The following is a 72,089-nucleotide window of genomic DNA, read 5'->3' as shown; positions in this document are numbered from 1 at the left end:
CCGTAGGGAAACACCTGAGAGACCGTAAAAGGACCGGACCATCGAGACTTCAATTTTCCTGGAAAAAGCTTAAGCCGGAAATTGTATAATAGCACTTGATCCCCCACTCGAAAAATTCATTGCCTGATGTTCTTGTCATGACACTGCTTTGTCCTTTCCTTATAAATGGATGCATTCTCATATGCCTCTCTTCTGAATTCCTCCAACTCATGTAGCTGTAGTACTCTTATTTCTCTAGCCTTTTCGAGGTCCATGTTTAACTACTTCAATGCCCAATACGCTTTGTGCTCAAATTCTACTGGTAGGTGGCATGCTTTCCCAAAGACTAGTCGGTATGGGGGACATTCCTATAGGTGTCTTGTAAGCTGTGCGATATACCCATAAAGCATTGTCCAATTTTTTTGACCAATCTTTGCAAGATGCATTCACAGTGACCTCCAAAATTCTTTTCAATTGTATGTTTGTGTTTCCACCTGTCCACTTGTCTGAGGGTGATTGGGAATGGCAATTCGATGTTACACCCCGTCCTTATGCAAAACTGCTTGGAACATTCGATTGCGGAAATGCGTTCCACCATTACTTATAATGGCCCTAGGTGATCCATAGCAGTTAAATATGTGTTTCTTTATGAAGCCCACCACCAACCTTGCGTCATTTGTAGGCAATGCTTTAGCTTCTACCCATTTTGAAACATAGTCCACCGCAACCAGGATGTACCGATTGTTGTAAGATGATGGAAACGGACCCATAAAAATCAACCCCCTAGACATCAAATATTTCCACTTCCAAAATGTTGTTAAGTGGCATCTCATGATGCGCTGATATGTTACCTGTTCTTTGACACTTATCGCACGAGCTACAGAAACTGTGGCAGTCCTTGAACAATGTAGGCCAAAAGAAACCACATTGGAGCACCTTTGCTGCTATTTTAGTAGGGCCAAAGTGCCCTCCATAAGCCAAAGCATGTACTCGTGAAAGGATCGGTTTCATTTCATCCTCAGGCACACATCTCCTAATGATCTGGTCCACCCCTCTCCTATATAAATTTGGATTATCCCAGTAATAGAATTTCGCTTCATGACTGAGCTTCTTCTTTTGCTGATAGGTGAGATCCGGATCCATATAGCCACTGGCTAAGTAATTAACAATGTCTGTACACCACAGAGCATTTTCTACTTGTAGCAACTGTTCATCTGGGAAGACCTCATTAATATTCATATCATCTGAATCCTGCTGTTGCTCTATTCTTGATAAGTGATCCGCTACCTAATTTTCTGTTCCTTTTTTATCACGAATATCAATGTCAAATTCTTATAGTAATAGCACCCAGCGAATTAGCCTTAGTTTCGCGTCCTTCTTCTCAAACAAATACTTCAGAGTTGCATGGTCTGTATAAACTATCACCTTGGACCCAATCAAATAAGAATGGAATTCGTCAAAAGCAAAAACAACTGCAAGCAATTCCTTTTCAGCTGTAGCATAGTTGATGTGAGCATCATTCAATGTTTTGCTAGCATAGTAGATAACATGAAATACTTTTCTGTTGCGTTGTCCAAGCACTGCCCCCATTGCAAAGTCACTGGCGTCACACATGAGCTTAAAAGGCAATTCCCAATCTGGAGCCACTATCACAGGTGTTGATGTCAATTTTTCTTTCAAAGTGTTGAAGGCTTTCAAACACTCATCAGAAAATTGAAATGGTATATCTTTCTCCAGCAGGTTGTACAACGGTTTTGTAATTTTTGCAAAGTCTTGAATGAATCTTCTATAAAACCCTGCATGTCCCAGAAATCTCCTGATCCCCTTTACTGAATTAGGTGACTGCAATTTCTCAATCACCTGTATTTTGGCATTGTCCACTTCAATCCCCTGTGCAAAAATTCGATGTCCCAGTACTATTCCTTCCTTTACCATGAAATGACATTTTTCTCAATTAATCACAAGGTTTTTCTCCTCACATCTTTGCAATACAAGAGCCAACCGTTCCAAGCAATCGTCAAAGGAATCTCCAAACACAGAAAAATCGTCCATAAAAACCTTAATGTACTTTTCTACCATGTCAGAAAAGATGGCCATCATGCATCATTGAAAGGTTGCCGGTGCATTGCATAAACCAAAAGGCATTCTTCTAAACGCAAACGTTCCATAAGGGCATGTGAAGGTTGTCTTCTCTTGGTCTTCTGGAGCAATTACTATCTGATTGTATCCTGAATATCCGTCCAGAAAGCAATAATGAGAATGTCCTGCCAACCTTTCCAACATCTTATCAATGAATGGCAATGGAAAATGGTCCTTTCTGGTTGCATTATTTTTTCTCCACTGTGATTCCACCTTTTTTAGGTACAACATGTACAGGACTCACCCACAAACTATCAGATATGGGATAAATTATTCCTGCATTCAGTAATTTCAGCACTTCTTTTAGCACTACGTCTTTTAAGGTTGGATTCAATAGGCATTGTCCTTCCACTGATGCCTTTGACCCGTCCTCCATTAAAATCTTGTGCATGCAAAGAGTTGGATTGATCCCTCTTATGTCAGCTATTATCCATCCAATTGCCATTTTGTGTTGCCTGAGTACCTCCAATAATTTATTCTCCTCTTCCCTTATCATGTCATTTGCAATGATTACTGGCAGTGTTGAAGATTTTCCCAAATATGCATAATGAAGATGGAAAGGTAAGGGCTTAAGTTCAAGAGTGGGTGCCTTTTCCACTGAGGGTACCGGGGGAGAAGTGTGTCTCCTAGAGATTCATACTGCCAATGCCTTCTTCCTATGGGTTGCTCGGCTAAGTTGACAACACGTCCAGCTTTTCCTGCATTTGTTGCTTCCAATTGCGCAAGTTCTACCTCACAAAGATTTGTGTGATGCTCTATATCAAATGTATCTGCCACAAGCTCTTCAAGAACATCAACTTGGCAGCAATTGTCGGAAGTCAATGGGCGCTTCATTGCCTTGAACGCATTGAATATGACTTGCTCATTGTCCACTCGAAGAATCATTTTTCCATCATACACATCAATCAATGCTCTCCCAGTAGCCAAGAACGGTCTTCCCAAGATCAGAGGAATATTTGAGTCCTCCTCTTCCATGTCCAAAATAATGAAATCAGCCGGAAAAATAAATTTATCAACTTTGACCAGCATATCTTCAATAATTCCCTTTGGTCGTTTGATCAATTTGTCGGCCAGTTGCAAAGAGATTGTTGTAGGTTTTGCTTTTCCTAATCCAAGAGACCTGTAAACAGAGAGAGGCATCAAATTAACACTGGCACCTAAATCACATAAAGAATGTTCAAAGAAATTAGAACCAATTGTGCAAGGTATAGTGAAACTCCCTCGGTCTTTTAGTTTAGGAGGTAACTTTCTCAATAGTATTGCACTGCACTCCTCGTTCAAGCATACTGTCTCATGTTCTTCCATCTTCCTTTTGTTAGATAGGATCTCTTTCAAGAATTTTGCATAGCTGGGCATTTGGGTAATTGCGTCTGCAAAAGGAATATTGATGTGCATTTTCTTGAAAATATCCACAAACTTGGCAAACTGATTATCCAACTTCTTTCTTTGTAACCTTTGAGGGAAAGGAATTGGTGGCACATAAGCCTTCACGGGGCTGGGTGCTCTCACTGTAGGTATTTCTTTCCTTTCGTTTTCTTTGTCAGTTGGTTGTTCAAACTCTACTTCTTTCCCAGCCTCTTCACCCATTATTTCCTTTTCTTTTCGCTCTAGTCTCTTCACATGTATTTCTGGAAGTTGCACCCCACTCCTGGTAGTAATAGCTTGCACTTGCTCTTTTGGATTGATCATTGTGTTACCTGGCAATGTCCCTTATGGGCGTTCTGCAAGCTGTTGAGCTATCTGACCAAGTTGTGTTTCCAACTTCTTGATTGATGCTTGTTGATTCTGAAAGTTAGTGTCAATCTACTGAAACACCTTGCCAGTCTTCTGTATTTACTAGTTGAACATCTCCCCCAAACTAGGTTTTTTCTCCTGTTGGGCATTTTTAAACTGTTCCCTTGTTGATTATCTGACCATCTGAAATTTGGGTGTTGTCTCCATCCTGGGTTGTACGTTTGACCAAATGGATTAAAATTTCGAGACCCATTCTAAATGAAATTGACCTGCTCATCGGGATAGCCTATAGATGTTCAGTTTTCTGTCAGATGATTAGCCCCGCAGTTCTCGCATGATGGACCAACTGTCACTACATGTGCTCCTTTCATTTGTGATTTCACCAATAACTCCACTTGTTTTGTCAATGCTATTATTTGGGCGTTGGTAGCTGCTGTGCTGTCTAACTCATACATTCCTCCTATCTTCGATGGCGCCACTCTTTCCGATGAGAACATTGAATGTGTAGTGGCAATCAACTCAAATAGTTCCATGGTTTGCTGCACAGATTTTCCTATAATTGATCCTCCCGCTGAGGCATCGACTTGGGATTTTGACAGTGGTGTAAGTCTAATGTAGAAGTACTGCACTTGATTGCCTATTGTAATTCCATGGTTTAGATATTTTCTCATCAACTCATTAAACCTATTCCATGCTTCGTGATAGCTTTCTCCCTCTTTCTGTTGAAAAGTTTGAATTCCTAATCTGATTTTAGCTACCCTCGCCGATGGGAAAGATTTATTACAGAACTTCCTGATTAGTTCTTCCCATGTAGTAATGCTAGCGTGAGGCTCAGCATCTAACCACTCCAATGCAGCGTCTCTCAATGTAAATGGGAATAGTCGTAGTTTAATAGCATCTTTATTGACCCCCGAAGTATGAAAGTTCTGACAATTTCTGAAAAATCTAGAGATATGCGTGTTTGGATTCTCTTGAGGTAGCCCGTAGAATTGCAGGGTGTTGCTCAACAAGTTAATCCAATCTGGCTTGATCTGAAAGTTATTCACCCCAAAATCTGGATACACGATACTGGAGCGCATGGGTACTACTATAGGTGTCAGGAACATTGATACTGGCAAATCACCTTCATTTATTTCCCCTCACTCATGCTGTTGTTCCGGTTGTGCCACTCTTGCGGCCATTTGTCCAATCGGCTGAATAGGGATATGGATTTGTTGATTGTCAGCCATTTGACGTTGCTATTTTTGTTTGTGTTCTTTGCGTCTTCGTCTGAAGGGACGCTCTATCTTCGAATCAAACAGTTCAAGATCGTCGCCATGGGCACGGAGCATACAACGAACACAATTTTCTGTAAATAAAAGAAAAATAAATAAATCAAATAACAGTTATAATAAAAATTAATTGAGACTAGAAGAAATAGTCCCCGACAACGGAGCCAAAAATTTGTTGTAAATTTTGTTTCGCAAGTGAACGACCCGCAACAAGTAATAGTGGACCTAAGAGTCCGAATTGTCGATCCCACAAGGACTATGTTCTAAGACTTAATTCAATTTTTCTTTAACTACTATTTGACTAAAACAAATTAAAGGTTGTAAAATCTAGGTTTTAATCTAAATTCTAGAAAATAAATGAATGTTCACACAATTGGTTGGAAAATCAAATAATGAATGGATGTTAGGGTAGAATAACTTTACCAATTGATCACCTTTACATCTCAAATTAAAACTCAATTCTAATGTAGCGCTCGATCGAATTCTCCTATTGTATTCAATTTACCCCTCTCGAGTTCTCATTGAACCTATTCAACTAATTAAATTTCATATCTCTATGCAAATTCAACTTAGTTAAATGAGTTCTATGTCTTAGGAATTCAATTATGACCACAATAAATGGTATAGGAATCTCTACTCGTTATACCAATGTACTAAATTTTACTACATGGTCTAAATCCTAAACTCATATCTCTATTTGTAAAGAATTCACACAAATCATCAAATCATTGATCAGATAATTTAATGCATTCAACTCATAACAAAATCAACACATGGAAGAATTACAAACTGAAAGTCTTAATAAGAGAATGTAAAAGATCTCAATTGGTTACATTATTCCCCCTAACAATGAATTTAGCTATTCATAATACAAGAAGAAAAGTATGAATTTGTCTTAGAATACATCACCGATTTTGTAATAAAAATGTAGAAGAAAAAGTAGAATTCTTGCACCAAGATCTCCTTCCTCTTCTAATGAATGCTTCTAATCTTCAATTACTTGGTGTTAATCTTCTTGAATTTTTCTTTTGAATCTAGAGATGGCAATTTGAACCGTCAAAATCAAAAATCGCGGTTAACCGAACCGAATGGGACAAAAAAATCGAACCGATAGTGCAATGGGGCGGATATGATTTTTATTTTAATGAACCGGTTCGTGGCGGTACGGATATGGTATTTACAGCGTCGAACTAAAACCGAACCAATTACCTGCTAAAAAAGACAATTGAATTGATTATTGGGATTTACACTACTTTTCTATCTAGCCCAAAACAAAATCCCCCCCATTACATCTACATAACTCAGCCGGCCAACCCACTTACCATTACCCCATAATAATAGTATTAGTATGACAGTATATAAATGCAAACCCTACTTTTCACAAACCACAACTCATGCACGGCTCCTTTTATTGTTAATTTTTTTCTATTGTGTGTAAAAAATTTTACTTCTTCATCATACTCTAGAGTTTGTGCAACATTTAGCGAGAAGGAAGCTGACGAAGAAGTACATTTTTTTATTTAAATCTTAGTTAAGATCATTCTGGAATAGGTAGTATCATTGTATTCTCTACTTATATTTCTTATTTACTATATAGAAATCAACTTTGAGTGTTGATCTATACTAGTAAGACTTGTGGGGAAGAATAAATCAAGTAATTTCGATGCACAACAATTAAGAATGAAGGAAAAGTTTAGTATTGTTATATTTATAATATTGTTTGTTAAATTTGTATTTTACAATTGAAATTTGGGATAACGTTTGCATTTTCGTTTGGAATATTGTATTTTTGCTTTCATTGACTTTTTTCATAAATTGTTTTATAGCAATTTGACGGATGAACCTATAAAAAATAATTTATTTTCGTGTTTATTAACCGAACCGAACTGTGCCGAACTGAGATACAAATCGAACCGAATCGAACCAATTTACATGGTTATGGTGCGGTTATGGTATGGTAAAAAAATTGGTGGTGCGGTTATGGTTTTGGCCGAACCGACCCATAACCGAACCGTTGCCAACCCTATTTGAATCTCCCTTCTTTTTGTCTTCTCTCCAATATGTTAAGAATCCTTCAAAAATATGAAGAAGATGTATTTATAGGTGCCCCTCCGTTTTATGTAGAAGTAGGGTTTTAATGGATCTAAAAAGGGCCCAAAAAACGCGCCCTAGATCTTCAATTGCAGCGCCTAGGCGCTACGAGACAGCGCCTAAGCGCTGGTTATAGCGCCTGGGTGCTATGTCTTCAACGCCTATGCGCTGATGGTAGCACCTGGGCGCTGTGGTTTCGGCGCCTTGGCGCTGTGGTAGCACCTGGGCGCTATGGTTGTGGCGCCAAGGTACTGTCTTTCGGGTCCAAATTTCATCTTTTTTTCAGTTTCATAGCGCCTAGGCGCTATGAATGCAGCGCCTAAGCGCCGTCTTCTTGTCCCAATTTCGTGTTTTTGGCCTCTTCATCCACTTTAATACTTCTTTTCACATCACTTTTCCTAATTTTCAAAACAACACTAACAAATACATCAAAAACGTTCTATACTCACAAAATCTAGCATCTAATCAAGCTAAAATTGTACAAAAATCATGAGTGAAACAAACTCTTCAACAATCGGCCCATTTTTTTTTCACAAATAATTTAATAATTTAATTTTAAATTTTTTTTATTATTTGGTTTTAATAAATAATAAATTATTTAGTTTGTCGAATTTAGATAAAATTGTTACGACTAAATTTAAATAAAATTTTTACATTTAATTTTTGTTTTAATATTTATTTTTATTTTTTCATTTTGGGTAAATAATAATGTGAAATAATTGTTGGGAAAATTTTAATTGTAATTTGAAATAATTATTGGAAATTTAATTTGAAATTTAATATTTATTTTTATTTTTATTTTTATTTTTATTATTAGTTTTTGATAAATAATATTAATTTTTTTTTGCCCAAATTTTTTTCACAAATAATTTAATAATGTAATTTTAAAAATTTTGTATTATTTGGTTTTAATAAATAATAAATTATTTAGTTTGTCGAATTTAAATAAAATCTATTGATTACCGTTTTGTATGAGTTAGCATTTATGGATGAAGTTAATAATATGTAATGTTGTTGCTTGTGTAGGAGCGTGATCCAGTTGATCAACGATCACCTCCATCAAGGGCATCACCACCTTCGCCGAGGGCATCTCCTCCTCCGCCAGAGATGCCGCCGATGGCATCTCCTCCGCCGTCAAGGGCATCTCCTCCGCCTCCTCCGTCCAGAGACCTCTCATGTGGATCTCCCGCACGTAGTCAGGGGCACTATTTTGATGATCTGTATGCCCGTCTGAGCAGATTTATAGAGGGACAGGTCGACGGGCTGCGTCAAGAGATGATAGAGAGGGTTGATGATCTGGGACGACAGTTGGTAGGAAAGGTCAAAGGTTTGTCGAATGAGATTGCAGCACTTCGGGGTGATAGAGCCGGTAGGCGATGGGTTGATAGAGATGGGGGTCTTCAGCAGTCATACATACATGATGACGATGCATGGGAATCGTTTATTTTATCTGTAGAGCGCGATGGGACGGGAGTAGTGACAGAGGAGGGAGGCCCGTCGGGGAGGGAGACGGAGGCAGATGAGGGAGTGGCCCCGTTGGGGACGGAGACGGTGGCAGATGTGGGAGTGGCTCCGTCGGGGACGGAGACGGAGGCAGATGTTGGAGTGGCAGATGAGGGAGTGGCCCCTCGGAGACCGTGGCAGATGAGGGGATGGAGGAGGTGGCGAGCCTTGGGGTGGAGGAGGTGGCAGTGTTTCAGGCAAAAAAGCTTGTTGTTGACATGACAGAGACGGTGGTCGGCAAGAGGCCGAGAGTGCCATCACAGTACGTCGTCTCTCCCTTCACGGTTGAGGCGAAGAGGAGGAGGTTCATCGATGGGACGTACCCCAATCTGTTTCGGGAGGTCGACCATGCGAAGTGGAAAGCATTCGAGGTTGAGTGGCGAAGAATGTTGTCCGGGTAGACGACTCGTATATGCTTCGTTTAACATTTTTTCTATTTTATTTCCAGAGCCACGCTCATGATAGTCAGAAGGACAATATTGGACGCATACAAGTGGTTCTATGATATCACCACTCAGGGGGCTTGGCTCGCTGACGATGTAAGTGAAGTATTAATGTTACTTTTTGTATACGTTATGTTTAATTTGGTAAATGAAATAAGTATTTATGTCTTTGATTTCCTTGATGTAGCACATCGACATCGACATGGCCATGGACTTGTTGCACGATCGAGTTGAGAGATATCAAACATCATTCCACAAGCCTGGCCGCATTATACTGAACACTGAGTTCTTCCGTGTCGTTACCATTGAGTATCAGTCCCTCCAGCTTCTAGGTAACGAGTACATGTTTCCCGCGTATATACTCGAGTGGGTCATCGGGCTGTCGCCGAGTGTTGGGGGAAAGCCATGGGAGGGTTGTACGCATTTGTACATTCTAGTTATCGCGAATCAGCACTGTATTGCACTGGAAATCATGTTCACTGATTCGACGATATATGTGTACGACCCCAATCATTCATGTCTGACACAGGGACAGCTCGAGCAGATCTTAGAGCCGATGACTGTGATCGTTCCTATGATGGCTAGACATGCGGGCTTGACTGTGGATGACAAACTAGCCATCGTGCGGGACGCGACGACGACGAGACAGTTTATATCGTAAGTCTTTGTAATCTTTTCTTTTTTAATTTAGTAATCGGTTCGTACATAATTGAAACCGAACTAACACATATTTGTTCATTTGCAAGGGCGATTGTGGGATTTTCACAATCAAATACATAGAATTTTTTAGTATAGCACATAAGGTTGATGGACTCAACCAGTCATGGATACAGAATTGGCGAAATAAGTTAGCATGTGATTTATACGAATTTAATTGTGATCCATAAATTATTTGTAAATATTTTTTCTACTTAATATTTGTAATTATTTTTTGTGATTATTTATGTAAATACTGTTCATTTTAATGTAAATACTATTCATTTCAATATAAATAGTATTCATTTCAATGTAAATACTATTCATTTCAATATAAATAGTATTCATTTCAATATAAATACTTTTCATTTCAATGGAAATACACAATGCTCTAACTGTCATTTAGGAAAACCTGACTTGTACAAAATTGGCGAGTATGTCCCACTGATTTGCACCTGCTACACCTACGCAGTCGGGAAAACTCTCCAGTAGATGGTATTCTAGAAGTACTTGGACGTCCAGGACCACGATGTTCAATGAGAGGTGGCGACAATGTATTGAACAGGCGAATATGATCGGGAACTTCCCACTCGGCTTCGTTTGGAAGCGAAAATATGGTTTCAACATACGCAGCTCTCCAGTTTTCAGCAGTGTAATAAGCAGAGCACAATGTTCTCGTTGCAAATCCTCGATATATAGCCACCGCAATTGCATGCTCACATGGAAAACTTTCAAACTGAAATTGTTTACAAGTGCATGTTCCATCACTTAAATCTACCATATATGCCATATGACGTGCACATTCCACAGAGAAGCGCGACTCGTCTAGTGGTTCGACATTTAACTTTCTCACAGCCTCTGCAGCCTTGAAGAGCTTTACCTCTCGTGCTGGGGCTAGCACGGTTGTGCAATTATGTGATTTCGCACGTCGATCGTGAAACCACTGCTGCAGCTTGGTACAGATATTCTCAATCAGTGCGAGAATGGGTAACTCTTGATCCCTCTTAAATAATGCATTGAGAGACTCCACGTTGTTTGACGTCATCATGTTGTATCGACGTCTTGGAAAATATGAGCGCGCCCAATGTTCAATCCCCATTTTCGTTAAATAGTCCCATGTCGGGAATGATTTGCTTCCTATTTCAACCATGTACCTATTACACTCTTCAATACTGTAAGTTTCGACCGCTCTCCTAAACAATGAAATGATGCCTTTGCCCCGATACCTGGTCTTCAAGTTGCCTTGTAAATGGTACATGAAATACCCATGATGTGCATCGGGAAAAACTTCAGCAATACCATTTATTATAGACTGTCCCCGATCGGTGACATATGTAAGGTCCTCGACTTCTCCGATTACTTCTCTTAGCTTTGTGAAGAACCAATGCATCGACAGATCATTCTCGTTATCAACTATGCCGGATGTAAGAGGGTAAATTTGAATGTTGGCATCTTGAGATGTAGCAATAATCAACTGCCCTTGGTATTTGGATTTCAGAGTTGTACAGTCGACTAGAATTAGGGGTCGCATAGCATTTCGAAATCCCTGAATGCATTGTCCAAGAGCCATAAAGAAGAATTTGAAGCAGTTATCGGCCTCCGTCTCAATAAAAAATGCCGAGTCAGGATTAGTTTTCTCCATATTATGACAATACCTGGCCAATTTAGCATGGGTTTCCTCTGCCGAGCCCATTAAATCCTCCAATGCGCATTCTTTGGCCTTCCAGGCCTTCTGGTAGTTCATGACTACTCCGTACTCTCGATGAACATCGTTAATGATGTCCGATGGTCTGTAGATTGTCCGTGGATCCTGATACTTGTGCATTATCTGTCGACCAATAAATCAAGCTCGGGCTTGCCTGTGATCATTGCAACAAACTCCCACTTCACAAGTATGTTCTCGTGTATATTTGCAAATTACGAAGCACTCATTCATGTCCATCTTCATTGCTCGCAAACGCTAACTACAACTATCATTTACGCATGATAGCGTCAACAACGGCCTATTCGATTTTTTCACTCTAAACTCGAAGTTGTATTTCAGTGCAATTAGGTGCACGGCTTCTTGCAACTCTTTCTTCGTTTCAAACAGTTCCTCAACATACAAATCCTCATTATCAGGAACCACACGTGAGGAGTTAGAGGACGGTCCACTCGATCTAGCCCCCGAGGTGCCACCCTACTCATGTCTCTGTCGGGATAAACCAATCAAGTCCTCGTTTGTAAAAGTGTTTGCATTTTCATTCTCGTTGTCACGAGCAGCGGAGGGAATTTTGTGTGTAACTATCTCTTGAATAACCACATCATCTTCACGAGCTATCTCCACCGTATCCCAAAATTCATTAGCATTGTGTGCTTATTGTTCAGTTCAATCAGATAATTCACTTCATCAACAGAAGAAATCATTATAGGTGGAATCAGAACTGATGCATGCTCGATGAATTTAAATTTCAATTCCATGTTGTACTGAGAAGGATCAACATTCAACTTATTCTGTAAATCATTATAGAGTTCTGCATACGATGTACCTGATGATATGGAAATTACGATACCACCACGTTTATCACTTGTCCATTTCCATACCCATTGATCTTTTTCGTCCAATTCGAAATCTTCAAAGTAACAAACTGGGACTACAACCATATCTGCATGCCGAAACAGAATTTTTAATTTCATGAAAAATATCAACAGCAATAAAAATAACCCAAAAAATGGGAAAAGAAGAAAACAGTTGGCAAACAGCTGGCCGGCTGTGACTATTAAACAACCGACTGTTTGGCCGACTGTTTGACCAGCTGCCGGTCAAATAGTCGATTCACCGAAGCCGGCATAATATGCAAATGAATTTTTTCCAGTCAAATACTTCAAAAATTATAGATCTATTACATTTTTTCTACTAATCATTAAATGTCAAAATACAATTTACCGATTTAAACATACAATAATTTAACGAAAACAATATTAAATTTGCGTATATAAACTTACCGAACCGACGAGATTGATGTCCACAAATTTTTCGACTTCTGATCTCGATAAATTTTTAAGTTTCTGCAGTTGAAACAGATGAAGGATGAGAGTGTTTTATTTATCTGTGTTGGAGTATACAGATAAGAAATATAAGAAGTGTTTGGTTTTTATTTGTTAAGAGAAAGGGCATTCCTGTCTTTTAAAAAAATCAACTTTTGCAATTGTATAATGTATTTAAGGGTATTTTTGTCTTTTAACATTGGATAGGCCAATTTCATAATATCCCTTTGTTGAGAAGTCAATGTGAAATTTAGATGCTTTGACCAAATTAATTTTAAAAATACGCCTTAATCATTCCGTGCACCCCGTCCCGGGCATTGCAGTCGTGGCCCAATTTATTATTTGGGTCGATTGTGGTTCCCGGCCAATAACCGGTTGACCCGGTCATTTTTTCAAAGAGGCCTTTGACCAATTAAAAAAAATGAAAAAAGCAAAAATGTTTAAAATATTGAAAATCAAGAGAAATCCAAATTTACCCTTACTATTTAAAGAAGAAAGAGAAGATAGTAAGGAAAGAGAAAAATTACTGTAGCACTGATAAAAAGGGGAAAATAGACGACCCATATTTAATGTTTTTATGTTGATTTTTGGAAAGAAAAAAAAACATGATTTTGTATACATGTGTTGATTTTTGGGTAAGGACAATAACTTAGGAGGAGGAAAATGGAGTAGAGATCGTCGAAAGTGGAGTTTTTCGACGATCTCCACAAAGGAAACGCTTAGCCCAGTTGACTGGGCCGTTTAGGCATGCCCAGACGACTCGGACTCACCCAAACGACCCAGTTGACTGGGCCGTCTGGGCGCCCAGACGGCCCAGAGGGCCGACCGTTATCTAGGCCCAGAATTTTTTTTTAAATTACTTATTTATTTATTTCCTTTAATTTTTGAAGTTAACTATTTATTTTAATTGCTTATATTGTGTTGTCTAATATTTAGTTATTATTTGAATTGTTTAATTTTAATGTATATTATGTATTTAAAATTATTTCTTTGAAATGCTTAATATAAATGTTTTATTATTTATCTAAATATTTATTATTTGCCAATTTAGTTTTAATTACTTATTTTATGTTAAGTAATAGTAAAAAAAATTAAAAGAAATAATTAAATATTAAATAAGTAATATACATAAAGAACTTAAAGAAATATTTAAACGTCTATAAAATAATAAATAAGCAATTAAATTAGAAAATTAAAATATCAATCAAATTAAATTTCTGCAAAGCAATTAAAATAAGTTTTTAAATATTAAATAAGCAATATGCATAAAGAATTAAAAAAGTATTTAAACATTAATTAAAAATAAATAATTAAATTAAGTGTTAGTAAAATAATTAAAATAAGCAATGAAAATATTAAAATAAATGATGAAAATAAGTGTTAGTAAAAAAATTAAACGAAATAATTAAATATTAAATAAGAAATATACATAAAGAGTTTAAATAAATATTTAAACATTCGTAAAATAATAAAAATAAGCAATTAAATTAGAAAATTAAAATATCAATCAAATTAATTATTTGCAAAGCATTTAAATAAATATCAATAAAGATTTTAAATAAATATTTAATCATTTTTTATTTTTTAATATTGAATTTAATTGTCTATAAATATTTCATGAATTATGTAAATTGTTTATTTAAGTAAAATAATTAATTTTTTTATTTCATCTTATTTAAAATATAAATAATGAAATAAATATAATAAACAATTGAATATTCAATAAACAATTAAAATAAATGAGAAATTAATATAAATAATTAAATGAAGTAAATAAATATGAAATAAACTATTAAAATAAGTAATTAAACATTAAACAAACAATATACATAACCAATTAAAGTAATTAATGAGAAATTTAAATAAATATTAAATTAAATATTTAATAAGTAATTTAATAAATCAAATAATACTTTAATTGTTTATGTATATTATTTGTTTAATATATAATTATTCATTTTATACTTTATTTGTTTATTTAAATATTTCACGAATTATGTTAATTATTTGTGTATATTGTTTATTTAAATAAAAAATAAATAACTAATTGAAATAAATTCAATAAACAAGTAACTTAAATGTTAATTAAGCAATAAAAATAATTAATTAACGTAAATAACAAATAAATATAAATAACAAAAACTAGTTTAAATATGTAATTAAATATTAAATAAACAATTGAAATAAATAATTAGAATTTAAATATTAGTTAAATATTTTAAATGAACAATAAATATAAAAAGAAGTAATTTAAATAACTAATTAAATATTAAATAAAAAATTTAAATAAACAATTGAAATAAATAATTAACATTTAAGTATTAAATAAAAAATTTAAATAAACAATTGAAATAAATAATTAACATTTAAGTATTAAATAAAAAATAATTAACATTTAAGTATTAAATAAATAATTTAAATGAACCACAAATATAAATAATAAAAATAAGTAATCAAATATTAAATAAACAATTGAAATAAATAATTAACATTCAAAATAAACAATTAAACATTCAATTAACAATTAAAATAATTATTAAATAAACAACCAACCAATTAAAATAAATAATTTAAAGACACGTTTAAATATTGAATAAATAATTTAAATGAACAATTTAAATAAATAATTAACAATTAAATATTCAATAAACAATTTAAATAAATAGTTAACAATTAAATATTTAATACACAATTTAAATAAGTAAATAAACTATTTAATTTTCAAATATTATGCTCTATCTATTGTCTCTTATACAAGATCTAAATATTTTAAATTTTACAAGATGAATTACCATTTGGACGTCGTTATGAGACAGATTCCCGACAAAGTTACGTAGAACTATAATTTTGTCAGTTTCGCATTAGTTCTAAATTTGTTGGATGAGGAGCATGCAGACCTGTTACACTGATCCTACTTATGACGATAACTTTGGCATGGTTAGGAGATGCATTCAATGAATGCGACGATATGTTTGACAAGTTGAAGTTGAGGATATTTATACTAGAGAGCATACTGAGGTGTCATCACAATAAGACGTCGATCGACGTCTTTCATTTGGAAGTTTTTGATGACATTGACACATTCAACAACAACTATCCATGGGGACCAAGCTGACATTTATCAGCTCTCCTCAACGATCCTGAGGTACGTATTATTCATTTGTGATTTATGTTGTACGTCATTTCGAAATTTCGATGCATGGTCGTTAACTCGATGAGCATTTAAATAATAATTAAATGATTATTTGAATGATAAATAATTAAATGATTATTTAAATGATAATAAATAACTAATTGAAATAAATTCAATAAACAAGTAACTTAAATATTAATTAAGCAGTAAAAATAATTAATTGACATAAATAACAAAGAAATATAATTATTTTAAATTTTACAAGATGGATTACCATTTGAACACCGCCATGAGACAGATTGCTGACAAAGTTGCTTCGAACTATAACTTTGCTAGCTTCGCATTAGTCCTATATTTGTTGGATAAGGAGCACGCAGACCTGTTACACCGATCCTACTTATGACGGTAACTCTGGCACAGTTAGGAGATGCATTCAATAAATACGACGATATGTTTGATAAGTTGAAGTTGGGGATGGTGTTTATACTGGAGAGCATACCGAGGTATCATCACAAGAAAACGTTGATCGGCGTCTTTCATTTGGAGGTTGTCGATGACATTGACACATTCAACAACTATCCATAGGACAAAGCTGACAGTTATCAGCTCTCCTCGACGATCCTGAAATACATATTATTCATTTTGTAATTTATATTGTACGTCATTTTGAAATCTCGATGTATGGTCATTAACTTAGTGAAATGTTAATATGTCAGCTTGAATTGCTCACTGAGCTGATACCGTTGATCAAGGAGGAGGGTCAGAATCATATCTGAAGAGATACAGTATGTAGGTGATAGGAGTCCCAAACAGTGATAGAGAGTAGCGGAGATGGTGACAGAGAGGATAATGGTGGAGGAGTGGGGATGTACACAGTTGTTTCATTAGAATCATTATGGATGTGAGTGGAGATGGAAGAGGTGTCGGTGGTGGGGATGAAATAATTGTAATAGTTGTATTTTTTTTATTTATGAAATAATTGTATATATTGTGAAATTTATTTAAATAAGGTAATGAAATATTAAATACATACTACACACAACTAATTAAGATAATTTATAAATGAAATATCTAAATAAGAAATTAAATTAAATATTACTTTTTTATTTAATTAAGTGATTAAATAAATAATTAAACAACGTAATTAAATATTAAATAAATAATATACATAACTATGTCGAAGAGGACCCCCAACTCGACAAATAATGTCGCGAGTTGGATGGCACATTGTACGAAACATATTATTGACGTGCTAGAGCAAATTGTTAGCAAGAGGACTAGATTGCTGTCACAACACATTGTTTCTCCGTACACGATCGAGGTAAAGAAGAGAACATCTGTTGACGGTACGTTGCCCAACCTCTTTTGTGAAATCGACTAAGGCGATTGTGAAATCTTCGCATTTAAGTTAGGGCTGTAAATGGATCGGATTTGCTCAAATTCGATCCGATCCATTAATAATAATTATCCTATCCGATCTGATCAAATAATATGACGGATATTTGAATGTTAAATTCATATCCGATTAACTATGTTATCAGGTATCCAATCCGAAATTGAAAAAATTAGAAAAATAAAGATTTTATTTATTTATTAGATAGGAATGACCTATATCCATATTTGATTCATTTAGTTAACGAAATGTCGAGTTTGAATCTTGATTGGGTTATCGAATTAAGGTCAAAAATCCATCTCCCATTAATTTCATTGGATTTAGATCGAATTCGGATCAAAATCCAATCTATTGATTCATTTAGGTAACGAATTATCGAATTCGAATCTCGATTGGGTTATCGGATTGAGACCCTAAATTCATCTCCCATTAATTTCATCAGATTCGGATCAAAATTCAATCCATTGATAACCCTAATTGAAGTACATTAAATTTTTAGCATCGAACGTGGTGTAGAGCTAATAAACTAAACACACATTAAAATGCAAGCTTTCTTTTATGTACATTGTGATCCGTAATTGTAATAATTTCAAAAGTAAGCATTTTTTTTAAAAACGTTTGTAATACTTTAGTTTTTATATAATTATATAATAAATAACTAATTATTCTTAATTACATATATAACACACTATAAATAAAGAAAATTGAGGAAATCAATAACACACTATAAATAGAGAGTACATAGGATTTAAATAGATATTACACATTCGTTGGGTAGAGAGTAATATACCATAATCGGGAACTTCTCACTCGACTTCATTTTGTAGAGGAAATATAGTATTGGCATTATTAAATAATGTTTCATATATTGTAAATCTGACCATGCCTAAAGTTCAACTTCCATCTCTGTTAAATATTCTCATACATCATGTGATTTATGTTCTAATTAAATATTAAATAAATAATATACATAACCAATTAAGATAATTAATTAATGAGATATTTAAAGAATAAATTAAATTAAATATAAATTTTCTATTCGAATAAGTGATTAAATAAAGTAATGAAATATTAAATAAACTATATACATAACAAATTAAGATAATTAATTAATGAAATATTTAAAGAAGAAATTAAATTAAATATTAATTTTTTATTTGAGTAATTTTTTAAAATAATTAATTAAATATGCATAACCAATCAAGATAATTAATAAAAAAATATTTAAACAAGAAATCAAATCAATTATTGGATAATTCTACATGTACTAATTCATAAGGATGTTCATAATGTACATATGGAATTCCATGAGTGGAGGATCGAAAAAACTGTTTTTCAAATATCCAATAATGTTATGTCACCTGTATATTATGATATAATATTTTTATTTAAATAAATAACTAAAATAAAGTAATTAAATATTAGACATAATCAATTAAGATAATTAATTACTGAAATATCTAAATAAGAAATTAAATTAAATATTATTTTTTATCTAATTAAGTGATTAAATAAATAACTAAACAAAGTAATTAAATATTAAATAAAGAATATACATAATTAATTAATTAATGAAATATTTAAATAAGAATTAAAATAAATATTAATTCTTTTATTTAAATAAGTGATTAAATAAATAAATGCATAATATACATAATCAATTAAGATAATTAAATAATGAAATATCTAAATAAGAAATTAAATTAAATATTAATTTTTTATTTAATTAAGTGATTAAATAAATGATTAAAAAATAAATAAATAATATACATAGCTAATTAAGGCAATTAATTAAAAAAATATTTAAATAATAAATTAAAATAAATATTAATTTTTTATTTAAATAAGTGATTTAATAAATAATTAAATAAAGTAATTAAATATTAAATGAGCAAAATACATAACCAATTAAGGTAATTAATAAAGGAATATCTAAACGAGAAATCAAATTAAATATTATTTTTTTAATTTGAGTAAGTGTTTAAAATAAATAATTAAATAATGATCAATTAAGATAATTAATTAATGAAATATTAAAAGAGAAACCAAATTAAATATTTTTTTTTATTTGAGTAAGTGTTTAAAATACATAATTAAATATACATATATCAATTAAAATAATTAGTTAATGAAATATTTAAATAAGAAATCAAATTAAACATTAATTTTTTATTTAAACAAGTGATTAAATAAATAATTAAATAGATTAATTAAATATTAAATAAATAATATACATAATTGATTAAAATAATTAATTAATGAAATATTTAAACAGGAATTAAATTAAATATTAAATTTTTTATTTGAGTAAGTGTTTTAAATAAATAATTAAATATAAAGTGAAAAGGGTTTGGTTTTTTAATTTGTAATTTAAGGGTATTTTTATCTTTTTAAATAAAATTCTATCTTTTATAATTGTATAAATTACCTAAGAATATTTTCGTCTTTTACTCAACAAATAGCCATTTTGAGGATTGACAAAATTTTTTGATGAAGGTGAAAAAATCGCATTCTGACTTGACTAATTTAAAAATTACCCCCTCTTTTTCCTGCTTTCGTTCAACCGTTGATAAATTGGTAATAATTAGTGAACTTTAATATCAGAATCAATGGAATCCGGAGCTACTAAACGGAGCAGCTCTGAATCATTTGTTCCGGTATCGGTGCCCGATCCGGAACCGATGGGTCAGTCGGAATCAGAAGAAAATCTTACTGATATTTACGGAAAGGAGGAGACGACGCCGTATGATGGTCAGAAGGAGATTTTGAAAGCACTGGAAGTGTTGGAGCGAGATTCGGTAGCAATCGCTGGGAGCTTCACCTCTCTCTTTTCTTCTCTCCGTTTAGTCCTCTCACAGGTTTCTACACAAATTAGCGTAATCAGTTTTTATTGATTTTTATTGCTAACTTTATTGATGACTAATTTTAGTTAATTGAGGTTTTAAGTTTTCTGCCCTTTGATTCTATTTTTTGGAGCGAATTTAATGAAAAAGTTAATTCTTTCGAGTAACAAATTTGTTTTTTAAAACGTTGATTCCTCCTTTAAATAAGAAATGAACCAATTTAGATATTTTAATTGAAAATAGTGTTCAGCTGACAAATTTAATGCATTAATGAAATATTATTACCTGATAAAAGTTCACGCTGCTTGGAATTTCCTCCTGTTTTGTAGAACAATTAAACTGAACCACGAGGAATTAGAATTTGTAAAAAGTTAAATTGAGATTGGATGGAAAAATACCTAGTTCCAATTTGAAGCCCAATTTATTCCACCAAATGCAGAAGCCTAGAAAACTTATTCTTTAACACTTCGGAGGATGAAATCATATATTCATACAGTTAACTTGCTTTTGATGTTCTATTTAGAGTCTGTTTTAAGGTTTTTAAGGTGGAAATCTGGTTTTTTAGGCAACCAGCACGTCGGTTGATCATATGAATTGCTTCGGTGATGCAGCTGGTGGCCTTCAAGAATGTGGTAAATATAGTAATCTTTTGTGTATTCAATTCTCTATTGGAAAAACTTGACATGGTTGCTTATAGATGTTATATTTTTCATAAAGATTGTTATTTTACATCCTGTGATTGCTTAGTATTTCTTGGAAACCTAACAAAATGCTTGTCCGATTGCTTAAGGTGGGTCGCAATTTCATGTTATTGCAACTGTGGAGAAATCTAAGATGACTCATGCTGCTATTTTTTCCATTTTCCTTTTTTTTTTTTTTTTTTTTTTTTTAGTTTTCATTACTTTTTTGCTGGAGTGGTGGGATGGGATGGGTGTAGGGTGTTTGGATTTTTAGAAGGGAGCTTATATCGATACCTGATCTAGAAAGAGAAGCTCTTCTTAGGGTTTTGATAAACGAATCTTCTAAATCTCATTTTCTTCCACACATATCCTACTGTTCCTTCACCTCAAGCTGCTCTCATTCCTTAACGTCATTTTCATTTTTTATTGCCAACTCATTTGCTATGAGATGTTTCCTCCTTCAAATTGAGCTTCTTTTTTAGTTTACAACAATGGATCATTAATGTTGGTTCAATGATCGACGTACTTCTTGAAGCTATATTTGGTGTGCTACTTATTGACTACTACTTGTTTTGACATTCAGTGCTCGATGCAGCGACAAAAGGAAACCGGTACATAAATTCGTGTCTCAGGTTCGGCCGTTCGGATTCCATTTTTTTATTTGTAATGTTTGGAGAATATTTCACATGTGCTTATCATATGCCCAAAATATTTTCACATTTGCAAGATGCTATGAAGAAGTTTGCATGTTATTTTGAAGTTACCGATAATTCAGTTACCCGCTTTTGCTTTCCATGGCCTCCTGGGTAGGGAGAGACTTGAAATAGCTTTCTCCCATTTAGTTCATGCAACGAAGAGGACATTGTCTAGTCTTGACTCTTGAGTCCATCAAACCACTAGATTAACATATCCACTCATGATCAGGACAAGGGTATTTCCTCGTGCTTGGATCTTTTTGAGGAATTTATTGTCTTGGGAAACTGGTTTCTCTCTTTGGCTTTTGGAAGACCCCTTTCTTGGCTGACAGGAGAAAAATGAAAATTGCAAGGTTCTTGAATATGGCATAAGAGTGGAACTTTATATAAGAAGAAGCATCCCCTGTTTTTAGATGCCAAGTCAACAGCATGGAGTGTCAACTGGTGGGGTTGTTCTATATTGCTAAGTTAAAAAATTTGCTTGTTCCATTTCATCACGAGTTCATGACAATGTCAATAAAAGAATGTTTTATAATATTTTAGTATACAAATACTATATTACAAAAGAGACTATAAAGATAAGTACAGCATATTTGGACAATACAGCTAATGTCAGAAAAATTAGTAAATCCACGCAGTTGGTGTATAACTAGCATCAAATATCTACAGATTATGCAACTATCTGAAAGTGGTCTTACAATTTATTTGTTTGCCACTTCTTTTCTTTATTCCTCAATTGTGTTCCTTAGTTTTCCTTATTGTTTTCGTCATTTTTAACATGCTACTTTTCATCTTTGGTTTTTTGGTAATGATACAGAATAAATGAAGAAATGAAAGGGATTGAAAGCCTTGCCACACAGCTGTATCCTTTAATTGCAGTAATATACTCACTTAACAATTTTTCTTCTATTTTTTCTTTTGTCTGTGCAAGTGGTGGCCAACCTTCTTTGTCTAATCATGTCATGTGAGATATATATTTCTATGTGCTCATTCTTATACCCCACTACCCCATCCCTCCCCTTCCTCGATTATTTAAAAGAAAACTTCATTTACTCTTCCCATTTTACATGCAAAAATTCAGTCCAGTTCACCTCCTATAGACAGTTAAGTAGTTCGTAAAAGGGACGTTGCAGTTTACTTGTCTGCCAAAACATGTTCTGATATGTTTTCTTGTAACATGTAGAGATAAATTAGAAACATAGCCATTAAAGTGGATGCACTGATCTGTAACGTTGGTTTCATATGCATAACCTACTCTCTACGACAAGTATTGCATTTAGAAAAACCTATTCAGACGCATATTTTGTTTGGATTGGTGTATTATGTCTAGCATTCTTGTGTTGGCTCCCTTGATTTCTATAAGAAAATTCCTCCGGAGGAATGTAGATGCATTGGACTCTGAAGTGAATAGGCTTGTTACCTTTCCATGAGGAGATGATACTAACGAATGAAGCTTCACAGTTGCTTGTACATACAACATGCTGCTAATTATTTCATGCTTAAAGGTGGAAGTGCTAGGTTGCCCAAGAAATGCAATTAAAGAGATAAAACGGGGAAGAAAAGCATTGTTTAGCTCCGGTAAGGAGTGTGTTTTCGACTCAAAGGCCAGCAGCTTCTACAAATCTTTATAGTATTGTTTATAGGGCATTTCCTCGAACCATGAGTTAATGAGTTACCTTTTATACGGACTGCGTTGTACTTCATTCTAAACATATTTATGCCTTCACATTTTTCAGTAATTATTTAAAGATTTTTAGGAGTCGTGAAAATTTCTGATTGGATTATTTGGATACGCCCTTTTAATAAGATTTCTTAATCCACCATTTTGCGACTTCTATACTCTCAACTTGACAACATTTTTAATGAATAATGCTAACTTGACCGAAAAATTCTGCCGGATGCAGTGACCAAGGATGCCATGGTGGGAGTTGATTCGATGGGATAGCTAATTGTGTTTAAAACAATCCAATGATGAAAATTTGGTCTATTTGTACACTTTTGGTGTATGTAATGTGTTACACTCCTCTAAATGTAGGCTCCTCTCCATGTGAGGGTGTATAAAACATTATGTACAACCAAAAATGCACATGAAGCATCATCCTATGATGAAATGTCACGTGATATTATGTCAACTATTATTTCAAACTTTTTGTTCCTATAGCATGATTGTTTTCTAATAGATCATTCTAAACAAAATAAAGAAAAGTAATTCTAGTAAACGACTCAAAATTCATTAAGAATAGACTTCAATTTGTTGTAGTTGTTACTACCATGGTGATTAGCCCACTAGCTTGAAAATTTGACAAAAGGTTATGACCAATAAACTAAACTTTATATTTCGTAAAGTCATTTTCTCCACTTTGTTGGGTTTATTGCTACATCGATTCAATATCCAATAAAATAAATGTACACACCACCAAAGTTTTCAAGTATTACTTACAAAGCTTACAAGAAGAAAAGAATAAGCTTTTAGTTATACGCACACTATGCTGCATCTCCACTTGCAGGTCAATGAAACACTGAAAATGGTCAGAATTGATAGATAATAACGGAATGCTCCAAGTAGAAAGTTGTCAGCCATCTATTCAACCTGTAGTTTTTGCAATGACTCAGAAACCTCTTGACCTTTTGGAAGTATTCGAATCAATATGAAGTTTAGACCATCTAAGATTTCATCAATTTCTTTCGGAAGACAATCACATTCTGCAAATATTCGGGAAATTGCAAAATTTTCAGATAGGCAATTCCTGCTTCATGTTACCTCTCGACTACCAGCATTCTTGTGATTAAGATCCACTCATTCCAACTAGTACAGGGCAGCAGAAGAAAGCCGTGAAATATAATCTTCAAGTATTGAATTCAAGTATTATATCAACTATTGATTCCTCCAGAATGCCTTCTGAAATGTGAAAAGCAATATCTTCGGTATCTAGTCGGATGTCAAGCCATGATCCGGATTTTGCCATATCGCTTCCAGTAAGCAGGTCCAATGTTAACGGCCCTAACTGTGGAAGGTGGTGAAATTTGACCTTCTTGGTTACCTCATCAAAAACCTGATCTTCTGATAGCATAGACTTGATTTCCGGTTTGATGAACGATAGCCAAGGAGAAGAACTGATTTGGCGTTGATATATCTCTAGTAAAACTTCATTCATATGATCAAATATAAGTTTTGGGTCACAGCGAGATTCAGTAGGTAAAAACTCCACTTCATCAAATACGTATGCATGAAGCAGCTGTTCGGGTATTGCCCTAATCATTGATAGGTCGTTGCAATATGAACGAGAAGCTTCCAACACTGAATGGACATAGTTGGAAATGGAATCTTGCTTATCTATGTTGGCAGTTGGATTCACTGGGGGATCTATGGGGGATTCCTCAATCTCACGTGAGTATTGTTCAAAATCAATACGAAGTGGTTGCAATGGCTTTCGAGCTGCAAATAACCACAAATTACTACAATTCCGGATGTTGCACAAAAAATGAAGCAAATATTTAGTTTTATATTAGAAATACCTGATTGTACTTCAATGCTGGGTGGACTTGGCATGTCGTCTGGAAAAAATGGATCAAGAACAGAAACTGGACTTGGATGCATTTCTTGATCTTTACTGCCATTCACCCCATGTAATTGGTATATGCTTGGACTCGATGGAGAATCATCCAATGCAGAAGTAAAGATTTGATCATCTGAAGGTGAATCCTACGAAGTGGAAATTTGTTAGCTGGACTTGAAGTGCCAAAACTCTCAAGGGTGCAATGATGAAAAATAAAAATGAAACAAAGGACAACTAGCCCCAGTTGAATAAAATGGGATGAAGGTTTCACCAGTCTCAAGTTTGTTGCACTGCAATCTTCCTTCTGTAGTTCAGTTGCGTTATTTCTTTTCGTAGTACCACTAACATCGGTTCTGTTTAATTCGTTTGGCACTTCCAGAGTATATATATTTCCTGGTTGCAGAATGCCATTCACTTCTACTGTATGTGATTGACCTGGAAAAATATGAAGAACGGATAAACACTAGATTGACTAAAGTACAGAAAAATGTTCATTAATGGAGAAAGTCCTACCATTATACTTTGGACCATCTGTATCAGAACAAAGATTTACTTCACGGTCAATATTCTGGATATTCGAATCACCAGCCCCCCTAAAGTCACCACCTGATGGGACTTCTGCATTCTGTCTCCAAGCACTTACACAAGTTCTTTGTCTTCCCTTCTCTATGTTCCAACTGCTTTCCATGGTCATTTGCAAGTCACTGTATGGACCAAATCTCATTTGTGCAGAAGCAGAATCACATTCCCCATCCCTTTTTGGGCTTGGAGGCCAGGAATCTTGTTCAGGTGAGGAGAGAATTAGCCCTAAAGTTTTTGGGAATTTCTCGCTTTTTGGGCTCGCAGTCGCTGTTACATTCTTTAACCTCGCAGAAAGATGCCTTTTTGCCTCCACAATCATGTCAGACTCCTGTTTCTCCATGGAACAGACTCTTGACAGGTCTTTTTTATTGCGTACCATGCAAGAAGTATCAGTATCGTAGCTTGAATTGAGGTTCTGTGTCTTGCATAGCTCGTCTTTTGTCTTGGCATTGGTGGAAGAATCTGCAGTATTTCCACTTCCTCCAAATGAATATTTTAACTTTCGCTTCATCTCTCTGAAAAATAAGTATGTAGGTTTCTCATCCGGTCCTTTCCTACTTGAGCTATGGCGAGACTGCAGTGATGAGCAATGACAGGCAACATTTTCTGGACATTTTATGTTCTTCAGTGTTGGCTTTAATACTACTATCTTATTTGAAGACCGATGAGTGAAACTTCTTTTTGATGGACATTCACGTTGGTACTTGATCTTTTCCCACAAAAGAGTGTTCACATGTTTCTTTTTAATCTCTGCTGTACATTCAAACTTTTCGAAACTCCCCTCATTTTTACTGCCAAGTTTGAAGACATTTCCTTCTAAGATTGAATTGGTTATTTCTTTCTCCATCTGAAATTTCTGTAGGTTCTTAATGTATTTAGCTAGTATGGAATTCGGATCTTTCAGGAGTTTCACAAATAAATCCTTGTGAGAATTCAGAATTTCCAATGCATCAGAGAATAGTTTCGACTCTGAGTTTGCCCCTTCTTTACTGGTGAATTTTTTATCAAGAAACATCAGATCAACAAAAGCTTTGGCGCTCATCTGAACTTGCTGCACATTCATCTCATCGACTGCACCTCCACAATAGAAATTGTCTTCTTGGTGAATCTGATTGTAGGTTTCTTCCAAAATTGCTGCAACGTTGAGCTTATTTGGAAATATTTCTGCTGAACCCAAAAGGTGTTGATACGTCTGTTTTACTGCATTTTTGGGGCGATGCGCTGTTGTCTTAGTAGCACGTTCGGATATCTTGCTGGATGTCTTTTGATTTTTAGCTGAATGATCAAAAACATCAGAATAAGTTCCTCCAAGTTGCTGTTTCTCATCTATGATTTCCTTCTTTTTGTGCTTCTTGGTCGACATATCTCCTTGAATGGAATTTCTTAGACTTTCCTCACTTGCATCAACTGTAAGACTTGCCAAGTTTGCTCTATCCTGAAGCATATTATATCTAGGATTAGTCTACTAGTAATTCTTTCTAGTATGATACCTTTGAAGATTGACTTCATATCTTGTAAAGCTCACATTAGGCAATTTGAATATGAGGATGATGAAATATGCAAGTGGGGAAAATTCTTATGCTAAGTCTTCACAACACATATAATATAGATTAGAAAGGGTAAAAGTGCATGTTTGGGAAGTGATTATAAGTTGTGGATCCTATGGAATGTGTGGATAATAAGTAGGAAGAAGTTGTGGGTCCTACGAAATGTGTGCATAAAAAGTAAGACTATAATCACTTCCGAAACATGCACTTGTTTGATCTGTACAAAGAAATATATGTCAGAATATGGGAAGAAACAGAAGGACATCAGTTGAAGAGGGCTATGTATGACTACTTACTTTAATTTTCCGGACTTCTTCATCAAAGCCGGTAAGAATATCAGGCTTTCTTGGATACTCTGTTGGAAGAGAAGAGAAATCAAGAACTTGCAAATGATCAAATGGAACAGCTCTAACAAATGAAAACATACACGTGTGAAGCTATGGCCACATAAATCCACCTAAAATTTAAATGATGGAACATCATGATTTTGGTACAAGGCCTAACCATGTTCATGTACATAAGGACTTTCTAAATTTGTTGAATTAACAACACATGTTATCAACCTCTGTTTCCTAAATAATCATATATTAGTAAGAAAATGCTTCAATTGTCAAATTATAGAACATCAAGATTTCGGTATAAGGCCTAACTGTGCTCATGCACTATAAGGTCTTCCTAAATTTGTTGATACAACACATGGTGTCAACTGTCAAGAACTGCAGGGTCCTAAATAATCATAGATTAGCAAGGAAAAGCTAAACACAAAAATTTAATTATTGAGTTAATAAGAAAAACATGTTTAATCGCGTGGATCTTAATTGTCCTGTACACTTTTCCCTTGGATCACCCTTCAGGGGTACACGGAACATTCCATATTTGTATTAAGTCACCCAATATTCTTAAAATTTAAGAAGGATTCTTTAGGAGGGCTTCAGAATTACTGAATTAGGGATTAGGATTTAATCCATAACAAGACGAATCGCCACTATAAGGTCTTCCTAAATTTGTTGATACAACACATGGTGTCAACTGTCAAGAACTGCAGGGTCCTAAATAATCATAGATTAGCTAGGAAAAGCTAAACACAAAAATTTAATTATTGAGTTAATAAGAAAAACATGTTTAATCGCGTGGATCTTAATTGTCCTGTACACTTTTCCCTTGGATCACCCTTCAGGGGTACACTGAACATTCCATATTTGTATTAAGTCACCCAATATTCTTAAAATTTAAGAAGGATTCTTTAGGCGGGCTTCAGAATTACTGAATTAGGGATTAGGATTTAATGCATAACAAGACGAATTGCCATAGTTCATCTGCATTTTCTTAGAAGTTAATCTCAGTAACAAAATTTAAGGATCGAGAAACTCGAAAAAAAAAAATTGCTTAGCCAGAGTCTTTCCTCATATGCCAAGAAAATGAAATTTCTGTACAACTCAGCATTTCAATCACTCAAATAAAAGTATATTTCTTTATTCTACATACTATGAATTGAGGGAGTTTTACCATTCATGACATGTTTGTTCACAGGCCTCCCATTCAAAAGCTGTTTTCGACTAGCACAACCATGGTGGGACTCAAAGATACTGAATAATCCCCATTTACAGTTCAACTCACTCTTCTTCGCCCTCTCCTCAGGAATTCTTGCTGATCTCTTTGCCATGGCCATTACTCCACAACTTATTTTAGCATCAAAATTGACTCGTGCATCAACCCATAAAACCGAAAACTGGGAAAAGAAAAACAGAATAAATAAGTTTCTGACACTTTCTCGAACATGTACAAGGCAAGAAATCTTGCAGAATTTTCTTAATCATCACACACACATTTGCTCTCTCATAAGCAAGAAAACCTTCAAAATCAAGAAATCTTGCAGAATTTTCTTAATCATCACACACACATTTGCTCTCTCATAAGCAAGAAAACCTTCAAAATCAAGAAATCTTGCAGAATTTTCTTAATCATCACACACACATTTGCTCTCTCATAAGCAAGAAAACCTTCAAAATCAAGAAATCTTCTCTTAAATTATACACTTCAAACCAAGTTTTAAAGCTTGTTCAATACAATGCAACAACTTGTATCTGCACTAAATATTCAGTCAGTCAAAAATCTTAGAACTTTTTCCAAGAAATTCTAAATCATCATACTTACATTAGCTCTCGCACGAGCAGTAAAACCTTCGAAATCACTTTATTTTCTATTTAATTATACACTAAAATCCAACTTCTGAAGCTTATTCAGTGCCCATTCAACAACTTGCTGTTTTACTAAAATTGCTCCAATAAAAAATCTTGAAACTTCTACCAAGAAACAAATACACGAGACTTTAAGCAAAAGAACAAAAATGGGAGGTGGGATACCTGAAATTTCTCTTGTGATATCAGTTTTTGAGGAGTAATGGGAAAGAAATGACAAGAAAATAGAGGAATTCTTTGTTTGTATTTGTAGAAAATAAGTATTAAAGTAAAAGGTTGTTTGACACTGACCATTGCCAGCGTGCAGCGTACTCAACTATTATATGGTTTTCACTATTTTATGGTTTTCCTCAACTACTGCATATGAATTTCAGCTCAAGAAAGCTCTTTGAGCCCCCGTTTAGAATCAATCTTTCAAAATAATTGTCATAATAAAATATTTTTCATGTAAATTTGTCCCACATTTTTGTCCGACTAAAATGAGGAAATCTATCGTTGAACAATGCCCTTTGTACATGACACTATTTTACAGGGGACTTACAGACCCCCTCACTGTAGCTGGCAAGTCAGGTGCCCGGCCCTTGTGTACGCCCTGGCCGAGCCCCGAGAAATGCCCCTGTAAGTGAAGCGTAGTCTGTTAGTCTGTCTGACATCATGGGTCCTCCAGTACAATCCCATTTACTGCAGTTTCTACCCCATTTTTAGCACATTTGTCCTTTGATTTTGAAAGGCTGCTGGAATCTTTCCTACTTTTGGTCCAATTCAATGAGGACAAAACGGGAAAGGTGTGGTCATTTATATACATGTGAAATGATGGCCATGCAGCTGGGCCCACCATGATTTGAGATGAAAAATGCATTAGTAGGATGAAAATGAGGATCAAACGAGTGCTTAAAATTTTTTAAACTTCTTAATAATACATTCTCTAAAAATTTATTATTTAAAAATTCATTCTACTCCTTGTTAATGTGTTTGTATGTATACATGTATGTATATGTATAGAGAGAGATGTGTCATCAGCTACTATTTTCCGTTTCCTTGATGGAGCGTCATTGTGAATATTATGGCGTTGGTCCTCGATATATTATTCAAGTAAAATTTTCTAGTCCTAGATCTTAAAAAGCAAGTTGACAGGTGCACAATCAATATCCCATAAAGATTTTTTTTTTTCCAAATCTTCCTTAAATCTTCATATGTAATCCTCATAAAAACACGTCTCATGTTTGTTAAAGCTTATAAGTTATGAATTCTATAAAGTTTATGAATAATAAGTGAATAGTTAGATATGAATCCTACAAAATTTGTAGATGAAAGTAAGTTTGATCAATTTAAATTACAATTTAAGATTTTCCAAACATGCTAATAATTTGTCATCAACTTATTTAATTTTGAACCAAAAAACGAAGAAAATATCATGAAATGTACAATATTGGTTTAATGATAAGTTATTATTTAAGTTGCAAAATCAAATCAACCCATGCAATTTTCAATTTTGCATAGAACAAGTAATTGTCAGTTGTCACATATTTATTGACGGGCATGTGGAATTTCATTATGCATTATTGTGCCCATTTTTCTTGTCTCTTAATTTTGAATCTTACCAACTTGTCTGAGTTAGACACCAAATCATAGACAAGAACCAAATGTTGACATAACCATTCAATATCTAATCTCTTGACCTACATATATTTCTTTTTTCTTTTTTGGTTGAGAAAGAAAAATATTGCATTTTGTTAGGTACATAATTATAAATTATTTAGTTATTTTTTTACCTAATTTTTTAAACGATCGACTTTGCTCTGTTTAAGTCATTGAATTTTTTTTTCTTTTTTTCTTTTTTAATAAAAGTGGTTCTAACTCTCCAAGAAATTGCATCAAGACTCTTTTGAAATTCTAAGTTAAGTGGTATAGTCTGGTGAAAAAAATAAATAAATTATAGTTTTACCAACTCAATTTGTATTGGATATGATTAGATTAAAAAAAAAAAGCGACAAATTAAATTTTTATTCACGTTATTTTCCATTTCTATCTTCAATAAAAAGGTAATCTAGTTTTCTAAATAATTGCGTCTTCATTATTCTAATTTTTTTATTCTAAGCTAAGCTAAGCAAGTTAGCAATCTTGTGATGTCACCATAAACACAACTGGATAGGACTTAATTGATTTCAAAAAGTCATAAATGTGACAATATATAGCATCTCTAATACACAATTTCACTATTACGTCGATATCAAGTTGTCGCAAAACGTGACAAGCAAATAGCACCAATCAAGGAAGTCTCCCACCCTTGTGTCCGTCCTCATGATCGTCTCGCTCAAATTTAACGAGATCACAATTTTTTTTGCTTCAGAAATCATTGTTTTATCGAACTTGTGATAATAGTTAAATACTAACTCAACCATCGAGCAAGAGCAGATAGAGGATAGCCCGATCCAATCCCCAGCCCATTTCCATTTCTAGACCATTTTTTCCTCTGTTTTGTTTTTGTCAAGGATTTTTTGTCTTTTTAGTATTTGATTGTAGAGTGGTGAATGGTTAATATTGTGTTTAAATTCTAATTATTGGGCTGAAGAATTAAAAAGAAAATCATCTAATTGTGTTGTTATGCAATCAATTTAATAGGAAAATAATACTAAAAGGTGATAAAACATCTTGAATGATATTTTGACAATCGTTTGATTCGTTTCTATATTTATTAGGAGTGAGTGATATTGATATACACATGGACCTGCAAAAGATGATGGTGACTATTGATTGATGGTCTGTAAAGAAAAATGTAGAGTTCTTGTTTTTATTTTAAGGGATGTGATTGGCTAAAAAATGGTCGCCTTTTCAAAATTTTTAATTTAGTTGATTTAATTTCCCATAATAATTGTAAAAAATAAAATCATCAATTTATAAAAATTTAAGAATTTTTTATTAAATTTTATGATATTATCTATGGATTGATTTTATATTTACATTGTTGCTACTTGTTTAATCAATTGCATTTTTATTCTACAATTAACATTTTAAAGCCTTTGTTTATATATTTTTTTTGTTAATATTTAAATTTGTGATCCTCAATTTTAATTTAGTTAGTAAGTACTTTGCTTGTCATCACGTTACTAATTACACATCGATAATAGTTTATATTCAAATGAAATTATCAAAGTATCGTTGTCTTGTCGGTTTATTTATGTATAAATTTTACGATATTAATTTTTTTTTTATATTTCAACCTTCGCTAATAAAAATCCTGAATACGCATCTGCCATCGATGGCTTGCAACTGGCCTCATAAATATTTTCTTTGGACTCGACTATACTAGTTGTTGGGACCGCGCGCAACCACCACCTTCTGCATTAATTATTTCTTGTTCACGTCTCAAATTTATAATTAATTAACATAGATAAAACTTATAAGTTATTATATAAAATTAAGTCTTAAAGCAGGTTTAGAAATTATTTATAACAATTTAAATTACAAATAGATTTGAATGAGTAGTGAATAAGTAAGTAGTATTTGTCAATTTCTCAAAATATGTTGAGAAAAAAAAATATTTATGTGTTTATAAACATGAGCGAAACATAAACTACTATTTTACTTGATATAGTATAGTACATATCATGATGCTATCATTTCTAAACTCTTTATACTACAATAAAAGCTCAAAAATATATGAAGTGGAAATTACACCACATCCTACCTTAAAAATTCAACATTCTAAAATCAGGTGGGAAGTTTCATAATTCAAAAATCAATTTTTTTAATATTAATTATTTAAATAAACTAATGAAATTAGGAAAATATCAACACCCTATCCACTACCCAAACCTGTAAATCTCCTCCCCCTCCCTCCCTTTTCCTCGTTTCTTCGGTGCCACTGAATAGCCACTACGAGTGGCAAACCATAAACATTTGTCGAAGACCACCAACACGCCACCTTTGGCGAGATGGCATACCCTGATTTACCACAGATTCATCACCTAGATAGTGACATTTGCAGACAGATTCAATCAATCTGGACAATAATTTTGCATCGCGCCATCACTGGGTCAGCTTCGCCATGAAGTTAGCCCTGGGCAATTAATTTCTGTGTAGCATCAAGGGCAGGCTCAATAGCTTTCAAGTAATTGGACAAGGTAAGGATGGTTTTGGTTTTGTTTGTTGGAGTGGTGGCGGCGCGGGTTGTGGCAGTGGCAACGATAGGGTGGAGATGACAGTGATAGTAAGGTGGTGTGATGATGGCAATTGTGGGAGGCTAGCAGTTTTGGATTTGATTTGTTGGTGGTGGTTGTCAGGCCCGGTCCTGGGGCTAGGCAAATGAGGCCTATGCCTCAGGCCCAACATCTAGGGGGCCTCACTTTGGGCCCAAAATTATGATTAGTATTATTTTAGTTGAACTTGAACCAGACCCAGTGATGCAGAAATGTAGCCCACAACTTCAAGCCCAAATCCAATCCAATGCCCTTAGCCTTAGTCCAATTACCCAACTATATATATATATATATCCATTTCATTTACGATAATTTTGGGAGGGGGGCCCAATTTTTAGGCTTTGCCTTGGGCCCCAACAATCACAGGACCGGCCCTGGTGGTTGTGTGTTGGCTCCGATGGTGATCGTGGCACGATTGTCACTTCCATTGCTGCTCTAATTTTGGATCTATTTTGTGGTGCTGTCACATTGGTGGTGAAGTGGTAATTTTTGGTGGTTTCAATCTAGGTGGTGTAGGTGGCGGTGGATGACGGGAGATCTAGGAAATTTGGATCCGATCTGTGGTCGTGATGATAGCGGTTACTGTAATAATTTTTTTTTTTTTTTGGTGGTGGATTTGACGTCGACAATGTGATGGTATTTTTCGCAGTAAGTTGATATGTTTGAGGTGGTGGTGGTTCTATCGACCACAATGGCGGAAGTAGTGGTGAAATGGTGGTCACAAGTATTAGTAGTGCTCACAAATTATTTGGTTGACTATAATTATTAAATTGGTTAATCTGTGACCAATAAATAATATGTTACCAATAAAAAATATAAATTTTGACTGAGAAATAATGTGTGATCTAAAAAATATTTAATCTACGATCGATAATTTGTAACTATATAATAAGTTGTGACTTGTAATATTTGTGATTTTTTACCAATAAATAAATCATGACTTATAAATTTTTTGAATTGTGACCGATGAACAAACTGTAATCTATAAAATTTTTGAATTATAATCATAAAATAATTTGTGATATAAAAATTCTAATTTGTGACGAATTAAATCGTTGATTTGTAATCAAATTGTATAGATCTGTGATCTAAATATATTTAATTAATAAATAAATTAATTAAATCATAAGTAAAATTTAATAAAAATTTAATTTTTGAAATTTGAAACTTGTTTTCTTGATTTTTAAATATGCAATATTTAAACTCTTATGAATTTTTTCCATGTATAAATTTCAGTAAAGGGATGATTAAAGAATGTAATGATGTACGTTGCTATAATTTATTGAGGAAATTGTGCCAAATGAACATTTTTCACTTTGGAATTATAGACAAATCTCATATTTAATACCGGTCGGAAAACCTCTCCCCATGAAGCAATCGCCGGACCTATGAAGCAGACGACATTCTATGAGGATAAGTTGTTCAGTGCGATTTTCTTTTTTCCGCATTTTAACCCTTCAACTCATTATCTTTCTTTCCACTGACTTATCCCTCTCATCCCATTGTCTTACTAGAACTAGTTGTCATAAGTTGGAAAGAGGGCTTATCTACGGAGACGAATGGAATGTTGATTCTCTACAAATTTTGATCCGGTTAGGGAAGGAGCACCGTTTTTCTGTTGTATTTTTCATTTCCATGTTTTACATTTATTTAAGGAAGAATTTGTTCACATATTGAGTATTGTTGAATGTGATTGTTATTTGTTCATATGTAACATTGTAAATACTGTGATTATACAGAACAAATTCAAGTTGCTCAATTATTTTTGCTCCAAGTGTTAATTAATCTTAACACAACATTTCAACATCTTTATTTATATAGACCCATATGAGTACATAATTGGTTACTTCATTCTTTGTCTCGTACATTCAGTCTTGCACATTTTGCATTTATCATAATAGCTTATAAAATGTTGATTTACTAAAAGAGACCTCAAAACGTTAGTAGGCTCGTTGTTTCGGGACTTGCAATATTTCTATTGCTAGAAGTTGGTCATTGAATCTTTTGAGNCAACTCAGCATTTCAATCACTCAAATAAAAGTATATTTCTTTATTCTACATACTATGAATTGAGGGAGTTTTACCATTCATGATATGTTTGTCCACAGGCCTCCCATTCAAAAGCTGTTTTCGACTAGCACAACCATGGTGGGACTCAAAGATACTGAATAATCCCCATTTACAGTTCAACTCACTCTTCTTCGCCCTCTCCTCAGGAATTCTTGCTGATCTCTTTGCCATGGCCATTCTACTCCACAACTTATTTTAGCATCAAAATTGACTCGTGCATCAACCCATAAAACCGAAAACTGGGAAAAGAAAAACAGAATAAATAAGTTTCTGACACTTTCTCGAACATGTACAAGGCAAGAAATCTTGCAGAATTTTCTTAATCATCACACACACATTTGCTCTCTCATAAGCAAGAAAACCTTCAAAATCAAGAAATCTTGCAGAATTTTCTTAATCATCACACACACATTTGCTCTCTCATAAGCAAGAAAACCTTCAAAATCAAGAAATCTTGCAGAATTTTCTTAATCATCACACACACATCTGCTCTCTCATAAGCAAGAAAACCTTCAAAATCAAGAAATCTTCTCTTAAATTATACACTTCAAACCAAGTTTTAAAGCTTGTTCAATACAATGCAACAACTTGTATCTGCACAAAATATTCAGTCAGTCAAAAATCTTAGAACTTTTTCCAAGAAATTCTAAATCATCATACTTACATTAGCTCTCGCACGAGCAGTAAAACCTTCGAAATCACTTCATTTTCTATTTAATTATACACTAAAATCCAACTTCTGAAGCTTATTCAGTGCCCATTCAACAACTTGCAGTTTTACTAAAATTGCTCCAATAAAAAATCTTGAAACTTCTACCAAGAAACAAATACACGAGACTTTAAGCAAAAGAACAAAAATGGGAGGTGAGATACCTGAAATTTCTCTTGTGATATCAGTTTTTGAGGAGTAATGGGAAAGAAAATGACCAGAAAATAGAGGAATTCTTTGTTTGTATTTGTAGAAAATAAGTATTAAAGTAAAAGGTTGTTTGACACTGACCATTGCCAGCGTGCAGCGTACTCAACTATTATATGGTTTTCCTCAACCACTGCATATGAATTTCAGCTCAAGAAAGATCTTTGAGCCCCTGTTTAGAATCATTCTTTCAAAATCATATTGTCATAATAAAATATTTTTCATGTAAATTTAGAGCGTGTTTGTCCCACACTTTTGCCCGACTAAAATGAGGAAATCTATAGTTGAACTGTTCAATAGGGGACTTACAGGCCCCCTCACTGTAGCTGGTAGGTCAGGTGGAACTGACCTGCATTAAAAAAGAAAAAAAAAATTGTGCAAGCCCCGCCCTTGAGTGCGCCCTGGCCGAGCCCTGTGAAATGCCCCTGTAAGTGAAGCGTCGTCCGTTGGTCTGTCTGACACCATGGGTCCTCCAGTGCAATCCCATTTACCGCAGTTTCTACCCCATTTTTAGCACATTTGTCCTTTGATTTTGAAAGGCTGCTGAAATCTTTCCTACTTTTGGTCCAATTCAATGAGGACAAAACGGGAAAGGTGTGGTAATTTATATACATGTGAAATGATGGCCATGCAGCTGGGCCCACCACGATTTGAGATGAAAAATGCATTAGTAGGATGAAAATAGGATCAAACGAGTGCTTAAATTTTTTTTAAACTTCTTAATAATCCATTCTCTAAAAATTTATTATTCAAAAATTCATTTTACTCCATGCTAATGTGTTTGTATGTATACATGTATGTATATGTATAGAGAGAGATGTATCATAAGCTACTAGTTTCCGTTTCCTTGATGGGGCGTCATTGTGAATATTATGGCGTTGGTCCTCGATCTATTATTCAAGTAAAATTTTCTAGTCCTAGATCTTAAAAAGCAAGTTGACAGGTGCACAATCAATATCCCATAAAGATTTTTTTTTTTCCAAATCTTCCTTAAATCTTCATATGTAATCCTCATAAAAACACGTCTCATGTTTGTTAAAGCTTATAAGTTATGAATTCTATAAAGTTTATGAATAATAAGTGAATAGTTAGATATGAATCCTACAAAATTTGTAGATGAAAGTAAGTTTGATCAATTTAAATTACAATTTAAGATTTTCCAAACATGCTAATAATTTGTCATCAACTTATTTAATTTTGAACCAAAAAAAGAGGAAAATATCATGAAATATACAATATTGGTTTAATGATAAGTTATTATTTAAGTTGCAAAATCAAATCAACCCATGCAATTTTCAATTTTGCATAGAACAAGTAATTGTCAGTTGTCACATATTTATTGACGGGCATGTGGAATTTCATTATGCATTATTGTGCCCATTTTTCTTGTCTCTTAATTTTGAATCTTACCAACTTGTCTGAGTTAGACACCAAATCATAGACAAGAACCAAATGTTGACATAACCATTCAATATCTAATCTCTTGACCTACATATATTTCTTTTTTCTTTTTTGGTTGAGAAAGAAAAATATTGCATTTTGTTAGGTACATAATTATAAATTATTTAGTTATTTTTTTACCTAATTTTTTAAACGATCGACTTTGCTCTGTTTAAGTCATTGAATTTTTTTTTCTTTTTTTCTTTTTTAATAAAAGTGGTTCTAACTCTCCAAGAAATTGCATCAAGACTCTTTTGAAATTCTAAGTTAAGTGGTCTAGTCTAGTGAAAATAAATAAATAAATTATAGTTTTATCAACTCAATTTGTATTGGATATAATTAGATAAAAAAAAAAAGACAAATTAAATTTTTATTCACGTTGTTATCCATCTCTATCTTCAATAAAAGGGTAATCTAGTTTTCTAAATAATTGCGTCTTCACTATTCTAAATTTTTTAGTCAGGAAGCTAAGCTAAGCAAGTTAGCAATCTTGTGATGTCACCATAAACACAACTCGATAGGACTTAATTGATTTCAAAAAGTCATAAATGTGACAATATATAGCATCTCTAATACACAATTTCACTATTACGTCGATATCAAGTTGTCGCAAAACGTGACGAGCAAATAGCACCAATCAAGGAAGTCTCCCACCCTTATGTCCGTCCTCATGATCGTCTCGCTCAAATTTAACGAGATCACAATTTTTTTTGCTTCAGAAATCATTGTTTTATCGAACTTGTGATAATAGTTAAATACTAACTCAACCATCGAGCAAGAGCAGATAGAGGATAGCCCGATCCAATCCCCAGCCCATTTCCATTTCTAGACCATTTTTTCCTCTGTTTTGTTTTTGTTAAGGATTTTTTGTCTTTCTAGTGTTTGATTGTAGAGTGGTGAATGGTTAATATTGTGTTTAAATTCTAATTATTGGGCTGAAGAATTAAAAAGAAAATCATCTAATTGTGTTGTTATGCAATCAATTTAATAGGAAAATAATACTAAAAGGTGATAAAACATCTTGAATGATATTTTGACAATCGTTTGATTCGTTTCTATATTTATTAGGAGTGAGTGATATTGATATACACATGGACCTGCAAAAGATGATGGTGACTATTGATTGATGGTCTGTAAAGAAAAATGTAGAGTTCTTGTTTTTATTTTAAGGGATGTGATTGGCTAAAAAATGGTCGCCTTTTCAAAATTTTTAATTTAGTTGATTTAATTTCCCATAATAATTGTAAAAAATAAAATCATCAATTTATAAAAATTTAAGAATTTTTTATTAAATTTTATGATATTATCTATGGATTGATTTTATATTTACATTGTTGCTACTTGTTTAATCAATTGCATTTTTATTCTACAATTAACATTTTAAAGCCTTTGTTTATATATTTTTTTTGTTAATATTTAAATTTGTGATCCTCAATTTTAATTTAGTTAGTAAGTACTTTGCTTGTCATCACCTTACTAATTACACATCGATAATAGTTTATATTCAAATGAAATTATCAAAGTATCGTTGTCTTGTCGGTTTATTTATGTATAAATTTTACGATATTAATTTTTTTTTTATATTTCAACCTTCGCTAATAAAAATCCTGAATACGCATCTGCCATCGATGGCTTGCAACTGGCCTCATAAATATTTTCTTTGGACTCGACTATACTAGTTGTTGGGACCGCGCGCAACCACCACCTTCTGCATTAATTATTTCTTGTTCACGTCTCAAATTTATAATTAATTAACATAGATAAAACTTATAAGTTATTATATAAAATTAAGTCTTAAAGCAGGTTTAGAAATTATTTATAACAATTTAAATTACAAATAGATTGAAATGAGTAGTGAATAAGTAAGTAGTATTTGTGAATTTCTCAAAATACGTTGAGAAAAAAAAATATTTATGTGTTTATAAACATGAGCGAAACATAAACTACTATTTTCCTTGATATAGTATAGTACATATCATGATGCTATCATTTCTAAACTCTTTATACGACAATAAAAGCTCAAAAATATATAAAGTGGAAATTACACCGCATCCTACCTTAAAAATTCAACATTCTAAAATCAGGTGGGAAGTTTCACAATTCAAAAATCAAAATTTTTTTAATATTAATTATTTAAATAAACTAATGAAATTAGGAAAATATCAAAACCCTATCCACTACCCAAACCTGTAAATCTCCTCCCTGTCCCTCCCTTCTCCTCGTCTCTTCGGTGCCACTGAATAGCCACTGCGAGTGGCAAACCATAAACATTTGTCGGAGACCACCAACACGCCACCTTTGGCGAGATGGCATACCCTGATTTACCACAAATTCATCACCTAGATAGTGACATTTGCAAACAGATTCAATCAATCTGGACAATAATTTTGCATCGCGCCATCACTGGGTCAGCTTCGCCATGAAGTTAGCCATGGGCAATTAATTTTTGTATAGCATCAAGGGCAGGCTCAATAGCTTTCAAGTAATTGGACAAGGTAAGGATGGTTTTGGTTTTGTTTGTTGGAGTGGTAGTGACGGGGTTGTGGCAGTGGCAACGATAGGGTGGAGACGATGGTGATAGTAAGGTGGTGTGATGATGGCAGTTGTGGGAGGCTAGCAGTTTTGGATTCGATTTGTTGGTGGTGGTTGTGTGTTGGCTCCGATGGTGATCGTGGCAGGGTTGTCACTTCCATTGCGGCTCTGATTTTGGATCTATTTTGTGGTGCTGTCACATTGGTGGTGAAGTGGTAATTTTTGGTGGTTTCAATCTAGGTGGTGTAGGTGGCGGTGGATGATGGGAGATCTAGGAAATTTTGATCCGATCTGTGGTCGTGATGATAGCGGTTACTGTAATAATTTTTTTTTATTTTTTTTATTTGACGTCGACAATTTGATGGTATTTTCCGCAGTAAGTTGATTTGTTTGAGGTGGTGGTGATGGTTCTATCGACCACAATGGCGGAAGTAGCGGTGAAATGGTGGTAACAAGTGTTAGTAGTGCTCACAAATTATTTGGTTGACTATAATTATTAAATTGGTTAATCTGTGAATAATAAATAATATGTTACCAATAAAAAATATAAAATTTGACCGAGAAATAATGTGTGATCTAAAAAAAATTTAAACTGCGATCGATAATTTGTAACTGTATAATAAGTTGTGACTTGTAATATTTGTGAGTTTTTACCAATAAATAAATCGTGACTTATAAATTTTTTGAATTGTAACCGATGAACAAACTGTGATCTATAAAATTTTTGAATTATAATCATAAAATAATTTGTGATATAAAACTTCTAATTTGTGACGAATTAAATCGTTGATTTGTGATTAAATTGTATAGATCTGTGACCTAAATATGTTTAATTAATAAATAAATAAATTAAATCATAAGTAAAATTTAATAAAAATTTGATTTTTGAAATTTGAAACTTGTTTTTTTGATTTTGAAATATGCAATATTTAAACTCTTATAAATTTTTTCCACGTATAAATTTCAGTAAAGGGATGATTAAAGAATGTAATGATGTACGTTGCTATAATTTATTGAGGAAATTGTGCCAAATGAACATTTTTCACTTTGGAATTATAGACAAATCTCATATTTAATACCGGTCGGAAAACCTCTCCCCATGAAGCAATCGCCGGACCTATGAAGCAGACGACATTCTATGAGGATAAGTTGTTCAGCGCGATTTTTTTTTCCCGCATTTTAACCCTTCAACTCATTATCTTTCTTTCCACTTATCCCTCTCATCCCATTGTCTTACTAGAACTAGTTGTCATAAGTTGGAAAGAGGGCTTATCTACGGAGACGAATGGAATGTCGATTCTCTACAAATTTTGATCCGGTTAGGGAAGGAGCACCGTTTTTCTGTTGTATTTTTCATTTTGATGTTTTAAATTTATTTACCATTTGTGTTTCCCTAATAAAATTTAAGAAAGAATTTTGTTCACATATTGAGTATTGTTGAATGTGATTGTTATTTGTTCATATGTAACATTGTAAATACTGTGATTATAAAGAACAAATTCAAGTTGCTCAATTATTTTTGTTCCAAGTGTTAATTAATCTTAACACAACATTTCAACATCTTTATTTATATAGACCCATATGATTACATAATTGGTTACTTCATTCTTTGTCTCATACATTCAGTCTTGCACATTTTGCATTTATCATAATAGCTTATAAAATGTTGATTTATTAAAGGAGACCTCAAAACGTTAGTAGGCTCGTTGTTTCGGGACTTGCAATATTTCTATTGCTAGAAGTTGGTCATTGAATCTTTTGAGAATATTGTCGTTCAGCTGTGAGCACCAATGCAAGGAAAAAAAATCATCTTCAAGAATTTAACCATTTCTTCGATCGAATATTAATCTTTAGTCTACATTTCTTCAATTGGGTAAGTCAAAACCCTGTCTTGTTTTCTACTCGTAAAAGGTGAATTATCAGAATATAATTTATGCAACAATATTTTCCAACAAAATATCAAAAGTAATCTATTGTTGTGTTTGTATTGTTCAATTTCACCTTATTACCACATATTGCGATTTGAGTAATACTATTTGTACATAATTAAAAAGAGGAAAAACGGTTTGGAAGGAAGAGAAAGAGAGAGATGACAAAAAGAAATAAGTTAAATTTTAAATATAATGTCATGTCATCAATCTGTAAATGATTATGTATAAATAGCTAATATTAGTCTTTCAATTTTATCTTGTTTTGGTGCTCTAATGAAAATTATTAACGAATAACATCTATTAATTATCATATCCAATGTGAAGTGTAGAATAAGAATACCATCAATTCATGTTTTATAAAAATTTGTATATTGCATAAAATGTAGTGGAAATAAATAAAGGAAAAATTAGGCCGGGTACCCTCAAAAAATAACAAATTAGATAATGCCCCCTAAAACTAATTAAAATCCTAACTCCCGTATGAATTACGTTCAAACCCTAGAATGTTAGAAAGGCCCAAAACTAGAAATCCCGAAACTCCCACCACGAATCTATGTGTTGCTTCCCACCATCAAGAATTGGTTGCTATCCATGACGAAGAACGAGGAGTGTCATCAAAGTTGAGGGGGGAGTTTCAGATTCCAATTATAGCAAATGGCAAGGATGCACAAATGTCTTATATATGGAGGCATTGACAGAAATTCTATAGACTGGAAGGATGTCCGTACGATGAGAGTTGTACATTCCTTCACGATGAGCAGTCTAAAGCCAGAGAAGGTGTGCCAATAAGTTTGGGAGATGATGCGTGTGGCAGTGATAGTGATAATGGTGGATCAAGCATGAAACCCTCAAACCAAAAAACAAGGATTTGTAATGAATGGTTGTTAATGGGGCAAGTGTTATTTTGTAACATAATAGGCATTGACATAAGTATGATAACTATGAAAATGGAGATGAAAAGAGGTGAATCATGATGAAAAGAGTTTTTGCAGAGAAAAATCTTAGGTATTTTAGAATATGGTGGATTTATAAATAAGAGGTCTTCAATATTATCTAATGATGAACTCCTGCAAATATTGTCTTCATTAAGTCAATCTGGGATATATTTTCATGATAAGACAAGGTCTGATGATGAAAGTAATGTTGCTTTTGACAACTTCTAGTAACAAAAGTTCTCGTGTAAGCTTTTATTGGTGGTAAGATTTTCCATTTTGATTAAATCATATTTGTCATTGTTGCAAATCCTGCTAATAAAATAAAATGATCTTGTGCAGTTGAAGAATACATCTAACTAGTGATTCAACCTAGAGTAATCATTATATGGAAATTAAGGGTAAAATAGATTTAATCTATCGATAGAATTACATCGGGCTCTTAACCACTTGATGAATAAATTGGTTTTAGAAAATTTTAAAAATTTACAATTTGCCAATGTATCAAAACTCTTTTCCGACTTCAATTACCACGAGCTCTTACCCACGTGATGAATAGATCGATTAACAAGTCACGAAAAGGCCTACGGCCAACTGCTACTCCTGAGATTGATGAGACATCTGGTTCAAGTCTAGTTGATCCATTGTCATTATGTGTTTATTTCTATAACAAATGATTTTTTGGAAGAATAGAGTTACTGCTGAATGCTTATGTCGCTTCTTCTTCTTCTTTTTAATTAATTTCGTCACTTTTTTTGAATTTGTATTTCTTTTTTATTTTTTCTCACTTTTTTACTATGCGCAACTTTTTTTAATTTATGTCACCTTTATGAATTCATTACTTTTTTTTATATTATTGTTAACGTTTTTCAAAAAGCATTAATGCTGCAAAGACCAATGCTCCGATTGCGTTACAATATGATATAATTTGGTAATACGCCAATTTGACCACTATTAGTATATCCTTTAAAAAGCGTTCCGAGTGATTGTTATTTAAGCTCCACGCTTTCTTTCCTTTGTTCTAAATTTTGGCTGAAAATCCACATTTTATTTCTCAATAGAAAAATGAGATATTTTTTAGCTTTATGGTGGTAAAAAAGTCAAAATAAGTGATTTTAGTCCGTATAAAAAGAAAACGGATTCTTGAACCCCTTTCATGCTCATGTCACGTCGAGATATTGTAGAAGAAAAAATAGTAACACATCTTCACAGACCAAAAACTACGAGATCACCGCTTTCATTCTGGGGTAACAGAAGGATCGTACCATTCAAGTAGCTATTGAATATAATCAAGTTCATCAGTTCAATCAAAGGGGGGAGCTTGTTTGAAGGGATATAGTGAATTAAGCTGTTCACAAGGGCCAACTTGATCCTCAAAGGAATTATTGGAGATTTTGTGTTATATATGCTAATCCTTTTGGTTTTTTTGATAATCGTCAATTAAGAGGATATTTTCTCCTAGCATCTCTTCTTCATGTCCATGGAGTTTTCAATTTTGACCATTATTATTATAACCGTAATAGTGCGAAAAGAAAGCTCAGCCCCACGTTATTCAAGAATAAGTGAAAACAAGACCAAATATAGTTTGATCATTATGAACAAATCCAAAATCTTTGATTAGGATTGTATTTTATGGTTACGATTCTACCATATATGTCTTTTTCAGTTTGTCGAAAGTATTTGTCACTTTTTTTTTTTTTTTTTGGTCACTTTTTTTAGTGTTTATCACTTTTTCAGTCATCTTCTTGATTTCTATCACCTTTTTAATGACAAACATAACTTTTTAATAAAAATGACATTTTTAATAAAAAAAAAAAAGTGACACTAAATAACTTTTAAAAGTGACATTGTCACCTTTTTATAAAAAAAAAAAAAAAAAAAAATTGTAACATTGTGTCAATTTTTAATATTACATAGTATTTTTTACTTCCAAAAAACTTTTCATAAGATTTTTCAAAATACCCCTAATTTTAAGGGAACTTTTGTAAGTTGCCATTTTCAACAAAATGATCAAAGTAGACAGAATAAAAATAAGCTATTGAATTGTGACTACTCTACCAATACTGCAATTCAATTTTACATTTTCCTCTGGCCACTGATAAATGACTTAATTATTGAATTGTGAAGATAAAAAGTGATTTGAGTGTTCATAAATAGTATATAAACATGAGCCAAACATGAGCGTCTGTTGGTACAGAAAGGTTTGATGAATTATTCTCATTATAGCTTTTTATTAGCGGCTTATTGTTCTCAAAAGATGTCAACAAGGGCTTCAAATTACACCGATATTGATTAGAAAATAGACGTTCCGACGACTTAGATTGTTGAAATATATTTTTGTAGACTTAAAGAGGCTTCGTTTATAAGCATGAAGTCATCTTTGTAAAACATGTCAAAGAAAGAAGAGTTAACCAAAACTAATATGACCAAATTATCGAGAATATTACTTAAATTTGTTATAGTTGTACTGATCAGAAACCAGAAGCTAATAACACTGGTCAAGAAATAGCATTTTTCTTAACATCTTTTGAAAATAAGCAATCTGATGATCATTGAAACACATAAATAGGACTTTTCAGATTTTCACTTTATTTATTTATTTATTTTTTATTTTTTTTTTCCATAAGAAACTTCTAGGCTATTTTCTAGAGAAAAATAAGCACTATTCTTAATATCAATTGCCAAAATCCTTTTTCCTCGTTCTGTCAACTGCTACATCTACTGAAAGATCTAAAGCTACTGAATCTTTGATACTACAATGGGTCATGTTAGTTCAATCCTCCCCCATAGGAGATCGGATTACTCTTATCAACGGCGGATATAGGTCTGTGTACAGAAGATAAGTATGAGAAAAATTTTATCAATCAAAATTGCTGGGAATCGCATACGCTGCAGAAACTGCAATAATTCAATTAGCAAAAATTTAATTTTTCTCATGAAGTTTCATATAGCAGCAAATATAGGGGAAAACAAGCCAATGATCTTCTATTAGTATTTGTATAAACACAAATTTGAATGAAGAATTTGTTTTCTGAAGTACAAAAGCATTTACAAAAGAATAATTTTAAGAACTTGACAAACCAGTCGATACTTCTAAGCATCAATTGGTACAAACAACAATAACAACGACAAACTAAGTCTCGTTTCCATTATATTTTTGGTCGACTTCTTGAATGATTTTTCGCCACTCAGTTCTGTTAAGCCAACTTGTCCCTCTATCCAAAAACAATTAGGAACTTGACTTTAGTTTGCCAATAAAAACTCGATGCAGCTTTAACGCAGTTGCATTGTTCATCAATCTCTATACTCTCCCTGAACTCCAAACTTCAACACATTGCTGGTCCTTCCGTGACACGAACATTTTATTCCCTCCGAAATTCAAGTTGGTTATCTGGCTTCCTCCCATATCCTTCGCTCTCCCCATCAAATTCCTTCTAAAAACTCTGTCCTGTAAGCCACCTTCCCGCGTTTTCAAGTTACCGGCCTGGACCTCAGACCACAGCTCCATGTCTCCTCCTTTACTACAGAACACTTGGTTTCCATGGCTTTCGACTTTACACCCAAAACCTTCTTTCTTCCCCTTGATCACTTTTCTTTCATCCCCCAGACAAACCCAAGAATTGTCAGCATCCATATTCCTTATATCCATAAAAAACAATTCACCCGAATTCACTCCAACCTTAAACATAGCCGATAAAGAATCTGAAAACGTGACATCAGAGAAACAATCGGATTTTTCCTTTAGTTCCCAAACTACGTTCCCTGATCTTATGTCCCAAAATCTTATATTTCCAGACACTCCGGAAGGTCCACTGTGTGAACCTGAGGCCATCAGCAAATTATGACTAGAAATCCACCGTAATTTAGTTGAAGGAACCGCAGAATCAAGCTGTGCGCCGAAAATTTCATAATGGCCAATCTCAGTCACAGGCCTTAAGCTATCATTAAGATCATAGACCATAATGCAATTCGAATTCCTCCTGCTCGACTCGAAGCTAGTGAACAAGTATTCAGGTGATGACCCGATTGCCTGCACTGTCGAACCAGACCTAGTAACATTCTCCCAATTCAAAGTCTCTTTAACAAAACCCTTATCAAGATCAATAATTTGTAACCCCGAAAAATCTGTGGCACCAGCTGCAGCAGTTTTTGGGGACAATGACAGTAATGAATCGATGACTGTGAATTGAGTCAATATTGTAGATTTCCTCTGTAGTGCCCAATCAAAGGAGGAGATTTTACTCCCATGAGCAACATGAATTGAGCCATACTGAGTTGTGGAGATAGCCGAGGGGGAATCCCGGCCACTCAGAGGCAAAACCAATGATTTTTCAAGGTTAAATGCATCAAATTGAGAAGGGTTTGATTGTGCATTTACAAGGAGGTTCTCAATACCATAAAACTGGGATTCAAAAATCAGGTCCTGAATATCAAATGCTTTGGCTTTTGAGGGAAGATTTCCAGTTCTTAAAAGGGAAAGCAAAACTGAAAAAATTTCAGGGTCTCTATCAATAAATGGAATTGTTTGATTAGAATTCGAAATCTTGGAGAATAACGATTTGGAGCCAGCTAAAGAAAGTGTCTGTTTGGTGGTTTGAAAAAGCTGACCATCCACATCAATTGTAACTATGTTTGAATTTGATTCTTGATTAAACCCATACGTAAAGGTATTTGATCCTGCAAATGGTGGCATTTTTTTACAATCTTGGTAGAAACTTAAAATTTTCACTTCAATAAGAGACAGAAGCAAAGAATCAAGAAACCAAAGTGTTTAATACCGGAAACTGGAGAAAGAATCTTGTGAACAAGAAATAAATACCTCAAAGAAACTATAAAAGGAATAATCTTGAAACCTTTGGTTAATTTCAAGAAAATACCTCAATTTTAGGGATGAAAAAGAAAATCGATTCAAATGTGAGCTTTCAGAGATTTGTGTCTAAAAAACTGTGGTTCGGGGGCTTTGCTTTTGAATGGTTGAAGAAGGAGGGTGAATTGGGGTGGATCTAGAAGGTCAAAAGCTCAGTGGAGCCCACAAATAAGACAATACAGCAGTATTTCTTAAGAACGGGAACGGCTTGAAGGACAATCTTACATTAAGATTTAGGCCACATGACAAAATTGTTGCTTATGTAGTCCAACGTGGACTACATTTTTTATTTGTTTTTACCAATTTTAAGGATTTTTATGTTTGTAACAAAAATACTATGTAGACCATTAAATCTGATTGCTCTGACCTTTAAAGATAATTTCAATGGTCAAAAGTCAAAATTATGAGGTTTAGAATTATTTCTTCATGAACACTCAAGATTATTTATATGCCCTTTTATTTGGTCATTTATTAAAGAGTATTCCATGTTTGCATTCTTGGGAATCAAGCATGTTATTTAAAAAATAAGGACAAGATTCCACTATAGAAAAAGTCAAAAATCCATACTCGTAGCGTTCAACCATGGCTAAAATTGAGATCAAGCAAGAAGTCAAATTAATTGTGTGTATATAGTATACACCATAAATAATTTAAGATTTAAAAATATAAGTTATCTGTCTTCGACATAGAAACAAAAATCAAACAAAAAGGTTTCATGATATATCTAATGTATTCATAATGATATATTGATATACGTCAAAATTTAATTGTTCCTCAACAATATTTGTTTTAAAAATATAAGCAGTCTTGTGACCAGTTGATCGATATTCATCCTGATTGTTATATGATTTTTCTGTCAAATAGTTGGAACGAACCATCAATGATCATGGTAGTTTGTAAAAAAATAAAATTAAAAGGATCATTAAAGTAATTTTCTCACTATTAGCCATTAAAGTTTATAAAAGGTCGACAAATGGTCACTCGGTTAAAAATGCTTATGTACCACCCTAATTGTTGCTGTTAAGTGTCATAATGTACGACTTTATTCTGTACATCACGTCACCACACAAGAAATTATTATATTTTTGTTAGTAAAAAAATTTTACATCTCAAAAATTATTTATTCTTCTATGTGTGAAAATTATGTCAGGTTTAATCTTACCCCTCAGGTCGTTTTTTATACGTGCTCTTTATATTTAATTATTCAAATAAGACGAATCTCAATTGACGTCAATTAAAATTTTATTTACATTGATGTCGGAATTAGCGATTATGGAATAGAATTATTAAATCTATTTTAAGTATTCATCTTTGACTAGTTATTTTAAATCTACTATTTAACACATTATCATTTCAAAATGTGTCCTACAATTGTTTGCTAGTTCTTCTAAACAATATCAAGAATCCACTCTTGTGGTCGAGAAATAGAGACCAAAAATAAGTCAAAAAAAGCTACGGATTAGATTCATTAAACTTGTTTCATGTAATCATTTATAACTAAACATTGCGACCTCATCGTTTAACGATTTGAATAGTTGAAAGGTGTGCTACAAAGTACACCGCAAGTACTTTAAATGAAGCCTAAAAATGGCTAAATTAGTATCAACAATCTTACTTTGTGTTTGAGCCACATTATTTTGAAAGAATGTATTTTGGAATAGTGGATTGATGGAAAATGTATAATTAAAAAATGAGGAATGATTTTGAATTTGTATGTAATATTATTTTATTGAAAAATGTGTGGTTGAAATGATATCAAATCACTGTTTAAAAGCAGTTTTTTTTTTAAAGTATGCAATTCAAACGTGACTCTTTTGTTTTTACATTCTAAGTGTTACGTTGACAACTAAACTTTCCTTGTAACGCAGATTTAGTGACACAGATTTAGTGATAAGGACCATGGTAAATTAGATTAATGATATTTCAACGCAAAAGAAAAAAATTATAATAATTAAGGCCCTGTTTGAGCTCTATTAATTTGAAAAAATGTATTATGGAATAATGATTAATGGAGAGCGTGTGGTTAAAAAAGAAGGAAAAATATTTGATTTGCACGTAATATTATTTTAATGAAGAATGTGTGGTTAAAAACGAGTACGAAAGAAAAAATAATGGAAAATAATGTAAAGCAAAGAATGACAAACGAGGGCTAAGTTTCTTTTCTTTCTATCTCTTTTTTGCTCCCTCTCTCTATTACATGTTATATATCTGTATATAATTATGTACACAATGATATACAGGTGGTATTACTTAGCAAATTATCATTATTTGTTGTTTGTTGCACAATTGGTCATTCAGATCCAGAACTATAAATTGATAAAAGGGAAAAATTCATAAACAAAAGTTAAAGTATCATTCATTTCAAAACTAAGAACAAATGTTTCAAATTTCAAAAGTAGATATTTATTAAATTTTATTTATGATTTAATTATTTATTTATTTATTTTATTAATTAAATATATGAAGGTCGCAGATCTATGTAATTTGGTCACAAATTAATAATTTAGTTAGACATATTATTTTTCGGTCACAAATCAAAAAAATTTATATGTCATAAATTATTTTATAATCACAATTCAAAAATTTTATAGGTCGCAATTTGTTCATCGATCACAAGTCAACAATTTATTTATTGGTGTCAAATTACAAATGCAATAAGTCATAACTTATTATATATTTACAAATTATCAAATTATCGATCATTAATTAACAATTTTTTAAGTCACAAGTTATTTTTTGTCACAAATTATATTTTTTTCATTGATCACAAATTAATCAATTTAATGGTTACAGTCAACCAAATCATTTGTGATCACCACCAACACTCGTGGCCACTACACCAATTTAATTGGTCACAAACCCTTGTTATAAAACTCTAACCCATCACCATCACCATCACCACTACCACCACCAGGAGATTTACCATCTCACCTCCACTGTCACTATCGACACTACAACCATCGCCACCACCATCTCACCAACAACACGGTTAGCGCCACCTGTACCAAGAAGCACAACCACCATCTTCATCTCCACCACACCACCACAAAAAAATCCCCAAACTCAATGTCACCGCCACCGTCGCTACACCACAACCAAAAAAATCCCTAAACTTGGTTTCGTCACCATCACCACCACTACCACCACTGCATGTTTCAACAATCACCACCACGACCACCTCAAATCCACCATTTGCTTCGCCTCTACCAACCACCAACATTGCCACTACCTCAGAGCACCGCAAATACCACCACCAATACAGCCACCACCACAACTGCACACAACCAACAAAAATCAACCCAAAATTTTCGGCACCAGATCGCGATCGGATCTCGACCAAATTTTCCCAATATCACAACCAAAAAAATTCACACAACCAACAAAACTCCAGCACCAAATTGCAACCATATTTTCCCTAGATCCCCCGTCACACTGCAGCAATGATGTCACAATGTGTACAATGGCTGCTGCACAGCGTCGCTAACATTGCGGGCAATGATGACTTGTCATCGGAGCAGCGACATCCACGGTGTCATCCGATGAAAGTTTTCGAAATCGGGAGATGGAAGAGAGAATTAAAGATGTTAGAGAGAGAGAATATAGGGTAGACGATGGAGAGAGGGAAGAGAATAGGAAAATGATTAGGGTTTCGGAAGGGTGGTTGGTCTAGGTTAGGTGTGATGAATATGTATATTTAATCTTGTAATATAATTTCTGATTTATGAAATAGTAAACTTAGCATATGATTTATGAAATTGAATCTTTAGAAGTAAGTTTTTATGTAATTTCCAATTAATGAAAAGTACTCAGCTAAAAATATAAAATTAACCTTCTAGTAGCTTCTTGTACTTCTTCCTCAATCTTCAAGCATATTAAAAAAATGCAAAGTCAACAATGACAGTATATTTTTATCAAGTCTTCATCGAAATCGAAAGTTCTTTAAAATTCAAACCAAAAAGTTCAAACGAATAAATTAACAAATTATTTTGCATAGAATATTTAACTGATGAATTATTGTAAACTTGTTCTTAGAGTAGGCATCGCTTCAAAATCGTGCTCCCCTCCCCTATTATTTATGGCTATATTCTTGAAATGCTCTTTCTAAATATATTCTTATCGGTCACCACAAAATGTCATGTCCCAAAGAAGCGTCGATCATAAAGAAATGGGTAATTGGCACAAAACGTCCCTACTTTTAAGGTTTATTGTGGAAAACGTCACCACCTTTCATTTTTTGGCCTTTTTGGCCTTTATTTCCACATTTCTTTGCAGAAAACATCATTTTCACCATTTTTTAATATAAAATGACTAAAATACCCTCCCATTTAAATAAAACCCAAAAAAAGAAAAGAAAAATAAATAATAAATTACAATTTTACTCCTAAATATTTTTAAAAGTGCAAATAAGTCCAAATAATTATTAAAATGCATAATAGCACAAAACGTCCCTACGTTTCAAATTGGTGAAAGGGTCATTTTCCACAATAAAACGTGAAAATAGGGATGAAAACGCAAAAAAATTGAAACGTAGGCGCATTTTCCCCAAGAAAATGTCAAACGTAGGGATTTTTTTGCTATTAGGCCATTTTAAAATATTAAAAATTGAAAAAATATATATCTCTATCTTCTCTTATTCTCCAAATAGGACTGCTACATTAGAAGTGAAAAAACTTTGACTAATGATCGCTCAAACCGTCGAATCTCCATATCGCTAAACTATCTGTTGATATTTTAAAACCATGAGAGAGGCGCCCTAGTGAGTATAGTCGATTGGTGTGTTGGAAATGACATGAATCTCTTCGAAATAGGTGATACCGCTAGCATTTACATTCGTGAGTTGGGTATTTTGGCTTGCAATTCCTAACAAATCTATTGACATGAAAGTTTCAAAATTGGATGTTGGGTGGTATGTATAGAAGGAAGTGAGGACTTTTCGGTGGTATGGTAGTCCAGCAGTTTGGATGGTGGTTTGCTGGAGTTTTTTGTCTTCTAAGGTGATTGGCCCATTTGGAGAAAAAGAGGAGAGGGGGGAAAGAGAGAGTTTTTGTTATTTTTGATATTTTAATAAGGGCTAATAGCAAAAAATATCCCTACGTTTGATACTTCTTGGTAGAAAAAGTCCCAACTTTTCAATTTTTTTGCATTTTCATCCCTATTTCCACATTTCATTGAGGAAAACATCCCTTTCACCCGTTTGAAACGTATGGATGTTTTTCACACTATAGACCAAACGTAGGAACGTTTTGTGCTATTAGGTCTTTTAATAATTATTTGAACTCACTTGCACTTTTTAAAACATTTAGGAGTAAGATTGTAATTTATTCTTTATTTTTATTTTCTTTATTTTTGGGTTTTATTTAAATATGAGGGTATTTTGGTCATTTTGCATTAAAAATGGTGAAAAATGGTGTTTTCACCAAAGAAAGATGAAAATAAGGACAAAAATGTCAAAAACTAAAAGGTGGGACATTTTTTACAATAAAGGTAAGAACGTTTTGTGTCAATTACCCTAAAGAAATACTATAGACAAAAACCATAGGGCAGAAAATGTTGCATACGGAAGGAGAAAGGAAGCGGAGACCATTTCATTTGACGAATATGGAAGATATTTTCCTTATCTGAACACACCATTCTGATGTAAAATAACAGTGTTATTGAATTTTTTTATTATTTTTTTTTCTAGACTCATTTTTACTTATTTATGGAAAAGTAAGGCCACATCTAAAAATCCCCCTTATCTTAAAAGAGAGAACGTGAGGTTTATTGTTCATTTTTGTCACGTAGGTTTTCACATGAAACTTGTTTGGCAATAAATTATTCTATTCAATCATACTGCAGCATTCTTTTCACACGCCATCTCACTATTTTCACACGTCGTTTCACTGATTTAAGCTAGTACTATATATTATATAATAAAGAAACGAAATTAAATATAAAGATTATTAAGAAAATAAATTGCAGACAGAAATAGAAAAAATTTATTATAAAGTTTTAAATTAAATTAAAATGATTTAAAAAAATAAATATTATTTACTTCACATTTAACGAATGTCGTTCTATCACAAAGAGTGTAAAATATTATTTTATTAAATTAAATTAAACAAATAAAACAAAAGAAGGTTACAAAATTAAATAAATAATATATAAATATTATTTAATTAATTAAAATTGAAAAAATTAAATTTTACCATAAAAGAATTTAAAAAAATATATCGAAATATAATATCAACAAAATTATTCATCAATAAAAAAAATAAACAAAAAAAAAACTCTTCGTGAACGAAGAGAATCTCTCTATCAACGGAGAGATAGCCTCTCCTTTCAAAAGGTCTCTCCTTTTGCATGGAGTGTGGAATGATTCCACTCCGTGCACGGAGTTTTGATTTTTTTTTTTTTTTTTACACCTTATTTATGGTACTTTTTTTATTAATAAATATTAAATTTAAAAAATTAAATATATCTAAATATTTACTTAAAAATGTTGAAGTTAATATTTTTTTTTTATCTATAAGTAGTTTTTACAATATATAAGTTTTTTTTATTACTTTTAGGTAACTTGAAATGATTTTTTTTTTTTTACTTAGAAATAACTTTTTAGATTCTAAATAGTGTAATTTTTTATTAATATTTAATCACGGAGTCCCTATATTTTTTTTTAAAAAAAATTGTTTATAGTAATTTTATTATTAATATAATTAATTTTAAAAAATTAAATGTATCTAAATATTTACTTAAAAATGATGAAGTTAATATTTTTTTATCTATAAATAGCTTTTACAATTATATGTTTTTTTTATTAGATTCTAAATAACTTCAAGTGCTTTTTTTACATTTTAGATAGTGTAACTTATAAGTAAAAAAAAATCACTTCAAGTTATTTACAAGTAATAAAAAAATTCATAATTGTAAAAGCTATTTAAAGATAAAAAAAAAATATTAACTTTAACATTTGTAAGTAAATATTTAGATATATTTAATTTCTTAAAACTAAATATTAATAAAAAAATTACTATAATTATAAAAAAAAAATTACATGGAGTGCTTTCACTCCATGCATCTGTGCACGGAGTGCTTTCACTTCGTCCACGAATCTAAATATTTATTTAAAAATGTTGAAGTAATATTTTTTTTTTATCTAAATAGCTTTTACAATTATAAGTTTTTTTATTGCTTTTAAATAATTTGAAGTGATTTTTTTACTTATAAGTAACTTTTTATATTATCTAATCTTTTTATTAATATTTAATTCAAAAAATAAATATATCTAAATATTTATACTTAAAAAATTTAAGTTAATATTTTTTTTACTTATAAGTAGTTTCTACAATTATAAATTTGTTTTAATTTTAAATAACTTGAAGTGATCTTTTTAGTTATAAGTAACTTTTTACATTTCAAAAATAAAGAATAACTATTATGTAAAAATTAATTAAAAAATATTATTACTAATAAAATTATAGGATATGGTCGATAATTAATAGCGTGAAAAAATGAAGAAAAAATATTGTGTGTCAGATTCAAAGCATGTAAACTACGGGTAAAATAGAAAATGATATCGTTTCTATTCCATCAGTAAAAAAAAAGCTACAGTGTTACATAATATTATTTAAAAAAATATTACTATTAATAAAACTATAGGATATGGTTGATAGTTGATAGCATAAGAAAATGGAGAAAGAGTATTGTGTGTCAGATTCAAAGGCTCAAACCTATTCAATTTGAAAATCAATGTGAGAAAAACCAAACCATTTTAACCAAACTCATTTTCAAACCAGTTGAATGTGAAAACACATGTAATAAAAACGAACAATTCAGTTTTGTGCCAAAAAAAAACCAATAATTTCCACCTCCACCAATAGAAAAAATTGAAAATTTTTAAATAAAATAAAATAATATTGAAAAAATTGTAAATAGAAAAAAAAATCTGATTTCACTAAAAGAAAAAAATAATTGAAAAGATTGAGCTCAATCATAAATAAAGAGTAAAAAATTCATAAAAATTTTAAATAGAAAACAGTTATCTATAATATAAACAAAACAAATTACAAAATAAATAAATAAGAAAAAAATTTCCCCTCATTGGAGAGGATCTCTCCAACGGAGAGTTTTACTCCTAGAAATCAGGGAACTCTCCTTTTGAAAAGTCAAAATGAGAGTTTTTAATTGTTTTTTTCTCTTCGTTAAAGTAGAATTTTATTCTATTTAAAAATTTTTCAATATTAATTTTTTTTATTGGTGAAAGTGGAAATTACTGCTTTTTTTTTTTTTTTTTGCACAAAGCTGGACGAATCATTTTGTCAAGTGCGTTTTCACATTCAACTGATTTGAAATGTGTTTGGTCAAAGTGGTTTAATTTTTTTATTATATTATAAAAAATATAAAGTAATTTACCATCTATCACTCTTTCAAGTCACTCATTTTTCCTCCTTCAATTCAATTGATTTCTGTCCAAAAGTCCAGCTTTTATGTATAAAAAAAAAAACTCTCCGAATTCTTGTTTCTTTCTGTGGGAAAAAAACATCGCGCAATCTTCATCTCAATCGTAAGGAAGAAAACCGTAGAATTTATGACAATTATCTTTGGGTATGTTTTTACAATTTTATTTTTTTTTGTATTTTCGTTTTTTAGTTTTTTAAAGTTTATTTAAGGTATGCAGTTTTTATTTTTGTGAAATAAACTTAAAAAAAATATTATGTAATTAAGCAAAAAAATTAAACAAATTAAAGTTACAAAAATGAAACAAAAAATATATTAATATTATTTAATTAAAATTGAAAAAAAAATTTATCATAAAGAGGAAAGAATTAAAAAAATTTATATCCAAAACAAAAAAAAATTATAATATAAACAAAACAAATTTAAGTAAAAAATAAGGAAAAAAATATTCTTCGTGACCGGAGAGATTGTCTCTCCTTTCAAAATGTTTTCTCTCCCTTTCAAAAGGAGACTCCTTCTGAACTCTCCTTTTGAAAGGAGATTCATTGGATGAAAATTTTATTTTATTTTTTGTTTATATTGTAAATAATTTTTTTCTATTTAAAATTTTTAAATTATTTTCTCATCGAACTTAATTTTTTTAATTACTACTTTTCTTTTCTTCAAGGGACAATTTTTTTTCCATTAAAAATTTTTTCAATATAAATTTGTTCAATGTAAAATTATTTCAATTTTTCTATTGGTGAAAATTATTGATTAATTTTTTTAATTTTTTTTTGTATTATAGATAATTTTTTTCTATTTAAATTGATTAAATTCTTTTATCTTTATGATTGAACTTAATTTTTTTTTTCAATTACTGCTTTTCTCTCCTTCAAAGGAGAAATTTTTTTCCATTCCAAATTTTTTCAATATAAATTTGTTTGATTTAAAATTATTTCAATTTTTTTTACTGGTGAAAATTACTGTTTTTCTTTACACAAAGCTGAACGGTCATTATTGTCATTACTATATTGAATTATTCAATTTCAAAATTAATATCACAAATAGCTTACCTTAAATGATTATTTTTATAAATAATTAATTCGCTTCTTCTTTAAACACTAAACTCGTATCAACATTAAAAACGCTTATATGACGTTCAAGATAATCCTGCCGGTGCATTGCATGGACGATGACTAGTCTAAATATAAATGAGGAAGTTGGGAAAGTAGATAGCTGAGATAATAAAAAATGGCCAATAATCTGCGTTGCTCACATCAATCATGATACACAAACAAGCTCAATTACATGGATTAAAAACAGGGGATTAGACAGTCTGAAAAAAAAAAGCCTTTGTCACATCCTGTGCCCATTTGCAATCCCTTTTGGAGTAGCATTATTCGCTCACATTCCATTTCCTGTGGATTCTTAACTTTTATATTATGGAAATATAATGCATTTATATTGGTAGTTCGGTCAAGTCATATTATTTTGTAGGAAACTTCTACCAAAATTGAAGGCTCTTACTCTCTATACTCAATAATAGAATTACTTAAAGTATAATTGAATTGAATATCAAAGATTCAAGATGAGACAAATTATTGTATCTGATAAATAGACGTGAATTTTATTCCGGAATAAGCTGTGCATGTCTTGGTTTTGTTGGAATTAGTTCAAAATTGATTGTTTTGACCAACTTTTGATTGATTATTTAAGCGGGAATTGTGAGTCGAATGGAGATCTGAAGATCGAATGTGTTCTACTCAATGAGTAGATTATCCTAATTAATTTAATTGCTTGAAATCAAATTTGAGTGAATAAAAAAATTAATGTCAAATTTAAGTCGCTTGAATACGTAAAATGGTTGAAAAATTAAGTAGAACATTATGAAATATTCTACAACTAATTTGGATGAAAAGTCATGTCTTTTTCGACATAACATCTTCAAAACTCGTATCTTTTCATTGTAGAGATAGTCATTTTGGACATTATATTTTCAACAAGACATTTTTTTAAGACATACTATTTCATTGATTGTGACTTTTGAGACATAGTTTTTGGATCATTATATAAAGACCCCAATGTGTGAAATTTTATTCTCCATCACTACATTATCATATCGATGCATAGGATGATTTGTAATCGGGATGAACATGATTTTTTCTACTTTATAACGATGCATAGAATGATTTGAGCCCCGTTTTATCAAAAATTCATTTTTTCAAAACTCATTTTTAACCACATATTTTTCAATAAAATTATATTACACGTGAATCAAAAACCTTTTTCTTCATTTTTAATCACGCGTATTCCAAAAATCACTATTCAAAAATGCATTTTTCCTCTCAAAATGAGGCTCAAACAAGAACTTAAATATCTAGAGTATTTCATTGGCAGATCATGTGACAAGAATGGCCCAAGAACAACAAAGGCCCATAACGGCACTTGATTTTGGATCGAAAAATTTCATATCTAAAAGAATAAGTATAATCAATTTCAAAATTAAGAAATAATATTTAAAATTTCAAAAATCAGATATTAATTAAAAAATTTAGTGGTCACACATTTTTTATTGATATTGGAAAAGGGGTTAAAAGAGTTTTTCTAGAAAGATAGATGCAAATGCATCAGCAACCACAATATATTAATGTTGGGGAAAAATGTATAGTAGCCTTCAAGGAGGAAGACATGGTTATGTGCATGCGGACTAAGGCTATAAAGTAGTCCTACTTGGATGGCATAATTAATTTCAATTGCATTTTTATCAGCATAAAAATTAAAAATCTTAAGAATCACTTTTAAGCTTAATTTTGTTTCAATAAGTTATTTTTTTCTTACCTCTATTCTAAGCAAAATTATTTATTTTGAAAGTAGCTTTAATTTCACCATCGAATTTACTCACGTCAACTTCAACAAATAAAAGAATTATTTATTTGTTTATAAACACATTTTTTTAAGCCAGCCATGTTATCACGAATTATAATATTTATAACTTCAAGACATTGTAACATTATGAATTAATAATTTCAAGTTATTGGATACTTTTCTATTTGGTACGTTAAACTAAACATTTAACAGTTTGTCTTGTGTTTCCTCCTTTATTATAATCTTTACATGTCTATTACAGTACAATTTACCAAACATGTTAAGTCGGATCTTAGCAACCAGCTGTCAATATTATTTATTCCCACACCACCACCTGGGACGAAAGGGAAGAAACTTCCCAAAGTAGTGCAATAAGCAAGATTTTCACTTTCCCAATCAAGTGACAAATGCATTACTCGTTTCTATCTTCCCATTCAGGTTATAGAAAAATGTAAAGTGCGAAATATAAGACTCCTAAAAAGTAAGTAAAGTGAAATTGGAACTTTTATTGATATTGGTCACAATCAATCAAATAATTGTGAATACTTCTTCGACAAACCATCGTCACAACCGCCGCCGTCGCCGCCACCACCACCACCTCCTCCTCATGACAGCTGACATCAACACCACCACCTTCATCATCTCAAACAAACAAGCAAACTGCACCAACGTGACCACCACAACCACCATCTATACCTTCATCGGAGACTATCGCCTGCACTACCATCTACACCATCGCCAAAACACTATCATCACCTGCACTACCATTGAACACCATCACCTACATCACCATGGCTGTCGAAATGGGGGACAACGCGCAACAGCATCAACAAATTGGGCAATGGTGCCGTCAGACGACGTTCTCAAACGATGGCTTTTTGAGACCAACCCTACACCAACCTCACAGCACAGCCAAATCAAAGATGGAGAGAGTGAGAGGGTGTCATGATTTCAAGGTTTGCAGCGGTGGCGCAAGAGGAGAGCGACTACCGACTGTGGCACAACAAAGAGGGAGGATAGGGTGGAATGATTTTAGGGTTTGGGGAATAATTGAATTTGGGTTATGGAGGTGGGTAGGGGGAACTTGTTTATTATTATTATTACTTGACTGTTGAGAGAAAATCTTGTAATTTTTAATTATGAATTGTGATCTTGAAAACACTTCGTTCTTATAATTTCCACTTTTGGATTAGCATAATCATGCAGTCCAACTCAATCAAGCTCAGCCCTTGATTTTGGATTATTTGATTTGAGCGAGAGGTTTACACCTCTGGAAATCAATTGAGACGTATGGGTTTAGCATGCCACTTCAAAGCTATAACCAACAGTACCATAGTCAAGATTCAAGCCCAGGGGCAGGATTACCTTCATACACGAACTGCAGAAAAATGAACTAAAGATGACATTTAACAGGTAAGCGTTTTACCATGTGTACTTGTGAACTTACTGAAATTCTAACACATTGAGAAGTTGACATAGTTATTGCATATTCAGTAAACATCCGAAAATTAGAAGTTTTATTACTAACAAGTTCATCCGAGATTAATAGTTTTCGGCCATATCGAAAATTGAGAATTTAAGCAGCCAAGCTCTTTGATGCAATCTCGTACACATTCTCCGACAGTCCATTGGCGGACAAGATCATTTCCAGCTGAGCCTGTTAAATATTAACGAGCACAGTATTAAATGACGTCTGTTATGCACATTACAAGATGGAATATACAGCAATAAACCAGGCCCTTTCCCAAAATTTCTGGTCGAGCACAGAATCCATTTTTGCCACTATGTTTCGGTTCATTGCAAGATTTACCGGAATGTTTCGGTTCATTGCAAGATTCACTGGAAATTTTAAAGCAATTAAATCCTTTACAAACACCACCACCATAATCGTTTTGACCTACCCCTACCCCTCCCACTTCTAACCTGTTCTACTAAAATCATCTCTTAGGAACAGGAGTCTCTTTATGTCTACACAAAAACATGTCCTAACCACCTGTATATTTCACAGCCAGTTCAAAACTCGGGTGAAGGGGGAGAGTAGTGGTAAGTCGACAGGCAAAGTAAAACTTCATCAAATCTTACGTGAATCTTGATACAAGATAGAACTTGCAGTTCTCAAATAACAGAGCGGAGAATGACTAAAATATGCAGAGAACATTTATGACAACCATAAAAATGTCATCTCTGAATAAGAAAAGATCATATTACCTTGGCGAGATTTTGCCGGGTTTCATCAAAACGCTTCCATCTAGAGAAGGCTGACACCATGCGAGAGGCCACCTATGATTCATTGTAAATATGTTTTTGTCAAACGTTCATATACAGCATTAGGTAAAAGGAAAAGAAAAGCTGAAGGTAATCAACCGAAAAAACTTCATCCTAAATAAAACCTGAGGATTCAGTTTGTCCAGCTGCACCACCATTTCTCCCAAAAATTTGTAGCCCGAGCCATCTTTGGCGTGGAAGTTAACAGGAGATCCACAAAATCCTCCGATCAACGAGTACACCTGCACCATAAAAGGTTCGATAAGACCTAGTTAAATATTCTTTTTCCCAAGGAATATATTTTACAGTTCATATACCTTATTTGGATTACGCATGTCAAATGCAGGATGATTTAGGAGTTTCTGAACATGCTCAACATTCCCAGGAACATCAGACATTGCTTGAAGAGCAAACCACTTATTTACAACCTAGAGGAGAGAATTAAAATTATGTTACACAAAATTCTGAAGCTTTTTGGATCCCTACAACTACTTGAATGGAAGAACACAAAAGAATATTCCTCCACGTTTAAGTAGGTTAGAACTAGAACAAAAGCACTTCTTTGGAAGTGACAGAATTCTACATTTCAAATCACTAGGTAAATGAGTGCTTAAGAGGAGCAATAACTTTCGAATTAATGGCATGTTTGGCAATAAGAGGTACTTGAAATTAAGTTAAAACATTCTAGAAAATTAAGTATTGTTAGCAAAAAATATGACTTAAAATTATGTTTGGTATAAAAGAAGCTTAAAAGTGACATTTACTTCCGTTTCAGCGTAGCCAAACGTGCTCTAAGGCTACTGAAGGACGAATTTATACCCTTGGAAACAAGTGGCTTTGAAAATGCGGTTTCAATAATAATTACAGATTTTCAAGCACCTGACTTTTATGTAGCTTTCTTAGTGTATTGCAATGGTTCAAACAAATATTAAACAAAAATAAAACTCGATAGGTCAACAGATCATTAGAAGTAGAAGTTCCTTCTCAGGGAAAGAAAAGGGATCCACCAGACAAGAAACTAAATTCCACACTGCGGCTGAGTCAATGGACCTATGCACCAATATCCTCTGAATACAATGAAACGATGATTGTGGCAAATGTAAAAGAAGCATACCAAGAAATCGTGCTGCCACTTGCTGTAGAAATCGGCCAAAACATCATCTCGTGTTTTGCCGGGGTTCTGATCAAGAGCTACAAGAGCCGCAAATTGTTCAGTCAAATTTTTGGCAGTTCTGTATTCGTGCAGTGCAAGCTCAGTTATTTCTGCATCTTCAAGTGACCCAAGATATGCTACAGACAGTGGAAGCATAATAACAAAATCAAATATACAAATATGAACAAAGATCTAAAAAGGGTAATTTAGCAGAAGAAATACAAAAAAACTAGATAGCACAGACCAAGGGCAATATTTTTAAGGGCGCGCCTTGCCATATTTGGATGGTTGAACACATACTGTTCAGAGCTCCTGTTGTTTTTCACCTGTGAAATGCACAAAAGTTGGTAAATTACCAAAGAATACCATGAAAAGAGAAGCTGTCCACCCAGATTATGAAAAATCGAAGCACCAGTCATAGACTTAATACCGTGTCAAGAAACTCTGGTTTTAATTCAGAAGCAAGCTGCTTTCTGATGAAAGTCCTGACTGCATGAACAGCATCAGGATCAGCAACTTCCATCATGTCCATGATTTCAAAAACTAGATAGCACAGACCAAGGGCAATATTTTTAAGGGCGCGCCTTGCCATATTTGGATGGTTGAACACATACTGTTCAGAGCTCCTGTTGTTTTTCACCTGTGAAATGCACAAAAGTTGGTAAATTACCAAAGAATACCATGAAAAGAGAAGCTGTCCACCCAGATTATGAAAAATCGAAGCACCAGTCATAGACTTAATACCGTGTCAAGAAACTCTGGTTTTAATTCAGAAGCAAGCTGCTTTCTGATGAAAGTCCTGACTGCATGAACAGCATCAGGATCAGCAACTTCCATCATGTCCATGATTTCTCCTTCACCAGGCAGAGTAAATGCCTTTGCAATAAATTCCTGAATAACTCCAAGCAAATAAAGAAGATCAATACATTTTATTTTCTTCATTTGAAAGAACGATAAGTAGAAGATGTACATACCTTATCCAAGCTTGAATCACTGAGTATAGTTTTGAGTCCATGCACAAACTGTGGATTAAGAACCAATGGTTTGTTTTGCTGGAAATCTGAGACTAGGCTGAGCATCAGCTTTCGTGCTAGGACCTGCCCCGACTCCCAACTAAAGTATTGAAAAGGATATTCAGATTCTCTTAATGCTCAACCAGATATCATGCCCAAACAATTTAAGAAAAGGTTCAAAACAATTAAGTCACCCAAAACCTTCATTTTAGTCACAGAATCCAAGTCATAGAACTTTCATTTTTCTTCAGTTTACACGCTCTCTACGTTCATCTGCTGAATTAAAGGAAATCATGACGTGGCATGATTACTGAATTATTTTTACAGTCCAACTAGGCAAATATGCATATGTTCAAAAAGTCGTGTTTTCTTTTTTCTCCTTTTTGTTTCTTTATAAAATTGCATTTTGAACCACAACAGTCCAACAATGCGTTTTTTGCCTAGCTGGATGATAAAAATAATGTACAATGAATTTTTCATGTCATGTCATTTCTGCCAACCATGTTATCATTCCTCCCTTGTTTGATTCTGAGTTTTTTAAAATCCCTTTTCCTCAAACTATTTTCAACCACACATCCTTCCAATAAAATAATTTCGCACGTGGACCCATAACTGTTCCTTACTTTTTCACCACTCATTCTCCAAAAAACTCACTTTCACAATCACTTCTCGAAAAATCAAAATCAAACAAGGGCTTCAGTTAATTTAGAAAGACGGAGTGTTTAAACTTAAACAAAAAGTTTAATGACCAACTTGGAAAAAAGAGAGTTTGGCAACTAAATGATACAACAATATAAGTTGGACTATGAACATTGTTTTTAACCCATTTAAGAAATAAATACCGGTTGAACTCGTCAGAATCATTAGCAAGGAGGACAAACAAATCAGCCTCAGTGAGATCAGACTCCAGTCTGACAGGAGCACTATAACCTCTCAGTATAGATGGTACCGGACGCTCTGGTATGTCATTGAACACAAACTCTTCTTCTTTCTGCTTATTAGAAAGGATACCAGATTTATAAAAAGAATTACAGAATAAAATTTAATGCTCTAACTTTAATAGAAAAAAAATTACACTAGAATTCTAATTTGTCATTAGATAAATCTAGCATGAAAATAATTGGGAAAAAAAGGCAAAACATATTTATATTTGACAGCGCCATGATATATAAGAAAATGTAAATAATCAATGAGAGACGAGAAATATGCATGTAACAAGATTACAAATATGTGGTTGGCACCTTTTTAGAGTTCCCTTCTGCTTAAAAGAAAGTGTTTTTTAACATGTTTGGATATGTCCTTTATTTCTTACTTATCAGTAAAAACAAAGTTACTTATTTAGAACACTTATTTTTTGTCAAAATAAGCAATTTAATTATCATCGACCTATAAATATTATTCTAAAAAATTCTTATTTACCTCTAATAAACTTATAGTTTTTAAGCTTAGGAAAATGTGCTCTTGTTCTTTAATATGTATCGGGTTCACATCAAGAGCAGATTTCATGTTAAAAGATTATATATGCAGCAAAGATCAACCAACATTTACACCTTTAAGTCAGTCATTATAACAACCCAAAGGTCATCATATAGTTTATTAATGTGCTGTTCTAAGAACAAGAGTTTAAAAAGTTGACAGTCAAACTATTATTTGGAACTGACCTTTGTTACTCTGAGAATTGTAGTGTGAACTGGCTAACCATTGCATATAATGCTCTCCTGCTGTCCATCATGATACACAGAGGATAGGGGCAGGTCCTTGCCATTGGAGTCGAGCAGTCCTACAGATACAGGAATGAACATGGGTTCTTTTACAGGTTGTCCAGGGGTGGCTGGGACCTCTTGACTGGAAAACAAAAAAATTAGATTTGGGTCATTTAGAACTATCCACAAAATTACATACCAAAAATATTCAAGAATCCTTGGCGTTTGTACCTAAACTTGAGAGAGTAAGTACGAGCTTCAGTGTTATAGGAAGAAACAACCTTCAAACGAGGAGTCCCAGCTTGGGAATACCTGCATTTTCATTTAATTAAAAAGATTACCCATCAATACAGAGAACTGGTAATTCAAAGGCACGTTGATAACATACCATAACAAGAAATTAGAAAAATCGGCACTGTTTGCATCTCTCATGGCAGCAAAGAAGTCTTCACATGTTACAGCTTGCCCATCGTGCCTCTCAAAATATAGGTCCATTCCCTAAAACGAAACAAGCCGCATTTGGATAGAAATCCTACCTACATACGTTCACTACATAGAGATTTAGGCCACATTGTTTGTACTTACTTTTCTAAATCCATCACTCCCCAACAAGGTTTTGTACATTCTCACAACTTCAGCTCCCTGATTGAAGAGATCATATGAGTGAAACGATTATGCATTGAGGAGATCTAGTACATTAGCAGCAAAACACTCATGCTTCCACGACAAAACCAAAAAAAAAAAAGGAAAACAAAATGGAACCCTCGTTCACAAACACATTACACAGACATAAACAGAGAAGGATGGGCAGAGACCTTTTCGTACACCTGTAAACAAAAAAGTAAACAAGCAGTATATAAGAAAAATTAGTAACCCTTCCACAAGAAAACAAATTACAGCAAAGGTCAAAAACACTAAATGATGGAATTGCTGTGCCTTACCGTTACTGCAATTTGAAGCAAGCAAGGTTCACCCTCAAATCCAGCATACCAGTAGCAGGGACAGCCAAAATCAAATATCCAGAGACAATAAAAAGACCCAAAAAACTGACTGAGATTAATATTCTTTTAGAAAAAATAGAAAGGAACTTGCCTGTATAGAAGTTATCCATCTGTCAAGAGGATAAATGAATCAACGTTACAACTATTTTACAAGAAGTAAAACTTTAGTAACCTCATTCTATAGGAAGAGCTCTAAGAAATAGAGGACTTCAGACCTTGATATAAGAGTGAGGTCGAACTGGATGTGCCATGGGACCAGCATCCTGGAAGATTGGAAGAAACAACAGTCAGTATTTGCAACAATTTAAGGTCAAATCACAGGTAAAAAGTCATAGCACAACTCCTTAAACCCCTGTTTGTCTCCCTTCAAAACATCTCTCTTTAATTCTCATACTCATTTTCAATCACATTAACACATGTAAATCCAAAACTTTTCAATACTTTTTAACCACACATTCTCCCAAAAAAAAAAAAAAAAAAAGAACAGTATTCAAAACATCATTTTTTCCAGCCACCAAACAGGGGTGAAATATATTCATCTAAAATTCACATTATAAAGAATAGCATGACAAAACTTATACAACTATATGCATACCTGAGGAAATTGATAAGTTCGAAGCTTTGAAACATCAGCTATCCGTTTCACAGTACGGCTTCCCATATCAGACGAAAATTCCTGGAAATAGAATATGGTCAACAAATTTTGTGAGCTAAGATAAGGCAAATGCACAAGTGTCTACAAATTAGGAACTGTTGATCTACCTGATCACGGAAAACAGTGAGACCTTCCTTCAAACTGAGCTGAAACCAATCCCGACATGTCACTCTGCAATTAGGTTGGCAGTCAATCCCAATTTAAAATATATAAAAACTAAAGAGCATATCCTATTTCAATTCATTAAACTTAAGGTTACCAAATCCACACTGATCATGGGCAATGGGTTTCAACTTATTTTAAATTGCTCGTTTAAAATACGAAAACCAAAGATAATATCTTCAGGAATCAGATGGAGACAGTAAAGTTGAAGGAGCCAATCAAATTTACTATACAACTTCAGAACAGAATGGGATTGAAGTTAGGCCAACCTGTTGCCCGTCCAGTTGTGAAAGTACTGCATGCAGAGACAAGATCAAAGGCAAATTAATAAACTTTACTTTGATGCTAAAGTAACTTAATTTGCAAACATTCAATTTTAATAATCATGTGAAGATGACACACCTCATGCCCAATCACACCTAAAATTGCAGCATAATCTCCATCTGTTGCAGTTTCAGGTGATGCCAACACAAGTTTGGAATTAAAAATCTGCCAACAAAATAATCCAATTCAAGAAGAAATGATTTGATGGTATAAAAAAACACAAGAAATAGTGTCAAAGCTTCTCAGCATACATTTAAACTTTTGTTTTCCATGGCTCCCCTATCAACAGAAATAGCAAACATCGTTAGTAATGTGATAAAGCTATATAAGTAGTGTTTGGTAGGGTAGAATGGACACTGCCCTACAGTAGTATGTAGAAAAGCAACTAAAATCTTGTTCATTGTAATGTCTTGTCCTATCCACAGCCCTCTGTACCAAACATGCACATAAAGCATGAAAATGAGCTGCCAAAAGGAGGATTAAACTAACATGTTAAAATCCGGAACAGCTACAATATTAAAAAGATCCAGGTCATACTGAAGCCCAAAAACCTGTCAAAAATGGTAACAAAGAGAAAATTCAGGGGTTTCTTATTATGCGTGGGAAAACTTCAAAAGGGGTCAAAAGTTGAGACTGACATCTTCATCCCATTTCATAGCTGCTTTCAGAGAGTACATTGCATGGGCTGTCTTTGGTAGATCTTGTGCAGGGGTCCAGATTCTAAGAGAGACCTTACGGCCTGAACGCGTTGTAAATGTATCATCTCTGCTCTCTAACTGTCCAGCAACTAATGCAAAAAGATAGCAAGGCTTCTTGAAAGGATCCTCCCAAAGAGTATAATGTTTGCCTCCCTAAGGTGATGCAACAAAGTGTTAGCTTGATGCGAAAGGAATTCTCATCGAATGTCATTCTCATTAAGTAATAAGGAAGATCACCTCCAAGTCTCCTTGCTCAATAAGATTTCCATTAGATAACAATACAGGGTATAATGACTTGTCAGCTTCAATACGACAAGTATACTTTGCCATAACATCGGGACGATCCTAACAGTGCAAAAGAATATCAGCAGCAAAAAATTAAAGGAAAAAAATTTAATGCCTCGAATTTCAAAATAATCCAAATAATGTACCTGATAGAATGTAATTTTTCTAAAACCCTCAGCTTCACATTGTGTGCAGAAATTTCCAGATGACTTGTAGAGCCCCTGCAATGATTATTACCAATAACTAACTGGAATGATAATTCAACACTGAACACAAAAATAGACATCATTTTACATAGGTTTTTGAGTATACTAGTGAAGGGGTGAAAAGGAATGTCAAAATATTAAGCAGGTAAAATTTACCTCTAAGGATGTATTCTTCTGTGGGTAGATTTCATTCACAATTTGTAAGGTAAATTTACCACTTGGAGGTGAGCGAACAATCAAGTGACGAGAGTCTAAGCTAAAATCTTCCTCCTGTATATTTTTCAAGGAATGAGGAATCAAATAAAGATGTCTGCAAAAAGTTAGCATAGGCAGAAATTTGTATTCTTCCACAGACCATTGGTGTCCCAATACAACAAGCTGCCAGTAAGTTTGTGAAAAGGTAAAAACGAACATGTATAAGAATTGACTAGCCAAGAAGCATGAAAATAGCAGTAAAGCACCAACTTAGTAATTATGTGAATTAACCATAAATTTAAAATTGTGTACATAGTACTTGCCTTAAGCTCCTTCCCGTTGATCTTTATTGTAATCAGCTTCAGATCCACCCCATCCAAGACCAGCGGAGCAGAACAGCCTGTTCATAAGATAAAATAGATGAAATTCATTTCAAAATAAATTACGGATGGAAGTCATGATGTAATGGCAAAAGGGTTTAGCTGAAAACCCCTAGAAAACTGAGTTCAAGTATCAAAACATAGCATGCATGAATAATAGATGAAGGCCCTTTTACATTTGATGTTGGAAGAATACATAAGATTATCTAATGCTATAGGAATTCTATAATAGATCTAATTTTTATAACAAGCTAAAATAAAAACTACATTACCTTCAACTCTGGAATATACTGCTATTTCGGAACAAACGATTGTTTTCTCCTCACCAAGCGAAAACTTCAAATCCACCTAACAAACAATCCCTTTCTTGCATTAGTGAGGAGCAATTTTAAAAAATACAGGAATGCAAGAATATTTCCGAACATATAATCAAGTATTTATGCATATATATTTACAGTATCAAAGAAGTAATCCGGCTGCTTGTAGTCCTTCAAGAAGATTTCCTTTGGTGTATCCATTTTGGGATCTTCGACTTGCTTTGCTAGTGATTCTGTTGCAACCGAACAGATTAACCTCCGACTGACACTTGTAGCACCCTACAGATATTGAAAAACACTTGTAAATAAAACAACATAATTGTAGAAACATTCATAAGCATTCAGATTATTTTAACTGCTTACTGGCAATGAAGTATACAGAAACCGACGATTCCTCCAATGGTTAACCTAGTAGGACAGCAGACAGAGAAATTTCAGACAGGAACAAAAGCTGGCTTTCGGAAGGAAGGATATGTAAATTGTGCAAACCTCTGAACTGAAGTACTGCCTATATCTACAGATATTCTTTGCTGAATGCCCAACTAAACCGAGACGACAACTAGCCTGGAGCTGCAAATGTCAATGTAAGCCATCAAAATTAGACATTAAAACGATGTAGGAGAATACTATAAAAGGAAAACACATTTGAAAAGGAAACAGATGCGCCACTTTTACAGAAAATTCACAATTAATAACACGTGATAACATCACAATAAATTAGCTAAAATCATATCTCCTAGGTTAGCCAGCAATAGCAAAAAAAGCGAGGAACTCGAGAAAAATAAAATTCTCCAGAGATAAATTATATTCTCAAAATTACATTAGCAAACAACTTAAATAAGGGATTGGGTAATCACAGGAGCACTGGTGACCAAACCCAAGAGACAGGTCTTTGACAGACTCGAAGCTTTGCATGGTAGAATCAACCGAGCCATCACCCAATCGCAAAAATCTACTCCTAAGTAATCAACTATTGATAAAAATAATTTCAATAATCAGACCCTAGAAACGATTGAATCTTTCACACCCAGATTGCCTAGGCCAACAAAATCTCACATAAGGTGCTGAAAACCCCATATCTCAGTAAAAAAATACGAAAACCCATTGGGAGTAAACAGAGAGTGAGTATTCACTCTTATATGGGTTTTTATGCAAGGATATGGATAATTCAAATTATGGACAAGAAAATTTATAATAATATAATTAAAATGATAAAAAAAATTAATTTCAATTGGATCAAAAAGTCCATTGCTCTGTCATACCTTTCCGATGATCAGAGATGAATGGAAGAGGAAAGACGAGGAGATATTTCTGAAACCTACTAATGAATTATTTGAGATTCCCCTGCTACGAAAATACTATGATTTGATTTGACCCAGTGGCATAAAAATAACGCTAGATTATTAGATTTATAAAATAATAATAATAATAAATTTAAAAAAAAAATCTACTTTAGATAGTGTGAGAAAATGAATAAATGTTTATTTTTAAACTTTTTTTATAGGACATTAAATTTTTGTTTGGTTTTGATAAAATTTTGATTTTAATTGATCTTAATAAAAGAAAATGAAATGTATGATTGAAAAACTGATACAAATTTCAAGTTCCATGAAATATATTATTAAAAATGAATTTTAAAAAATGGAGACTATACAAAGATTAAATTTCTAGAAAAACACATTTTCCTCAATTTTTTTTTCTTTTGGTAATGGACAAATTGAGATAAGGATTTTTAAGTTCTTATTTTAAACTCGTATATGTTTCACTCCAAAAGTACATTTTCGTCTATTATAAATTTATGGTAATCTGGGTATTTATGAAAATGAATTAATAAATGATATTTAGATTTAGAGTTTTGACTTTCGAAGTTTTGCACAAATATGTACATATTGAAGAAATAGAAGGTTTAGAAAATGTATAGATAAAGGGAAAAATTCAGAACCCATATATAAAGTATGCCCAATTTCACTTCCTAGATGAGAGGTTTGTAATTTCAAAAATCATATATATATATATATATATATAGAGGACTCGTTATGTTAACATTCAAA

The 72,089-nt window shown here is 32.9% G+C and overlaps 5 protein-coding genes across 8 annotated transcripts; 1 reads left to right on the top strand and 4 right to left on the bottom strand.

The window, feature by feature from the left end:
* Positions 1 to 10,247: 10,247 nt before the first annotated feature.
* On the bottom strand, positions 10,248 to 11,246 carry LOC111368917. Its single transcript, XM_022990424.1, has 2 exons — positions 11,004 to 11,246; positions 10,248 to 10,808 (listed from the first exon to the last, which is right to left on the bottom strand). Exons 1-2 carry the CDS (start codon positions 11,244 to 11,246, stop codon positions 10,248 to 10,250), a joined length of 804 nt encoding a protein of 267 aa, XP_022846192.1.
* Positions 11,247 to 19,939: 8,693 nt separating this feature from the next.
* On the top strand, positions 19,940 to 23,400 carry LOC111368479. Its single transcript, XM_022989731.1, has 5 exons — positions 19,940 to 20,267; positions 20,818 to 20,884; positions 21,516 to 21,564; positions 22,445 to 22,489; positions 22,991 to 23,400. Exons 1-5 carry the CDS (start codon positions 20,019 to 20,021, stop codon positions 23,055 to 23,057), a joined length of 477 nt encoding a protein of 158 aa, XP_022845499.1. The 5' UTR covers positions 19,940 to 20,018; the 3' UTR covers positions 23,058 to 23,400.
* A 540-nt stretch (positions 23,401 to 23,940) lies between these two features.
* LOC111368478 lies at positions 23,941 to 36,786 on the bottom strand. Of its 4 annotated transcripts, none has more exons than XM_022989729.1 (7): positions 36,654 to 36,786; positions 35,795 to 36,019; positions 27,610 to 27,668; positions 25,698 to 27,201; positions 25,456 to 25,619; positions 25,144 to 25,330; positions 23,941 to 25,063 (listed from the first exon to the last, which is right to left on the bottom strand). In XM_022989729.1, the coding sequence occupies exons 2-7, from the start codon at positions 35,955 to 35,957 to the stop codon at positions 24,474 to 24,476; spliced, it is 2,667 nt and encodes an 888-aa protein (XP_022845497.1). In that variant the 5' UTR covers positions 35,958 to 36,019; positions 36,654 to 36,786; the 3' UTR covers positions 23,941 to 24,473. The 4 variants fall into 4 exon arrangements, with proteins under 4 accessions (XP_022845497.1, XP_022845498.1, XP_022845495.1 ...); XM_022989730.1 differs by lacking the exon at positions 36,654 to 36,786 and adding an exon at positions 36,445 to 36,613; XM_022989727.1 differs by lacking the exons at positions 35,795 to 36,019; positions 36,654 to 36,786 and adding exons at positions 28,820 to 29,042; positions 29,677 to 29,836.
* A 9,755-nt stretch (positions 36,787 to 46,541) lies between these two features.
* On the bottom strand, positions 46,542 to 48,459 carry LOC111368477 (BTB/POZ domain-containing protein At5g41330). Its single transcript, XM_022989726.1, has one exon. The coding sequence runs from the start codon at positions 48,222 to 48,224 to the stop codon at positions 46,833 to 46,835; it is 1,392 nt and encodes a 463-aa protein (XP_022845494.1). The 5' UTR covers positions 48,225 to 48,459; the 3' UTR covers positions 46,542 to 46,832.
* Positions 48,460 to 61,060: 12,601 nt separating this feature from the next.
* LOC111368476 (puromycin-sensitive aminopeptidase-like) lies at positions 61,061 to 71,113 on the bottom strand. Its single transcript, XM_022989724.1, is given in 33 exon segments — positions 61,061 to 61,338; positions 61,890 to 61,961; positions 62,072 to 62,188; positions 62,264 to 62,374; positions 63,061 to 63,236; positions 63,658 to 63,739; positions 63,844 to 63,990; positions 64,074 to 64,212; positions 64,955 to 65,103; positions 65,774 to 65,957; positions 66,047 to 66,127; positions 66,204 to 66,313; positions 66,401 to 66,457; positions 66,631 to 66,642; positions 66,757 to 66,761; positions 66,908 to 66,926; positions 67,032 to 67,079; positions 67,412 to 67,492; positions 67,579 to 67,642; positions 67,903 to 67,928; positions 68,036 to 68,122; positions 68,209 to 68,236; positions 68,447 to 68,508; positions 68,596 to 68,808; positions 68,893 to 69,000; positions 69,087 to 69,161; positions 69,303 to 69,416; positions 69,665 to 69,741; positions 69,994 to 70,069; positions 70,177 to 70,317; positions 70,402 to 70,446; positions 70,528 to 70,608; positions 70,896 to 71,113. Coding segments are annotated over 33 exon segments (2,946 nt in total). The 5' UTR covers positions 70,974 to 71,113; the 3' UTR covers positions 61,061 to 61,257.
* Positions 71,114 to 72,089: the final 976 nt, after the last annotated feature.

This window comes from Olea europaea, chromosome 19, assembly GCF_002742605.1.
Source record: "Olea europaea var. sylvestris chromosome 19, O_europaea_v1, whole genome shotgun sequence".
Lineage (NCBI taxonomy): Eukaryota > Viridiplantae > Streptophyta > Magnoliopsida > Lamiales > Oleaceae > Olea > Olea europaea.
Note: the sequence above shows the minus strand (reverse complement) of the source record. Positions and strands in the feature narration are given on the sequence as shown.

Excerpts from the sequence above, each read along its gene's own strand:
- LOC111368917 (XM_022990424.1), bottom strand. The coding sequence starts at position 11,246 with ATGCATTGGTTCTTCACAAAGCTAAGAGAAGTAATCGGAGAAGTCGAG. Across the intron at positions 10,809-11,003 it reads AAGAGTGTAATAGGTACATG|CTGCAGCAGTGGTTTCACGA; the intron begins GTTGAAATAGGA and ends ATCTGTACCAAG.
- LOC111368479 (XM_022989731.1), top strand. The coding sequence starts at position 20,019 with ATGGAATCCGGAGCTACTAAACGGAGCAGCTCTGAATCATTTGTTCCG. Across the intron at positions 20,268-20,817 it reads TCCGTTTAGTCCTCTCACAG|GCAACCAGCACGTCGGTTGA; the intron begins GTTTCTACACAA and ends CTGGTTTTTTAG. Across the intron at positions 22,490-22,990 it reads GAAAGCCTTGCCACACAGCT|AAAATTCCTCCGGAGGAATG; the intron begins GTATCCTTTAAT and ends GATTTCTATAAG.
- LOC111368478 (XM_022989727.1), bottom strand. The coding sequence starts at position 29,805 with ATGGTCAGTGTCAAACAACCTTTTACTTTAATACTTATTTTCTACAAA. Across the intron at positions 27,669-28,819 it reads GAACAAACATGTCATGAATG|AGTATCCAAGAAAGCCTGAT; the intron begins GTAAAACTCCCT and ends CTCTTCCAACAG. Across the intron at positions 25,620-25,697 it reads AGATGGTCCAAAGTATAATG|GTCAATCACATACAGTAGAA; the intron begins GTAGGACTTTCT and ends ATATTTTTCCAG.
- LOC111368477 (XM_022989726.1), bottom strand. The coding sequence starts at position 48,224 with ATGCCACCATTTGCAGGATCAAATACCTTTACGTATGGGTTTAATCAA.